Raw genomic sequence first — 72,089 nt, 5'->3', positions numbered from 1 at the left:
ATCCCACGAGGCAGAATAGCTTTGTGATTCCAGCTTTCCAGAAGACATGAGCCTTACTATCATAAAACCGCCTAGTTCATCTGGCTCAAAATGCATTGCAAAGAGGTCTTTGTCTATAATCCCAAATCCCAAAACTACTTCTTTCTTGCACTGCCCATCAATCCATACAGGTAGAGCATCCTTTAAAAATTCTTCTTTTACAAGACAGCTTCCACAGTGGCACTCATTACCTGACAATAATATTTCTGAAGGGCACTCCCATGCATAAAAAGATTTGCAAAATTCTGTTGCTTCGGACACAATTGTACCACTTGGAGTTAGTAAAGGCCCATAGCAAAAGAGATTAAATTCCGAATTCCAAAATGATCCCAATATGATACAAAAACCTGATTCAGAAGCCTTCTTATACTTGTCATCGCTCGAGTTGGACCTCAAATCAGCCAATCTATATACATTAATGTAGCATGGTTTAGCTAGACGATGAACCCATTGCAAAACTGGCATCAATGGCTTGCGTACATCACAGAGAACTAACAAACTATCAGAAGCCAAAGCAAAATGAAAACCATCAGATCCAGCCCTTGTCAAAGCAAGAAACCGTTCATTTTCAACTGATGCATACATATGCAACATCTCAATCTTCATTAAACAACTCACATTGCATAGATCAAGCCTTAAATCAACTATGAAAACCGCATCAGAACGTGCTACAATCAAAATTCTCGGATGCCAACTGAACTCACAACTCAGCCACTTAAGATCTCCCGAATTATTTGAATCATCCCATGATACTTTCAATCTAGTTCCTTTAAAATGAGGACTTAAAGTGTTGGTTTTCAAGCAAGATTCCAAATCAAACAAGAATAATGCGCCACTCTCTAACAAAATAATACTTTCTTCCAGTATATGTGGACTCCAACAAGCATGCACAATGCAGCAAGTCTTAAAAACCTTAGTACCCACACAAGTTAAACTTGGATGCAAATTCAGACCAAGTTCTTTAACTTCTATAACATACCAATGAACAGAGTACATCGTAGAAGCCAACAAATACCCAATAGTGCCAGATGAATTGCCTCCCAATGCCAACAGTGCAGAACCCGAATCAACAACAGGGTTGATTGAAATCCTCAAAATTTGGTGATTGGACCCACAGTCCACCATAAAAGCTTCACCATTATCATCAACTCTAACATCCAAGCATGAATTTTTAATGGACAAAAGCATAAACCCAACTTGATTCGCATTATCACCAGTGGGAAAGAATACAATGAACTTGTCTGTACGAGGGCAATGCAGTAACTGAAGCCGATTGTGTGAGAAGGCGGAAGCAACATCGTCTTGGTAATGGTGGGGACCAAAGACGGAGGCAATGGATGAGGAAGTGGAGGGTAGTTGAGATGAATCGTCAGAAGAGGTGAGGAGGAAGCGAGGGAAAGAGAGACGCGGTAGAGGAGTGAAAGGTGGCAACAGAGAAGGGGAGGAGAAGAGACAGGTTATGGTACTCTCTTTTGGGTTGAAGACAAGAGGGCCTAAAATAGTTCTGGCGGAAGGGCCTGAGAGTAGGAGCGGAGACTTGAAGACGGCTGAGATAGGAAACAATGACTTCCACTCTTCTGAAAAGTTCATTACTGAATGTAAAAGTCTACTGAATATCAAAGCATAAATGGGAAGCTCTTCAGACCGTCATAAACTTATTAACAGCTGAACATGTAACAACTCTCTCCCACTGTCACTGTTTCGCGGACTCTCTGATGGAGTTTGCACGTAGGGAATCAAACTTTAACCTCTGAAAAACAAAGCAAACAGAGAATCAATACCCAGAAAATCTTTGCGATATTTAACAATTTAGGTAGACCAAAAACTATTAGTTGGTCAATAAATGGCCAGAAACGACACAAATCTTCATTTGCAACTACCTTGATCAATATCATATTTTTGTTCCTCTCTGTTTTTTTTTTTTTTTTTTTTCCTTTTCAGTTTTAAACCAATCAAATTTTAAGTTTTTGACTTGATTCGTGCAACCACCAGAACTCATCTATTTGGTCGTATGATTAAGGCAAAGGCAGGTATTACCAACTGGAAAAAGCCTGAAAAATTAAATAAACACAAAAACCTGACTTACGTTGAACACAAACGGGTAAACCAAAAAAAAAAAACCCCTAGCCCAAGAGCCGCAAAAACTAACTCCAAAAAAAAAAAAATGAATAAAATCATCGAAACAAAGAAGAAATTACGAAAAGCACAAACTCACAGACGTGGACCCGTTTGTTTCTGATGAATAACTTGTGGTTTCGGATGGCTTCTTCGCGGGTGAAGATGCGGCCGTCCGCAGTTTGGCGGCGGAGAAGGGCGGTGGGCCCACTTAGAAGGCTCGGCAGGGACGGAGTCAGGGAGGGAAGGGAAGGGAAGGGTCGGTGGCGGGGCAAGTGAGGAGGAGGAGAGGCTTGGAACGGGTATACTCGAGGAGACGGGGGAATTGGCCTGAGAAAGGAGGTAGGAGACGGCGGACTATTTGTCTGGCTTTCCTTCGACTGATTGCTAGTTTGTGTTTTTTTTTTTTTTTAATTAATTACAAAACTTCCCTCCAAATATAGGCTCATAACATTTTGACTCTTAAATTTTAAAACTTAACAACCATTTTCCTTGAACTATAAAATCATAATAAATAATCTCAGATGTTTGGTACGAAATAATTAATAAGAATTATATTATTAAAAAATGACAGAATTTAATATGATTCTAAAAAAATATGTATTATTATATTTAATTATGTGCATAAATTTTTTTAAAATTCTCAAGAATATCATTTTACTTTTTTCTGTGTTTAATTAGGCACAATAATATAATGTGATCTTTTTATAAAAGTAATAATTTAAAAAATTATAAAAAATTAAATTTTATTAATTTTGTTAAATTAGTTTATTATGTATTTTCAACACCTTATATTTCTTTTTTAAAATTATAAAAATATTAAAAGGTATAAAATTTAAAAAAATAAAAAAAAATTCTGAACATTTTTGTAATTTAATCACAAATCAAATTGTTAAAATTATTAGATAAAATTACGAAGTAAAAACAAAAAGTCCGTCGTCTTTCTCTCACCCTCTCTCTTCGTCTCCTTCCTTTTCTATTAAACCAGATCTGGTTTGCAAGGTGGGTGGGCCGGTGACGATGTCAGACGAGCAAATGAGGAGGGAGCTGTGACGGAAGGGACTACGACGGAGGTGGCGAGCGACGGCGAGGAGCTTCCAATCTTGAGGGCGGCAACCAGACTTGAGGGGGCCTGGGTTGGTTTATGCCGTTGGTCCCGTGAAGCCATGGCGAAGTCCAACGAGAAGAGGAAGATAATTCCGGCAAGGTTCGACGAGATCCGGCGAGGTCTGACGAGATCCGAATAGGCTTGACGAGATCCAGTGACTTCACAAAGCTCTAACGACGACTTGGGTAGGGAGGGGGTGTTCGGTAGCCATGATGGAGATAGGCGAGCTCCGGAGATGAGTTTGGTGGGGAGATGGTGTTCGGCAGCCATGGAAAGGATGGTGAGCTCCAGAGATGAGTTTGATGGGGAGTTGTTCGACAGTTATGGCAGAGACGAGGGAACTCATGCAACGAGATCTGGTGGCGAGCTTGAACAGTGGCTGTGATAGAGATGCTCGGTAGCTATGGCAGGGAGGGAGGAGAAGCAGTGGTGGTAGGCTGTGATGGGTGTGTGGGTAAGATTCGCAGGAATTCAGCATTATTCAAATTACCTCATTTTGGAATAAAATGAATCCCACGAAATTGAAATTTTCAGGAATTTAAAAATCATAATTTTTATACCAAACGAGAGAATCTCGTAGATTTCCATTCTCATGTTCAAAAATACTGCATATCAAATGTTCCCCTTAAAGTTTTAAACGGAAATTATACGTGCCATATAATCATAGATGCTTTCTAAACATTTGGTGCATATTGACAATTCTGCCCACCCACGCTTCACTAATTTGCATTGGAAAAACCAATTTATATTCTGCATCGAAAATCCAAATTCAATTAGGTTAATATATGTTTTTTTTATTAAAATAAAACAAATAGCTTTTATACAAAAGTAAATGACCAAAATAAGGTCAAAATATGTACCAAAAATCAATTACATTTCAATCTCCATCCAAAATTCTGACGGAAGGAAGTTATTTATTACAATTTCATAGTTTAGGAGAATGAATATTACGTTTTATAATTTAAAAGGTAAAGTGTTATGAGAATCATAGTTTGGAGAGATTTTTATAATTAATCTTTTTTTAATAATTTGCACTCATGGTCTTTCAACTCTTAAGTTGGTGACACTTTGCATATGGAACTCGTCTCAAAATAATTTTGCTTTTTGTATGAAAATGAAAATAAAAACATTTTCAATCTCAGACATAAATTATTTTTGAAAATACGTTTAGTAGTTTTATCAAGAGATTATTTTCAGTATAAAAACTCATTAATGTCTCTCTTTCTCTCTCTACTCGAGAGAGGAAAAAATGAAAATAAAAAATGAAAAACGATTAAAAGTCATTTTTCATTTCTTTCTCATTTTACACTAAACTAAAAAATCGTTTTCATTTCCGTTTTTTATCTTTATTGCGTCAAACATCATTTGAGAAATATTTTCATTTTTTCTTTATCAAAAAACGTAAAAAAAAAAAAAAGGATCAATTCTAAATACGACATTTAGTTTCTTATCTTTTAACCGCTACTGGTTAACGAATTTACGAAGGGTACACCTATGTTGATCTACCGCACTTTGAACAGAACCCCGGATAGGTGCATCTTATACACCGAAAGAGACAAAGCAGAAGTTCAAGCTAGCTATAAGAAAAATATTCCTTCTTTCATTTCACAAGAGAGCCGCCTCCTTAGGCATTCACCTTAGAAAAAAAAGTAGGTTCCATGGTCTCAAGTGCATTCACGCTTTTCTTCCTTAGCAAACGCTTTTTTTCTTTTTAGAAGGTCGGCCCTTATCCCATTCCTTCGGAATGGTGGGCCGTTAATACAAGTAGTGTCGTCCCTTTATTCCATTCCTTCGGAATGGCGGGCCTCAAACGCTTTTTTCTTTTTAGAAGGTCGGCCCTTATCCCATTCCTTCGGAAAGGTCAGAATGTTGATCGTCTTTATGATAGCAATATACATGATATTAACAAACAATTTTTAAGCTTTCTAAGAATATCTCTAGAAGCTTTTTAAATTTTAGTTAAATTTTAATTAAAATGACTTAATTAATAATTTTTAGGTGATGGATTTTAATTATACTCTCTATTTTAACTAAGTATAAATTATTTTAATATTTATTTGTAACACCTGATTAAATTGATTGAGATTAATTAATCTAATCTGGTGATTAGTGTTAATTAACTCGAGATTAGAAAAAGATTTTCAGTTGAAATTATCACGTAAAAGATTTTTCTCTTTTAAAAAGGAGAGCTTTGGAATTGATGCAGCTGTCTCCTGAACAGATTCAAAGTGTTAGTAGCTAATTTTTCAGAACAAAAATGATGGATCATTTCACATATTAGTTAGATTTAGACTTTAAATTTTAGATAGTAAATTTGTACAAAAAGTCCAAACTCATTTTTTCATTCTTACTTTTCCATTTTTCTTTTTCCTTTTTCTTTCTTTTTCTTTCCTTTTTCTTCCCTTCCATGGATATTTTTTTCCCTCACTCCCTCTCATTCACGTTTTCTTTCTCTTCTACCCGAGCTCTCTCTCTCTTCTTTTCTAAGATTTTTCTTCATTTTCAAAACTCCACAACTCACTCATTATTAATCAGAATCGAGTGATTCTTGTTTCTATGATTTCAAATACTTAAACTATTGTTTCTAAATTTGTTTTAATTGTAAACCACTCTTACTCTCCTACTGGGCATTCGGCTCACCCATGTTTTAAATTTTTTTCCCCCCTCCAAAGTTAGTAGCTTGACTAGCAACGTGGCAAGCTGACGCCAACGGATTGAAGGCTCAAGACATGAGGTGGCCTATTTTAATTAGAAATTTACAATTTTTTTTTTAATTCTAAAGTTGTATTGTATATTTGTATATGATTTGTATTGGTCGGTATTGTCCCTGAGATGTGTAAGTTTAAATTTGTGAACTGTTTTGATATTATTTGTAAGAAAGTCTCCAGAGTAAAATATATTGATGTTTATGAAATTATACTATGATTTTCGCTAAACAGTCCAGTTTAATTAAGTTAATTTCCTTTAATTAAATTTTAATAATCATGGTCTCATTTTTGGGGTCGTGACAGTTTGGTATCAGAGCACGGCTTTGAATTCCGTGGGAAATCAAGCATGTGTGAGTTTTTACTGAGTTTTGTTGTTATTTTAACAGTTTTGTGTTGGGACATGTCGTACCATACCAGTGAATACATGATACAATTACACTTGAGAATTTGACGTTATAGTCTGCCTCATTTTCTAGAGCACTTTGGCGGATGAAGTCTATGTTCCTATTATTGATGTTTATCGATATGAAGTTCGAAGTCAAAAAAAAATTTTGACTTTGAAGTTTTCAGAAAGTATTGATTTTGACCCAATGTTCATTGATTTGTCTCCATAAGTGCTCTTGATTCTTGTAAGTTTTTAAATTCAAAGTCAGTATTGACTTTAGAATTTTTACGAGAGTTTCAGTTTTGAAAACGATATTTATTTTGACTTTCGTACAGTTTGAATATTGGTATTAGTCTTTTCCACCTCTCGATTCGCTTAATGTAAAGATTTCGGTCGATGGAGCGTGACGACTTGGATTCCATGGGAAATCAATACTTCCCGTGTCGGGACATGTTGTGACAGTTTGGTATCAGAACATGGCTTTGAATTCCATAGGAAATCAAGCCTGTGTGAGTTTTTACTGAGTTTTGTTGTTATTTTAACAGTTTTGTGTCGGGACATATCATACCATACCAGTGAATACATGATACAATTACACTTGAGAATTTGACATTATAGTCTGCCTCATTTTCTAGAGCACTTTGGTGGATGAAGTCTATGTTCCTATTATTGATGTTTATCGATATGAAGTTCGAAGTCAAAAAAAAATGTTGACTTTGAAGTTTTCGAGAAGTATTGATTTTGACCCAATGTTCATTGATTTGTCTCCATAAGCGTTCTTGACTCTTGTAAGTTTTTAAATTCAAAGTCAGTATTGACTTTAGAATTTTTACGAGAGTTTCAGTTTTGAAAACGATATTTATTTTGACTTTCGTATAGTTTGAATATTGGTATTAGTCTTTTCCACCTCTCGATCCGCTTAACGTAAAGATTTCGGTCGATGGAGCGTGACAACTTGGATTCCAGCAAGTTTTGATCGATGAAGTTTCCTCCCTCATTCTTTTGCTTTTCTCAATTTGATGAACGTGCAAGTTTAGTCTTGCAATCTAGATTCGTATTCTAGTTATTTGTTTAAATTCAGTTATGTGTTCTTTTATCTCTTGAGGGTGTTTCACTCAAGAAGGGTTGCTTTATGGGATCCTAGAGTTGATGAGATATCGATCTTTCTCTGGATAATGACGATGGTGGTGATGGACCCCATCGAGAGGTTAACGTCTATGCCTGTTATTAATAGGGTTCAGCTTTTATTTGGAAGCGTAGTAGGTTTTGACCCACAGGTTCCAGGATTCTAATTTTGAGCTTTATTCTTAATATGTTTTAACCTGGAATTGGTCTTCCCACTAGATAACCATATTTTGATTTATATTACCTTTCTATCATGATTCAATATTATCCTAAGATCAAGACCACTTTTTGTTTTGAATGTTAGTCTCAATAATTTCGCTATCAACACGAAAACATGCTATATCGTTCATTTCCTTCCAGTGTATAATTATCATTGGTGTGAAATTTGTACTCAATCTTGACTTCGAAAATCCTCATTCAGTCACTGGATTTTGGAGATCCAGTCGTTAATTGGTTTCATATCTACTTGATTTCAGATTTCTATTCATTCTTCTTTTAGAGTTAAATTTGATTATGGGAATTTCTTCGACTTTCTAGATTCCAAGTCGATGATTGACGTTCTTGTGTTCGATCATTCCCAGAATGGGGTGTCTCTATTCCAGTGATTGAAAGTCCATGTTGCTAATTGACTTCTAGTTGGAATTGATGATATTTTGAATATGAGATTCATGGATAATAATGCGTTCCCATGTCTCATCCCATAATTCTGAAACTGATAAAGACTCGAACTAGGCGAATGGTTTTATTATATTGAGATTGGAGTTTCGTTTCTTTCTCATTAATAGAATGATTGATTGTGACAGCCGATGTCATGATGCTACCAGCAGAGTCGCAAGATGGATGTTCCTTCCCATCGTTTGAAATGTGTGAATCCACAGAAAAGGCGTAGAAAGTTTTAGTTCATAGGTTCCAGGATATCTATCATAGCGAATTGTTGTATTTGGCTCTTTTTCGCCATGTGAATGACATTCTTGCTTTGATTTATATTTCAAAGTGATGTCTTAAATGGAAGAACTTCTTTAGCAGTTGAGGTTGAGTTCTCTCAGGCTGAAGATGTTGGGTTCGACCATCCTGAGGAGATGTCTTATCAATTTCATGTGGAATTAGAACAGGTAGTTCTAATGATAAGTATGAACAACACTTTGGACATTTTCTAAATCAATGTCAAATCATAGATGTTGCATCAAAATCAACCTTGAAGTCATTTAGTCCACGAGACAGATTTCATGCAACTATAAGAATTTCACCAAGCAGGCCGTTTGATGTTCAGTTACGTACTTTTGAGGGCCTTGTTGATTTCCAAACCTTGCATGCGGTATACCGAATCGAATGCCTATAGGTCTAGTTTCCATAGGAGCTAGAGATATCGATTTGGAAGCCCTGTGGCTATGGAATTAGTAGTGCATGCTCTACTAGGATGTGTTAAATCTACATCTTGAATGAAAACTAGAAACTCATGAACTAGTGATCCAAATTTAAAACTATAGTTGCTGCAGCTATGGTGAGTTAGAGATCATTTAGTATGCATCATAAGCTTTGTGTAGCCACAAAAATCATCCAAATCGGAAACCTGTAGCTTAAGTTATCGCATTCCTAAGTTTAGGGATTATGCAGGAAAATTCTGCAGAAAATTCTGCCTACGTTGATTTCGTATAACGTGTTATGATAGCTCGTTTCGAAGCTCTAGGTGTCTACTTTATTCAGAAACTAGAACTACTCCCTTTAGAGTTATATGAAACGTTTTATGATTGTTTCCGTCAGAAGGATTAAAAACTGCGTTTTTGACATAACGCAAAAAGTATGAATCTGAACCCCAACTTCTAGAGCCGAGATTGCTGCACTCAAAACATTTAGCGTACCATTTAGTGTGCGTCATTAGTGGCGTGTAACACTTGAATCACTATGTTTGGAGTTTTGTAGACTGAGTTATGCGTAGTTAAAGTTTGACTTAGAAACTTCTTGAAATACTTTAAAAAGTTAAAATTTCAGAAATTTTGATTCCTTGCTAGATGTGTTTGGAAGGCTTAGAAAATCTAAACAAGGGCATGAAATAACTCGTTAGAAAGCCCTAGATGCCTATTTTCATCTGAAGTCAGTTTTACAACCTCTAGAGACACGTAGTACGGTTTGCATGCATTTTCGTAACAGACGTTAAATCAATCCATGTGTGAGGGTAAAGAACTGAATGAGTTGAATGCATTCTTTTAGGTAATCTGAATCTGACGAAGCGGAGAGTTTCTCTAAGCACTTAACTTGAGGTGCATGGCTAGATGTTAAAAATCTAGAATGAAAAAGGCACTGTATAAGAGTTATGCCCGTGATGATTTTATCCATTTATACTATAACTACGCATAACACTTCGCATTAGAAATCAATTGCTTGGACATGTGTATAGAGATGAGATTTTTTCCGTTTACGTATGGAAGGTGTGAATGTGGAGTAATCACAAGTTGTTATCAATAATAAGACCATTACTACTGTTCGTATCCCTACAATTCATTGTTGTTGTTTCCATAAGTTTAACTGCTACTCAGGTTTTGTTCCAATTCCGAGGACGGAATTTCTTTAAGTGGGGTAGGATTGTAACACCCGATTAAATTGATTGAGATTAATTAATCTAATCTAGTGATTAGTGTTAATTAACCCGAGATTAGAAAAAGATTTTCAGTTGAAATTATCACGTAAAGGATTTTTCACTTTTAAAAATGAGAGCTTTGGAATTGATGCTGCTATCTCCTGAACAGATTTAAAGTGTTAGTAGCTAATTTTTCAGAACAGAAATGATGAGTCATTTCACATATTAGTTAGATTTGGACTTTGAATTCTAGATAGTAAATTTATACAAAAAGTTCAAGCCCATTTTTCCATTCTTGCTTTTTCATTTTTCTTTTTCTTTTTTCTTTTTCTTTCCTTTTTCTTCCCTTCCATGGATATTTTTTTCCCTCACTCCCTCTCATTCTCGTTTTCTCTATCCTCTACCCGAACTCTCTCTCACTCTTCTTTTCTAAGATTTTTCTTTAATTTCAAAACTCCATAACTCACTCATTATTAATCAGAATTGAGTGATTCTTGTTTCTATGAGTTCACAACGAAGAGTAGAACGAGATGGCATCCATATTGCTCATTGAAATCCGCCATGCCCGGTAGCTCACCGGAGCTCCGCCGCCATCCGCGCCGTGGGCCGCCATCTCTGGCGGTAGAGGTTGACACCACTTGCTTCAAAATGTTGAGGACGACGTCGGGATGCTAAGCCCTCAAGAAATTTTGAGGAATGAGCTTCTATGTTTGAGGTAGGGTTTTTCCTCTTTCTCATTCTTGGTTAAAATCTAGATTTTTGCTCTTGTTTATGTTCTAAATTGGAGATTTATGGAAGGATATTGCTGAATAACCTTGGAGATTATGGGATTCCTCTTGAACTAGTTGAATTTCTGAAATTTAGAGGATGAAATTCTAGAATTTAATTTTTCTTGATGGTTTATGGTTTTAAACTTGAGTTTTGATGTAATATAGTGAGATCTATGTGGTTTTAGATCTCAAAATCCTAACTTGGTATTTGGAAACTCGTTAAAGCAATTTCCATGAGTTACTTTGAAATCACAACTAAAAATCCAAGTTTTTAGTATTCTTCTCGCCAAGTCAGCGAGCTAATTCAGGACTGGAGAACAGCCCCGGTCGACTGTTCCGGGCGACCGGAATAGGTACCACCGATCGACCTGTGGAATTGTACTTCTCTGTCACCGGTCAACCGGTGAGAGCTAATTCCGCCAAAATCTTTTGAAAAATCTATTTTTAAGCCAAAGTTTACCATATTACTCGAGTTTTAATAATGTCTAAGAATGAGAATGTATTTCTCATCCTTTTTAAAAGTGTTTCAAGGAATTCTTCCTTTTGGTGAAGAATTCAATTTTTCTTGATAAGTGATTTTAAGAAGATTTTTGAAAATTCTATGAATAAATATAAGTGGAGTAATCATACATATATGAAAAACCTTCTGGAAAACTTGATCTTCGCGAATCATAGTTTACGGAAGTGGAATTTCAGAAAAGAAAATACGTCTCGAATTAGAAATAAATTCGAGCATGGTGTATAAACATGTAGAGCTCGTGGATCTGTTCTAATAAGCAATTCACTTTTAAACACTGACCTGATGAGCAATTAGATACATAGTGTGCTTGATTGCCTGAAGAGTAGGATATGGAGATCGTATCTTTAGGGGCAAGACCAGAACCCGTGCGAGGTGTATATTGGCTTAGCACATATGTTAGATTTTATGTCCGGTACTATTACAGAGCATTCCAGTACTGGTGTTTGACTTCTAGTCTTCTCCTATGAACTTCAAGTCCTTGGATGCTTTAGAATTTAAATGGAATTACAAGTACTTGGTACTTGTTGATTACCTGAAGGATTAGATTCCTTGTACTGTTGGAAATGAATTTGAGAAAGTTTTAGTATTTTAAAAAGGGTTTTAAAATACGTGGCTACCCGTTTTATTCAAAAGATGTCTACACCTGCTGAGATTTTCAGTTTTAAGTTTATTCCTAGCAGGTGTCAAGGTTTGGAATTGAGGATTTCAAATACTTAAACTATTGTTTCTAAATTTGTTTTAATTGTAAACCATTCTTACTCTTTTACTGGGCATTCGGCTCACCCATGTTTTAAATTTTTTTCCCCCGTCTAGAGTTAATAGCTTGACTAGCAACGTGGCAAGCTCACACTAACGGATTGAAGGCTCAAGACACGAGGTGGCCTATTTTAATTAGAAATTTACAATTTTTTTTTAAATTCTAAAGTTGTATTGTATATTTGTATATGATATGTATTGGTCGGCATTGCCCCTGAGATGTGTAAGTTTAAATTTGTGAACTGTTTTGATATTATTTGTAAAAGAAAGTCTCTGGAGCAAAATATATTGATATTTATGAAATTATTCTGTGATTTTCGCTAAACGGTCCAGTTTAATTAAGTTAATTTCTTGTAATTAAATTTTAATAATCACGGTCTCATTTTTGGGGTAATGACATTATTGAGTTCAAAAATATAAATAACTTTATTAAATTTTAAAAAAACCTTTACATTTATCAAACCCTCGTAATTGCACTTTTTATCCCCATTTAAATTATCATCACGTGTTGGGTCTTTAATATATTTCAGACTTAAATATTTACGTATTGGACTTTTTAATTAATTTACTCACACAATTATTCATTATTCAGCCTACACATGAGTAAAAGTGTTATAAAGAGAAATTGTAGTAGATAGGCCAATTGTTAAAACCTTTGGAAGCAAATAACACATTTACGGAGAATTAGTAAATAATAGGCCAATTTTAGTTTTAACTTCTTTATTTTCTAACTTTACCCTTCTAAGTTTTACCTGTTTTTTTTTCCTTCTCCCGTTTCTTCATTCTTGTTCTCTCCTAATCTCTGATTCTAGAAACTTAGAACACGATGATAAATCACAATGCCTCTCGCCAGTAAATCTAATGAAACTCAGCAAATCATATCTATAATAAAGCTTAAAAAGCCAATGTATGATTTTAAATACATTGAATTAGTGTAGAACTCGGATTTATAATATGCTTTTCCAAAAATTTTACAGGACCAGAAACTCCAAATTTACAATCTGTTATATCTAGACTCAAATTGGGAAATTATATTTAGCCGCTTGAACTCGTTGAAATCGGCCTCGGATTCAGGAGATTTGCTCATCGTGATCAGAAGCAACGACGGGGTTCGCGAGGCTGAGGAGGATCAATGGTGAGAATGATGCCAATGAGCATCGTTGATGTCGCTCGCGAAGGAGCCGATGTTGCAGACGTCTTCGACGGTACTGATCTTTGATCTTCCTTCAACGGAGATCAACGACAAGGCAGGGAGATCGAGAGAGAGAGAGAGAGAGAGAGAGAGAGAGGAGAGGAGAGGAGAGAGAAAGTAGACTTAAGAGTAGAGAGAGAAAAAAAGTGTTTTTTCATCAGGCTTCTAATCAAAGGGCATTTTCAGAATTCCAGTTAAAGTGTAAATTCAAATTTACATTAAAATGGCCTATTTACTAACATTTTTTAAATCTTGGCCAATTTATCTGTATTTCTCTTTTATGTTGATCTATTTTGCTCATTCTCTTAAATATAAAAATTATTATTGGCTCACATTTTAATAGTTTAAATTTTTAGGATGAATTGATAAACTAATAATTACAGTTTGAAAAAATAAAATAATACAAAAAATTAAATAGCTAGCTACTTCTTATCAGCTACATTTAAGTAGTGTGAAATAAATTCTCTAAAATAGTTAATCATTTAGCTAATGGTTTGAGTGTAAAAAAATAAATTCTAACTAAATTATTAAATATTTTAACTAAAAATATGAAATAACTAGCATTGTTAGAATTACTCTAAACTCTCCAAACAACTCTTTGCCTTCAACGAAACTGAGCAACAATAGCAGATTTTTGCCTAAGAGAACATTAACGTTCTCACGCATACCTCTAGTTCAATTGCCGAATTGAGTTGATTAACGTTATCACTTGAACCTGCTTCTTCATGAACTCCTGGACCAGATTCTAACAAACGAGATTCAGAAATTAATACCGTGGTTTCAACCCCATCCCTGCAGCTTGAAGTAGAAACATTTTCCACAATAGTCTCATTGCAATTCATCTTTTCCTCCGACCCAAATCCAAATAACCCTTATCCCAAAATAAAAAAACGCGTTTGAAATTCGTTTTAAAATGATTTTATTTTTTGTATGAAAATAAAAATTAAAACGTTTTCAATCTTAAACAGAAATTATTTTTGAAAATGTGTTTAATAGTTTTATTAAGAGATTTTTTTTTAGTATACAAAAACTGATTAATGTCTCTCTCTCTGCTTGAGAGAGGAGAAAACGAAAACAAAAAATGAAAAACGACTAAAAGTCATTTTTCATTTCTCTCTCATTTTATACTAAATTAAAAAATTATTTTCATTTCTGTTTTTTATTTTTTTTTGCGTCAAACACTGTTTAAAAATATTTTTATTTTTTTTCTTAAAAAATGTAAAAAATAAAAACGGGATCAATTCTAAACAGGACCAAAATTAAACCCAACAAATCAATGCCAAAAAAAAAAAAACAAGAGCCAATGAATGAAAACCTAAACAAATCAACTCAAAAGATAAGATTTAGACGTCAGATGGCCTCACGTGATGGGCAGGTGCCTGTTGCGGTGAGGTTTTTAACAAATTTAGACAAAAAATTAATTGTCAATAATTTAAGAGTTCAGGGGTTTTTTTTTTGTTAAAATTAAAAGATAAAGGATCAAAGTGTTATCAACTTTAGAGTTGAGGAACTATGAAAACAAATTACTCTCTTTTTTTTTTTTTTTTTTTTTGGTTGGGGGAGAATGCGGGTTAATTTTAATTTGTCTGAGTACTTTTTCACTAAACTTTTAAGTGTCACATTACTGCCTGAATTTTACAAATATTTTAAGTACTAACTGTCCCTACATGATAGAATCGTTAAAAAATAGATGAAATAAGCATGTGAGGCACACATAATGCTCTAATGTCCTTTGCCTAAATTATCTGATTTATAGGCAAAATTCTAAACCTCCAAATTTCATTATGGAGAGAAGGAGAGCCGGTCAAGTTATAATGGTTTTATTAATAAACTGGACGACTATCATATAATTATTAATAATGAATGACTATCATCAAATTTATTAATAAAATGTATGATGTTTATTTCAAATTATGTCATAACGTTAAAATTATAATTACAATTATTACCACTCTATTTATTTTTTCCAGAACTATTCAAATTGCTTTAGCCATATCTAATCTCCTTTATGGTTTTACTCACCATATTTTTAAATGTGAAAAGAAGATTTTTTTGGATAAGGAGCTCCAAAAGTTTTGTAGTGTATATTTTCTCAAATAACAAATTTGAATGTATTCTTTTTTTTTTTTTTTTTCATAAAACCATTTTATCCACGGTTGTAGAGCTTTCTTTCAAGGCAACGATATTTATTTTTTTCTCTTAAGTAAAGCAAAGATATTCACTTTTGATTGATATGAAAAAGTAACGTCCGATCATCTTAAAAAAGCTTTATCCAAAAGTTTTATGAAAAAAAACGTACTATTATCTGAGAAAAAAATTGCAAAAATTAGATTCATTACTTGAAAGGATGTAATTCGAGTTCGATAAATAACTAGTTTATAAACACCAAGTAATCATATAGAAAATGTACCCGACCGGTGGATGAAGAAAGAGGTACGATGTACTAAAAACGAAATATACAAACATGTGTGTACATATGTATGTGTACTGTTGGGGTAAGTTGTGTATATATATGTATTTGATGAGTAGTCACTTTTTATATATATATATATATATATGTATATATATATATATATGTAAGGTGTGCATATGTATTTGATGAGTAGTCACCTTGTTATACATACAAATGCACCCACATATACGTATTATAGCAATTTAGCTTATTCTCTCCATTTTGAGATGGCTTACTCAAAACTTATATGTCCTTCACTAGAATGAAGACCTGCCACTTTTCTACAATTTTAAAGATTATTAATTAATTTGATACAACTTTGGTATGAAGGAATTAAGTTGATTTATTAAATGTGCTTATTAATTTTTTCCAACCATATTTTACCCGCAGCTTCATTCCACTGATCAATACTTTATAATGTATTTTGTTTTGTTGCTTTAAGTTTATTTAGGATTAGTTTCTGGTGGATAACACAAGACTCGTTCTTTGATCACCAATCGGCTGGTTTTTTTTTTTTTTTTTTTTTTTTTTTTTCAGAAGGCACTACTAACTTATAATCATTGGTATTGGTATATATGTTAATAATATTTATTGCCTCTCACATTGTTCTTCATGTGAAATATTACTAATGCCATTTATCATAATATAACTTACATTTTTTGTCATAAAATTTTGCAAAGCTTTAAGATCAGTCAGAGAAAAAAAAAAAATTGAACCCAAATATGAGTTTGCTTTTTTGTTATTTGTTTATTTTTTCTTTTCTCCATTTCTAAAGCTTCCCATTTCCTTTTTTTCTTTTTCTTTTCTTTGAGAGTGCTTCTCATTTTCACTTTGTTTTCTCTAACCACAGCAAAATCCCATAGAACAAAGCAGCAAGAAATGACGAACCCAAAAGAGGAAGCAATAACAACAGATGATCATGACAACAATTCGGACTTCTCTTTCTCCTATCTACATGGTTGGCTAAACATGACACCCCAATTCATGATGTACGTGTACAAGATAAAGCCATGCAAAAGGACTGTTTGCAACTTTCCATGCACCCCATGCCCTTTCTTACACGACGGCGAAGTCGGGTGGAGAGACCTGCTGTGGAACAAGTACAGCTGCATTCCCTGCGTCGATTTCAACTCCGCGGGGAATCGCCTGCGGCTGCGCGCACGGGATCCTCGAGCAGAGGTTCCATCCCATGCTCTTCAGGACCAGGTACTGCTGGTACATGACCTCATGCAAGCGTAAAGGTTGCTCTTACGCTCATAAAGAAGAAGAAAAACGAGTCCCTACTTTTGCTCTCTACGTCATGACTTGTCCCAGATCTTCCCAGGCCAATTCGAGTGTTCTAAGAGACATTTTCGCGAACAGCTCGAGTGCGTTAAATCCCACTAACTTGTGGAGTAACCCTGATAGCTGCCCATCGTTTGAAACGACAAGAAATCAAACCCAAGAGAGATCAAACCTTCAGGAACCAAGGCTTTCATTACGTGACCAATTTGGGCCATCTTATTCTTTGATGAAACATGAAACGACAGATCAGTGGCCTCCGAACAATAGTGTGCAAAGGAATAATTTATTGAACCAACCGGGATTTTCATGGGTTCATTTCTTGGTGGAAGATGATGGTGACAATCTTAATTCTGGATTAATTGGAGAAACAAATTTGGAAGAACAAGATGACGTAGAAAAAAATTTGTGGGATCAACTTAATTAGAAACACCTAGCACGAACAAGGCTGTATTTATTTATTTGTGACGAAGTTTGAATTTATAAAACTGTGTATAAATTAAGAAAGTGGGTCATCATTAGTAAACATAACAATAACAATAAGGAAGATAAATTTGGATGGATTTTATGTCAAAGTAGCCCATATTGTAAGAGATTTACTGATCAATACCAGGCATGTTAGTTTTACATGTTTTTCTTTTAATGAAATGTGTTAGATGCTAGATGCTTAAGACACATTGAAAAGCTTAGCAGATAACAATGAAGTTTATAATTATTTTATTCTATGGTCAAGTGGTCCATAAAGTACCGTGCAGAATTAATTTTGTTCTAATGTATGGTACATGATGATGGCTCGTGGTTCCTATCGCAGGTTTAATTGAAGTTCTCCCATACTTAAAGGGATAAGACATTTCTAGATTTGGATGACTAATTCCAATCTAAGGAGTTGTTTGGTTGGGGGATTCGTACCCCGATTCGAATCATGATTCGTGATTCGTTACAGTATTTTTTCTCATAAAAAATACACGTAAATCAAAAATAGTTATAATCTCATAATTCTAATCTATGACTAAACGTCTCCTAATATTTGAAGATAAATTTAAAAATCACATATTAGACGACGCAGATACGATGATTGTATTTTGAAAACCGGTCAAATGTACAAGAAAAAAAATAAGTGACACGAAGAACTTTTTAAAAAATTTTATAAAAGGACTTTCTCCTACTCATTTTTCTTCTCATAAATTTTTAAATTTTCTCCCCCTTCTATAATTTCAAACAATCTTCATCACTTCTTCCCTTCCCTTTTTAAAGTTTTTCTCCAGCATCCCACTTTCTAAAGACAATAAAGCATACTTTTCATGTCCCGTCTATTTATCATCCCTATAAACAACAAGCTTTTGAGGACATTTTCTTCAAAAATGAAGTTTTTACGGACCCGAATCCCAAGAAAAGCCTTCTTATATGGAGCTTTGTTGGTATTTAATGAAAAACATCACATGATGACTAAGGGTAGCTAAGAATGTGACGACCCTCTTAAGTAGCTGTTATTATAGCTGAAATTAACTTATACTTACTAGAATTTTTTAAAATTTACATAATATATTTTTTTAAGTCTTATAGTAGACATAAGTTTCGAATTACTTTCTTTATTAAAATATTCATACCTTAATTTATCCTTTTTTTTAAAGCATATAGATATATCTATATGTATGTACTTAATTCTTAAGGCTTGCTTGCTTATAGTCATAATCCACAAAATTATTTAACATATAGTTTTAGAATCATAATTAGCAAAACTATTAAAACGTAAAACTGATTGCGGAAATAATTGCGAGCGGTATTTATTCCCCGATCTCTACATCGTTCATCCATTCGCCATCAGTCCATCAAATATTAGGTGCAAGTTGCTTACCTATAGTATAAATATTCTATGATGAGCTTTCGCTCAGCAAGTAGGAACTATCTCTCGCAAAATAACTATAAGTTCACATGAATAAATGTGCATGAGCCAATTATGTTTAATTATGATCATGTCTTATTAAATTCTTATTATATGATCTTATCTTACTTACTTATGGGCCCGAGTGCTCGTACCACTTGCGCGCAATCATCGGGACGTTAGGGTTTGCAAGGTCCCCAACGACATCGTGATTATAAACTGAACTGAATGCGGCCCTGTTAGAGGACTTTATTTTTTTTTCTTCTCCCTTGCGGAGCCTGAGTTACCTCCCTCTCATAGGCAGGTACGACACTCAACTGAGTTTGTTCTTATAAGTTCCACTTGACTTATTAAGGTGTATGCAATATGACATGTCATCGTATACTATAACATAAAGCATAATCGAGCATATATAACATGTGTAACTTTTTATTTGAAATCTATTCATACCGTAGGCGAGATTCCTACTTACCTGATTTACAGAGCTAGAATCCACTTTTCGCCAAACAACCTATTCTCTTACTTGCTTACTTCTGAAAATGAACACCCATTGAGAGTGTGAGATTATCTATCGTTTGTTATTCTATTTTAGCAGTTTATAAAGGAAATCTAGCCCTTTACTTAAGGCATGTATTCATTTCCTTTACTGAAAGATAATTTACTATAAGGATCAATTTATTAAATCCTCAAAATCTTATTTTCCTTAATTGCCCTTAACATACATTTGTCTAGATTGAAATCAATTATCCAATCTAGTAACTTATTCTTCATAATTTACCTTATTGGATTTGTTAATCACTAAGGCCTAATTTGGCCTAGAGACTTATTAATGGCATTCTAACTCTTAGACCGTAGAAATTTAGACTTAAGCGGGGTTGTTGAACTAATACGGGCATTGGACCCGCATCTAACTTTAAAATTCTAAGGGCCTAACATATTGGCTCGTAAATACCCGTCGGGATGTTTTGCTCGAAAACTATTACGTTTTTAAAAGAAACTATCATTCGATTTTTATAAAATTGACTCATTTATCTAGTTAAAAGTACTAAAATCACATTATAAAATATCTTTTCAAATACCGACTTGTGAAACTATTCCACAAGTCATTTTACGGTTAGTTTGTAAACCACTGTGAAACTATGTTGTAGATCTTTTTGAAAAATCTTTCTTCACGATTGTTCTTCGTTAAAGCGAGGTCTAAAACCATAGTATTTTACTGAAATCACATCTTGGGTTCCTGGATAAACTTATGTTAAAAACTAAAATTGTGTTAGTTTTGTTCGGTTAAAACTGTGCAGTTTTTGAAATATGCATTTTACTATATCATAGAGTCAGATTTTAAAAATCTATTATTTACAGGAATTCTTCGTCTCATCGGGATCTAAAATTATTGTTTTCGAGAAAGCTGAGATTCGGCCTCCAAAGGCCTCATTTGGCTGCCATAGTGGCTGCTAGTTTTTTTTTTAAGCTATTTTGGACAGCATTGAGCCATTTTGAAAATGGCTTAAAACTTACATTTAGAGTTAAAACTGAGTTTATTCAAGGTAACAGAAAAATGTTCAAAACATCAAGAACTATTCGAGAACTATAAATTCAAACTTAGAATAACTGAAAAATCTCGCTCGAGGATGCTCATTTTCGCGTTCAAATAACCGGAAATTTTTTACCTCTAACCCAAAATAAGCAAACTTAACCAAGCATACTCATACCACCTAATGCTAATCAAACTAACTTCAAAACACACAAAACTAACATAAAACTCACACACCCTTATTACAACCATAGCCTAAAGGAACCATAAATTACATCCATAATTTCAAGCTTAAGGTTGGCTAGAAAAATAATGGAGGAGAGTTTAAGAAATTACCCTTGAAGAACTCTCTTGAACACCTTTGAAATTCTCCTCTTCTTCTTCAACTTAAACTAGGATTTGTGGTGAGATATATGGAAACTTTTGAGTGTGTGTGAGGTAAGGGGAAGGCTCGATTTTGGTGAGGAGAATGGAAGAAAGAGACTTGAGAATAACTAAGTCAAATGGCCGGTTGGTGTTTTTAGAAGGGAAGTACAAGTGAGACTTCTAATAAATAAGTGATTTGATTCATCTCTTTATTTAATCTTTTAGTACAACTTCATCAAGCAAAATTTGCTTAAAGCCTCCTTACATGGCCAGTCTAGGTGGGAGAAAAGAAAGGGGTAAGTATGCCATAATTTCTCTTCACCTAACACAATCACATCACATCTCATCCAACCCAAACTTAACCCACTCTTGTACTTTTGTCTCATCTCTTAAGTTTCCCTTGAAACTGATAAAATTATACCGGCTGTAAGGACATACTTAGCCAACAGGAAATTATAGTTTCTGACGGTTCATTTTCTACTGCTTATTTAAAATTCAATATTAATCCCTGACTACTTCGATATCACATTAAATTCTTACCCGCACAATATTTTGAATTGTTTCAAGTCTTGAAATTTATTCTAGACTAAACAAATTCTAAACTTGAATTTTCTGCATTATATCCCGGGAATGACATTGTTTCAGACGGTGTCAAATCCCGAGCTCACATTGTACCCTTCTACTACAAGTATTTTTCGTGTGACTTTAACCTAGCTGTCCGGCAATTAAGGATTTTTTTTTCATCTCTTAAAATGTCAGAGCATTTTTTTATACGCTGCTAACATCGTGTTGCGCTTGAAGATTCTTGAAATTAAGATTCTCAAACTATATACGTACTGAAAATTCTTCCGCCTTAAAGTACTGTGAGAATTTATCGATCGAATTTACTTGATCGTAAAACATGAATTTAGCATGAAATCTGCTACATAATTTAGGAATACAGATGTTAATTCCATAGATCCTTCAGTCACAAAATATAGCATAATATTTTCTAGAAAAATCATTGGCTTAAACACGTAAATTGTATTATTTAAAGTCTGGGATTTTCTCAGTCATTACAAAGAAAATGAGAGTATGCAACCTAGTTGCCAATATTTTCATAATAGGGACCCAAGTGTCAAAAAAAAATGTGAGCTCGAAGACTTAACAGTTTGGGATTGTTGTGCTTTTAGTAGAAGCACTACATGAATTTATATGAGAGAAAACATTGTCCCATAAAAAAATGAATTTGAATTTTTTTGAGAGAAAAAACTATAGCAAAATGTTTGAGTTGTAATTAAAATTGTGAAAAGAATAGAGCAAAGCAGCAGTTAGAATCTAAAAGCTAGCTACAAATTCTAAGATCTTAAAATAACTTAAAAAGTGCATTGATTTATGTGCAAACTGTTTTGCACACTTTTACTAAACACTATAATTGTTGAGAATGATGTCATAAAAGTATAAAATATAATAAGATATTTATTATTTATTTAATAAAAGATTTTATTCATTATTTTATGTTAATATATAATTGAAGAATTTAGTAAGTCCTTTTACCGAACTCTAACGCAAAAAACAAAACAAAAAAAGAAGGCAAGCGTTAATGATCAAATTAATTTAAATGTATAAAAGAAATATTTAAGAAAAATTATTTAAACCAAACTAGTTAATAACAACATTTTTAATTCTAGAAGAAGATTATTTAATAAAAAATGAGTTTATTATCCAAAAGCTTAGTGAATAGGAAATAAAAAAGTAAGTATCACTACAAAAATTGTATATAATTCGGGACTTCATCAGAAGAAATTCGATTTACCTTATTTACTAAATTTAGCCATAGAATAAATATGATAAATTTCGAATTCATCGGAAAACCTGAGTACAGTTTGAAATATGACTCCACTTGGTTCACGTCAAATTTAAACAATTTAAACCTTTTTGTTTGAAATCGAAAACCAAAAAAACTATGGTTTAAATTTCAATCAAAATTGGTATTTGGATATACAATTAAAATATAAATTTGAGCATGCATGAAACAAAATTTGAAAAGATGTTTGGATAGTTAAGGCGTTTTTTTTTTTTTTTCTTTTAACAAATGTTCACATTTTTACCCTAACACGTGGGGTTGGATCACCAAATTTAGGCGACGTTGAATTTTGATTTTGCCTGTTTGGATTAGAAATCTCATTCAATCTGCTATCCACATTGCCATGAGATAAACAGCATGGTAATTTTAAGCAAGAGTAAATTCAGGCCACGTTCATTTCACTAATTTGAGTTTTATTATAGTAAAAAATTCTTAAAAATAATCACATATAACTTTTTTATTACAATAAAAAACTCTCATATAAAGTCATATCTCAACTCAAATTAAAAACTCGAATCAATAAACTAAATGGAACCTCTCAGTGACTTTTATTTATTTATTTATTTACAAACTTAACACAAATTTCTGCAATTTACCTTATGTTCCGGAGAGAGAGAGAGAGAATAAGGAGGCAGGAATTATTCAAGTTTAGAATTTGAGTTTTGTTATAGTAAAAAGTTCTCATAAACAATCACATCTAATTTTTTTACTACAGAAAAAAACTCTCACATAAAATCACATCTCAATTCAAATTAAAAATTTAAATCAACGAACTAAACGGTCTTAAATTTTCAACGCGGGAAACTGGCAACTCTGACCACAGTTGTGCCCGTACTATACTTTCAGCTACCACTATCATTTATCATTTTCTGAAAAGGTTCGTGCTACCATCATCATTTATCATTTTCTGAAAAGGTTCGTGAAGCTACTTCCAAGTAGTTAAAAATTTAACTGCTTGTACAGAATTGAATATCTCATCCATATATGTTTTAAGGTTCGTTCATTTCGCTGATTCGAGTTTGTAATTCGAGTTGAGATGTGATTTTATGTGAGAGCTTTTTACTGTAACAAAAAAGTTAGATGTGATTGTTTGTGAGAACTTTTTACTGTAGCAAAACTCGAATTCTAAACTCGAATTAGTGAAGTGAACGGGGCCTTAATCTTAGCAAATATTAATTCTATATTGCAGCAGAGGAACAACAGCAGTGGCATGTCTCGTAGTAAGCAAAGTCGGCAAACTCCATTCACACGCTCCGAAGTTCCCATTCACATTAATACAGACAGAAGTATTACCTTCGTTCTTGTCCACTATGAGGAATTGCTAAGATGATGCTCAACACTATATATTAATAAAAGATGGATATTATAAACGGAAATTTTAAATATAACTCACTTTTTATTAGTGATAATATTTAATACAATAAAATTTTAAATATTTTTCTTTAAATATTGAAAACTCGAACAATATATGCCTTGCAACGGTATAAACTTAACATATATGCCACTTAATTTATCAGTTTAAATATCTTTTTAAAATTCTATCAAATTATTTTTTTTCTTGACAAAGATAATCAGGCACCTATGACTCTAGTTTTTGGAGATATTGTGGTAGAGTATTAATTTTTTTTTTTTTAAAACCAACAAATATAACCAGTGGTATTTACAAAAAAAAAATAGTAAAATTATTAACATATTGTGCCATGATTCGAATTATGATTTGTGGTTCGCTACAATATTTTTTCACACAAAAAACACACGTAAATTGAGAATAGTTCTGAATTATGATTCTGAATCTATGAACCAAACGTCCAAAGTCGTTAATGTAAAATTATTAGATTTTAATGGCACGCTACATAATTTTCTTATTAAAATTTATAAAATTAAGATATTTACAAAAAAAAAAAAGAAAAAAAAAAAAGTAAAGAGCTTTTAGCAAGTGTTACAAGCGACCAAAAACAATAATCTAAAGAATTTCAACAATTTCACTAGTAACCTCGTGTAATAGCACATCAAGAATATGCCACTCAAATTCCATGCAGATATCTTCAAGGCCTTCAAAATCTAGCACATTCTTTGCTCTAGTAGTACTAGTAGTAGCACTAATCCAATATGTCTGACTCAAATCTTCCTCGGCTAACTTGCGCAGTTGTTCAGCCAACTCTGTGAAATCCTCCATGTCTTTATTCTCTGCTTTCCCATGGTCTTTCTTCACAACTCTTCTCAATTTAAGCTCATTATCGTACGAAACATTCAATTCACGTTCCGTCTTTAAGTATGGATTCTCTGCCCTTGAATGTCCCTCTGTAAACATTAAATTAATCAGCCATTAAAAAAATGTGCGTAACCCTAATAATAATAATAATGATGATGATGATAAATGTGCATATGTACAAGTGTTGATATCAATGTTTTGATGTGATTTGTTTTTAAAATTGTAATTATACACTCACTTTATAAGAAAAATAAGTGAGCCAGCACTAATAATTAAAATGTATAACTATGCCTATTTAATAGAAAATTAGCCCTAATAAATACAATAAAAACTTGAGTCTTGACAAACACAAAACAAAAATAATAATTATAATAATATAAGAAAATTAGCCCTGTGAATAATGCGCCATATGAATATAATAATAAAACTGAAGACTGACCTGAGTACAGATTATAAACTTCGTCAAGAACAGAAACAGGGCTTAGATTTTCTGGATTGCTGTCGATTGGCTGAATCTTCGTTCTTACTTGTCGATTCTCTCGCTTTCTTGCGAATTTTGCCGGTGCTTTCTTCTGGTTTTGTGGCTTCAAAACCTTCAATTTTACACCGACATTGTTCTGTTCCTTTTTCTTGCGAGGCAAAACAGAGCCCAAAACCTTAGTTCCATTTTGCTTAAAAGTCTTCGAATTCTTTGACATAATTCTCTTTCTCGGCTCATTCTTTAACTTCGAAATCCTGTTGTTGGTCTTCTCATTCTCCTTCTTCAATCTCACGCTCTGGTATTCTTTTATACTCTTCTCTTTCCTCTTCCCCTGCTTCTCTTCTCTAAATCCCATCTCAGATTTCTTCATTTCCTTGGAGGAATCATCTGAATTATCCAAGTAAACAACTAGGAAATCATGGTTTTGGTTCTGCTGACGAAACGACGCCGGGACCTCGCGAAACGACACGGAGGTTCTCACCCGGCGATGCTGGTGAGAATGAGATTGATCGGTTAAGTCAAACTTCAACAAGTAATCTGCGAAGTTCACTGATCTGCTGCGGGAAAACGAATCTGGGGTTCTTCCTTTGGGAGCCCAGTTTGTGTCCGCGGGCAGAGAATCTAAACCCATTAGCTTTGCAATTATGCTGGGCCCACCACCGGATTGAGCTTGGCTTTCGGGCTTCTTTTCGTCTTTCTTTAGCTTCTTCATGTCGTCAAGTATGGTTGTTTTGGAATAATTATCTGTAATTTGGTCTGATGGGTGTGTTGGAACATTTCCTGTGCACAACATTCTCCTTATTATGCCTGAAAAGCACCCGGCATTAGAAGCTTCTGATTTGGCCATGGTGGGGGAAAAAAAAAAAAAAAGAGTTGAAAATCAGAAGATTGTATAGGAAGAAGAAATGGGCTTGGAAAAATGCTAGATATGGTACAATGTGATTAAGAACGAAATGGGATTTGGGAAGATAGTGGAGATTTTAAGTTAAAAAAGGAAAGAAAGTGCGGAGAAAGAGAATGAGAGAGAAGCAGGAAACAGAGAGACTAAAAAGAAATGGACTTGTGAAAATGAAAAGCTAATTAAAGGCAATTCAGAGTCCAAATTTGTCAGCAGCAGCAGAAACACGACCCACATGCGATTTTCGAATCAAAACGGAAGACAAAAAATTGATTCTTGAAGAGAAAATGAGAGGATGTGATTGTGAGTTTATTATAATTAACTATAGAGAAAGCCTGAAATCGTGGTCAAATAGTTCACACTAGAGCTACACAGGATTAGGTAGCATATATAAAGAAGAGTACGATAAAGTACACTCAGACAAATTGGAGGTACGAATACTCGACGCCTTTGTCTGACTCTTCCATCCGCATAATTAATTTATGAGGCGTTTAGTACGAAAATTCATATTATAATTTAAATTATAATTTATAATTTATTATAATATATATTTTAAAATATGTATAAATTAAAAATAATTTTAAATTAATAAGTTAAACGTTTTATTAATGATTTTTTATTTTTATTATTATTATTATTATTATTATTAGAGTTACGCGCTCTACGTGTTTATGTGAGTATATTTTTTATTTATTTGCGTGTTACGTGGAAACTTGTTTCATTGACGCTTGCCGGGCCTTCCCCCATCTTTGCTGTAAAATGGTAATATACATATGTGTGTGTTTATTATTCATTTATTATTATATGCTCATTTTTTTTACAATTTAAATTATAATTTAAATTTTTTATTATAATATTTTTTCTTATAAAATTTAAATTCAATTTTTTTCTTTCACATAAATAACTCAAATCTTAACTTAGACCCGCGAATAGAACAGGCCTACAGGTCGACAAGTGGGACTTGATTATGGTGAGGTAGTCTCGACCGGAGTGTAGTTCCTATCAAGTCTAAACTCGTGCATGTCTCTTAGATTGACAATTTAGTTTGAAGGATGGGGGATCGAGATTAGACTTGTAAGTAAGAATTTGATTATTTTGCATTAGATCCCAATAAAGGTAATCGGTTACAACGCTCGTGATGGTTAAAAATCAGCTTTTAGGGGAAATAACAAATTTTATTCATGGGCTAAATTGGCCGAAATAACATCATAAACAATTGAGCTTTTACGGTGAGATCTTTTAAAAAAAATATATACTAGTGGAGCATCATATTTTGACCATTAGAATAAATTTTCAATAGTCAGTTAAATTGTTCTCGCAATAAATTTAACCGTTGAAAAAGTAATTTAACGGTTAAAATAAGGTGTTCTATTGGTGTGTTTTTTTAGAGAGTCTCACCGTGGAGAAAGCCCAAAAACAAATAGCAAAACATACCAAGTCCAACCAGTACAAAAAAGAAAAAAAGAAAAAAAGAAGTTGATGACAATTTTAACTGCTGTCAAAAGATAGAATGACAGATTAAGAACTACTGTCAAATCTAGTCGTATGTTAGGCTATTCTTCGATTTGTAATCGGTGATTTTGAATTTTTTGATCAGACAAAACGATCATCAGTTTGAAAAGATGAAGACGAGCACTAAGTCAAGGAGGCTTTTTTGGGTCGGTTCACTGACCGGTGATGCTCGTCCCGGTGGTCAATTTTTTGATGGTTTTCATATATGCCAATCTAATATCAAAATTTTCTAGGGGACCTTGAATGAGGCGACATCTAAGGGCGTTGCTCCCAATTCCTATAAATGTAGAGTTGAGGTAATAAATTCAGAAACTTTGTAACACGTAAAACAGTAATAAATAACTAAGATGGCATCAAAGCAATTGTAACTTAGCGTTAGTATTATTTCTCATCAAGTTAAAGAGATCAAAAGTGGCTCTATAAGGAAAATGGTTGTTTTTCCAATTATCCTTATCTTGTTTCTTATTTTAAGATGCCTGAAATTTCACAGAATTAATCCTATACATAATTGAATTCATTTTATATTAAAAACCTGTAGAAACTATAAATAATGAACGTAAATCAAAGTTGACAACATGTGTTAATAATTCAAAGATGGAAAATTAATAAATATTAGTGAAACAATAAATAACGGAATTGAAGATTTTTGATATGCAAAATCTTGATTCCAACCGGTTGTACATACTAGTGGAATTCAAGATTTTATCTGCTCAAGAATTTCAGTGATCAAGTGAAAATAATAGCTCTATTGCAAAAAGATGAAAAGATAAAAAGAATGGCAAAGGAGTCCAAAGATTTTGTGCAGCACTCATTTTAGTTCATAATAAAAAAAATGATAATAAACGTATTATGTTTAAAAAAAAATTTAATTGTTGATTGATCCAAATATAATTAGATATTATAATATTTTATAATCTAATTTATTTCACCGATTTAAATTTAAAATTTAAATTTTATTACAGTAATACATCATCTAATTATGAAATACAGTAATGCACTGTCTAATAATTGACAGAGAAACTCCCGTGACGCCGGTCCAAACTTATGATTTATTGAGTATCGATATTGATTTGGAGGTGTTGTAGCCGCCGCCGTTGTTGACCCTTTTCTGCATTCTTGTTCAGCTTGAAATCCCCACCTGCCGACGTTGTTGACTTCTCTACTTAACCAATATCCGTGCAAAGAATTTTGGTGACTTGGATAAGGCATACAAGGATTACAAGCTTTTAGCTTTGTCTGATCTGGATTGGGTTAAACATGATGACATGAAGTGAATGAGAAGGCCAAAGGCCCAAACAAAATAGAGTGAGTGAAGAACCAAAAGATAATTTAAGGAGAAGTGCCCTAAATGCACAATGTGATTAAAATTAGGACAAATTACACGTTTTACTCTTGAACTATATGTATTGTCACAAAATATCTCTCTCAAACTTTAATTTTAATTTTTTTTCTCCCCAACTCCAGTAACTCTTGCAAATTTTTCTCCTCTGTTAAATTTTTTTTATGGAAAATATCATGTGAAATATAAAAATTAACAAAATAACACGCATTACATAAATAATAAGTATCGTTGAATAATTTAGTAAACAATTATTCTGTTAGCTCATAGTTACTTGAAAGTGTAATTACGCGCATGAATTATCCTTTTTTTCTACCATACTTAGCTTTCTCCTTAATTTAATTGAAGGAACTTTAGGGGTTAGTCAATGGCAGCCAAAAGCAATAACATAGTAGAAATTTAATAAAAGAGAAAAATTTGTAAGAGTTGTTAAAGTTTAAAAGAAAAAAAAAACTAAAATTAAAATTCAGATGACATTTTATTACAAGGTCTATAATTCAAGAGGAAAACGTATAATTTATCCTTAAAATTATATTCTTACAAAATAGAAAGAACGAGGAAATAACATATATATTTTGAGGGGAGAAAAGACTAATAGCTTGAATTTTAAAGCATGAACATTAATAGCATTTTTCATATAAAAATTCAAAAATCCTCAAAATGCCTCGTGCCTCATCTCCTACTTAGAATTATACTGCCATTGTCGCTATCTCCTCTCATGAATGTCATTTGCTCTATATTCTATTTTTTTTTGCTTTTTTTTTTCCTCCAGTACCTTTGTGGTGCTATCAAATAGATTGGACAACGTATTTCTCACTTTTTGTGTGTTTTCTAATGTGAAATTGGTCCGCTTCTATTTTTTTTTTTATTACTTACTCTTAATTAATATTTTTCTTACTCAAATAACTATAATAATCAAAAGATTAATAAGATTAAAAGATAAAAATTTAGACTCATACACTCTAAGAATAAATTTAACAATTTTCTCTAATATTTATGTCCTGAGAGCATCTTTAATAAAGTGCCAAATGAACACGTCAATGCCATATTTTGACGTTTGAGTTGAAAAATCACTCCCAAATTCATTGATATTTTTCTTTTTTCTTTTTCTTTTTTTTTTTGCTGGCATATACTATATTTAGTATGAGAGCTCATTAAATATAACAAAAATCTAACATTTTAAACATCATTACATTAGAGCAGAGCGCAAAATAGAATAACATAACAAATATACTATTTGTCTTAAAAAAAAACAAATATACTATTTCCATGCTTCTTTTGCGTAGCATTGACATTTGACTTTTACATGAGAGACCGTATAATCTGCATATATACAAAAGGTTGTTTCTTTCACTTTATTAAAATTATTTTTCCTTTTCATGTTTCTTTCACTTCATTAATTACTTTTTCTCTAACTTCTCAATTCAAATATTTTTTCAAAAAATATTTTCTCTACTCCAATACTTTTATTATAATCCTCTATATATGTTACATTAGGGACCCATTCTTGTCGCGAGTTCACATTGAGAACTTGAGTTAAAAATTAAATTTATGTAAGAAAAAAATTGTAGCAAAATAGTTAAATTAGAATTTTTATGAGAGAAAATACTATAGTAAAAAGTTTAAGTTGTGAATACCCAAAATCAAACAACTTTCTACTTCTGATACATACACCCTAATTAGTTTTCTATTTGATTTGTTTTTTATTATGTTTTATATGCCTTTAGTTAAATATCTTTTTCTTTTCCATATCTGCACCCTAATAAGTGTTCTATTTGATTTTATGTTGTAAAAAATAGGTTTTATTTTCATAATACAATAATATTATCCTTGTTCTAATTTAAAATGAGTTCACCATTTCAAGTACTTTTTTTTTTTAATAAAACTCATGTCTCACGGAACTTACAACTAAAAAAAAAAAAAAAATCAGAGTAATAAACACAATAGAAGGCTAATGACCTAACTGGGGAACAGACGTACACCTGAGGCCCAAAAATGAGAGAATATCTCAGCACACTAAGATCGAGCACATGAGATAAAACATCTCTCAGTAAGATAAGTTTTTGAGTGATGAAGGGACAAAACATCGTAGCACTAAGGCTACACCAAACACCGCCAAGACACTAATCTAACAGACACCAAAAACAAACAAAGACAATAGGGTGAAAACCCCAGTTATTATAGTAAAAACACACAAAAAATAAAAACATAATAAACACAAAAAGACTCCAAGACCTGTTGTCAAGCGACTAACGAAAAAGCAATCGGCAAGAGCATCACCATTTGAAGTACTTTTAACTTGAACCATGAAAAAAAAATTGTTTATTATTTTTATTTTTATTTATTAGTTAAAAATTTAATAGAAGTTTACTAAAAAAAAAATAATAATAATTGAAGTCCTTGATAGATCATACAAGAGCACTTATAATTGATTTAGGACATTCTATATCATAGATTAAATTTAGGGAAATGAGAAATTATTATCTTTAAAATAAATCTAAACTAATTAATTCTAAACTATAAACAAAAACTTCACTACATGTGAAATCAGTTTTTTATTTGATTTTTACCCGCGCGCTAAAAAACTAGTATAAGTAAATGTAGTGATTATCCTATACTTGACATCTTAAAAGGCACATGAAATCCATTCGTCTTTCCAATTCACCTTTAGAGAACCACATTTCTCACTTTTAAGGCTTAGAGGGAATTCTCCTATGCCGCCAAACACGTAGAATACGCAGACCACCACAAGCAAATATTAACGAAGCCAATTGTTCATATCTGCCACCATTTTCGATTTTCTAGCGTCTTTACGAGCTCATTTGCCATTGATGCAAAGTCTTCAGCTCCACTTTGAAGCTCTTCGGTGTTCTTGCTGATTCGCTGATAATACAGTGATGGTCAGTTCACCCAGTCATTCAAGATGTGCCAGTTGAAAGTGTAATTCCTTAAAAGTTGGAATAGTGTGAACATAAAAGTCTTCATTTTGATAATGGTAACATAATAGGAAAAAAAAAAAATGAACAAAGTAGTACAAATGTGAACGCGCATATACGTTTGCGTGCACAACTAAAGTAATTATAAATTTCCACTACACATGACCGACATGCAAAGTCATTTTTACCATAGGAAAAATGATAAGTACAGAGTAGTTCTTCCACTGAAAATGAATCAAGAAGAATGACAGATGAAATCTTTATTGATTAACAAATTGAACTCCAGACTCAACGAAGGACTCTCTCTCCTGTGCTCAGCCTCAGCCAAGTCTTTCTTTTCAACTCCAGTCATTTCCTACCACTCTGATCCAACTCTGGCCTATTAATACCTCTCTACATTACACACGATAGACCCCAGTACACATCCGCACTGTACAGAAACCCCACTAACACTAACAATACTAATAACTCCATGTCACCCTTTATTACCCCTCCTCACATACACCTGTCTCAGTAACGGCTTATCACTCTTATCAACTACTCCGCCCCCCAAAAAAGTCACCTTGTCCTCAAGGTGAAATTCAAGAAACTGTTGTTGAATGACATCAAAAAGTTCCCAAGAAGCCTCGTAGTCAGGCAAATGACGCCACTGCAGCAAAACCTCCAACTGCCCCGTCACCGGTGAAAAACGAGTGGCCAGCAGCCTCTCCGGTTCGACGCGCAACTCCATGTCAGCTGTTAGGCCCCGCGGAACCTCCTGAGCCGGTAAAGACAGGCCAATGGCCTTCTTAAGTTGCGACACATGGAAAACCAGGTGGATTTTCGTAGCCGCAGGTAGTTGCAACCGATATGCCACGGGCCCGACACGCATGATAACCTTGTAAGGACCATAAAACCGAGGAGAGAGTTTCTCATTGGAGAACTTGGCTAAGGAACGATGTCGATATGGCCTAAGTTTCAGAAATACCAAATCCCCTACCTCAAAAAACACATCCCTTCTTTTAAGATCCGCCTGCGCTTTCATCGCCTGCTGAGCCTGCAACAAATGTGCGTGAAGCTCGTCCAAAATGTCATCCCGGGATTGCATTTGCTGCTCTAACAAAGAGTTAGCTGTAGAGCCTAACTCAAAACGAACTAACTTGGGCGGATCACGACCATACAACGCACGGAAAGGAGTCATTCCCGCGGAGACGTGGAAGCTCGTATTATACCAATATTCAGCCCAAGCAAGGTGAGAAAACTAGTGAGTCGGTTTTCCTGAGACAAAGCAACGTAAATAAGCTTCCAAACACCTATTAACCACCTCCGTTTGGCCATCCGATTGAGGATGGTAAGCCGTACTGTAATGCAACGAAGTCCCCTGCAATCTAAAAAGCTCCTTCCAAAAATGGCTGGCTGAGAAAAACTTTGTCGCGATCGGACACAATGGTTTGAGGGAACCCATGGAGCCTGACCACCTCCTTAACAAACAGCGCAGCCATCGATTTTGCCGAAAACGGATGACATAGGGCCAAAAAATGGGCATACTTACTAAGCCGGTCCACAATTACTAAAATAGAGTCATGACCAGCCGACTTTGGAAGACCTTCCAGAAAATCTATGGAGATATCATCCCATACCTGACTTGGAAGAGGCAACGGCTGCAGCAAACCTCCTGGAGATAAAGTAGAGGTCTTGTTCTGTTGGCAAATCTGACAAGCTGCCACCAGGGATAACACATCCCGCTTCATGCCATACCAGAAAAATTCAGAGGACAACCTTTTAAAAACTAATTTCGTTGAAAAACTAGTCTCAAACATTTATAAGCCCTTACAACTAATTATTATATTGTATGTAGATATTTTTAGCTGTCAGGCTTGCATATTTAATGTAGCTAGGCCTAGACTTTTAACAGCCAACATTGGTACCTTATATCTGCCCAAAGGACTGAGGAAGACCTTTCCAACTTCATAAACTAACAAAGTCATGAACAATTCAGAGGACAACCTTTTAAAGGTCTTTAATACACCCGAGTGGCCCCCAATCTTGCTGCCATGAAACTCTGCCAATAGGGCCGGAATGAGAGGAGAATGCCTGGGTAGGACCACCCGCCCCCTATACAACAACATGCCATTACACAACGAAAACCCCTTCACCGTTGCGGAATTAGCCACGAGAGCAGCCCGAATAGCGGCCAGCCGAGGATCCCTCTGGATTTGTTGACAAATTTCAGCCCCGTCATATATGGCCGAAGTGGCCAGATGGACCAATTCCAATCCAGACGGTTGCCTAGACAGCGCATCAGCCACCCGATTTTCAGATCCAGGCTTGTATTGGATCTCAAAATCGTACCCCAACAACTTACACAACCATTTTTGGTGGTCCTCACTGATTAGTCTTTGCTCCAACAAAAACTTTAGACTCCTTTGATCCGTTCGAACAATGAAATGACGTCCCAATAAGTAATGGCGCCATTTCTGAATGGCGAGGACCACAGCCATGAGCTCGCGCTCATATACCGTTTCGTTCGAGCACGTGATGACAACACTTGACTGAAGTAAGCAATGGGCAGCTGATGTTGCATCAAGACTGCGCCAATCCCAAACCCTGACGCGTCCGATTCCATGATAAATGGCTGGCCAAAATTCGGCAGTGCCAAAACCGGAACTGTGGTCATGGCCTGTTTCAATTTCCTAAAGGCGTCCTCCGCCTCGCTAGACCAATGAAAGTTGTCTTTCTTCAGTTGTTGCGTAAGTGGCCAAGCAAGGTGCCCATATCCCGAAACAAAGCGCCGATAATAGCCCGTTAACCCCAAAAAACCCCGCAACTCCTTGAGAGAACGAGGGGTAGGCCAATCTACCATTGCTTGAATCTTACTAGTATCAGCCGCCACCCCATTGCCCGAGACAGTGTGGCCCAAATACTCCAATTTACCACTAGCAAAAATGCATTTTTTTTGGTTCACATATAAGTGATTGTCCTCCAAAGCAGACAAAACGACATCCAAATGGTTGATATGGTCTTCAAGAGTTCTACTATAAACCAAGATGTCATCAAAAAATACCAAAACGAATTTCCGCAAAAAAGGTTTCAACACCTCATTCATAAGAGATTGGAAAGTGGCTGGGGCGTTAGTTAACCCAAAGGGCATAACCAAAAACTCGTAGTGTCCCTCATGCGTTCGGAAAGCTGTTTTCGGAATATCGTCCTTGCACATCCGAATTTGGTGATAACCGGATTTCAAATCCAATTTGGTAAAGATGGTGGCCCCACTCAATTCGTCCAATAGCTCTTCGATAACCGGAATGGGAAACTTATCGGGGATTGTAGCCTTGTTAAGTGCCCGGTAATCCACACAAAAACGCCAACTCCCATCCTTTTTTTTAACTAAAAGAGCTGGGCTTGAAAATGGGCTGCTACTCGGCTATATAATACCCGCTGAAAGCATCTCTCTTACCAATTTCTCAATCTCGTTCTTTTGAAAATGAGGGTACTTATAAGGTCGAACGCTAATAGGGGCGGTACCCTCCTGAAGGATAATGCGATGATCCCGCATTCTTTGGGGAGGAAGCCCTTCCGGCATGTGTAATACCTTCGAATGCCGCTGCAAGACCACACTAACCTCCCCTTGGAATTGCTGATCCAAATCCCCTAATACCCCCAAATCCGGTTCATTGTTGGCATCCAAGGCACTTAATTCTAAATAGATGCCATGTCCCTCATGTTTAATGGTCCTAACCATGGCCTTAAGAGAAATCATTGTGGTGGAAAGACTTAAATCCCCCCCCCCCCCCCCCCCCCCAATTCAAGGGGCAAGAAATTTTCCACTATGGTCAAGTGTGCTAATGTCAATGCTACCTCCTTACATATACCCTTCCCTTTTACTGATTCACCTGTCCCTAATTGTACCCCAAACCCAGCAATGGGTGCAATAGGAATCATAACCCTCTCCACAAAACTCAATGAAATGAAATTATAAGTTGCGCCGGAATCAATTAACACTATTACCTCTTGTTGAGCAATTGTGCCCCGGAGCTTCATTGTCTTTGGCGTCGAAAGTCCTACCACTGAATTCAAAGATAATTCAATAAGTTCCGGTTGCCCCTCCTCCCAATCTGAGCTTAGTAAAGTTGGATCATCCTCTTCAGAGTCAGTTGCATCCTCATCGCTAACCAACATTATCCGAAGCTCCTTCTTCTTACAACGATGGCCAAAGGTGAACTTCTCATCGCACCTAAAGCATAGTTTATCCCTCTTTTCCTGCAACTCAGAATCGGAAAGCTTACGAAATGGAAAATCTCGTCTTTGAGTTGCCGTTTTCTCTAACAATGCAGGGTTCCGCTGTGGACGTTCCACTACAGGCACCGTCCTAACCAAAGTTGGTGACGACTCAGCCCTCCGAGAACCATGAAATTGTGGTCGGGAAAACTTGGTTCCAGCCCCTTCCCGCCGCAGCAATTCATTTCTTTCCTCAATTCTCTGGGCAATCTCCATGATTTCCCCCAACCCCACCGGTTTCAGGAGTCTCACCTCAGCCCGAATCTGCACCTTGAGTCCATTTACAAAAATTCCCTCCAATACCTCCTCCGGCACATCCCTTAATGGGGCCGCTGAAACCTCAAACTGTCTATGGTATTCGGCTACCGTACCCCCCTGCCGTATTGCCAAAAACCTCTCGCAGAGGTTGCCCTCTTGCGAGGAGCGGAATCTTTGCAACAAAGCGACCCTAAACTCCGACCAATTATGGAAAGGCCTGCGGCCATTCTACCATTGGAACCATGACAGGGCATCCCCCTCCAACGAAATTCCCGAGGTGATGAGTTTTAACCTGTCCGAGCATCGATTTATGGAGAAAAACTGTTCCATACGGAACAACCAACCATCAGGATCCTCTCCACCAAAGATAGGGCACTCTGCCTGTCTCCGACGAAGGCCCGCCCAATCTTCATTCACCGACAACTCCTCCAAAACACCTCCGCCCTCCCAGTTTTCTCTACACCTATCTCCAACATTACTGTTCCATCCCCTTTCTCCTCCTCGATGAACAGGAACGCCGGTCCCATTCCGTCGATCATCGAAATCCATGGACTCACCGTCCAAGAAAAATCCATGCCCCTCACCACGATGTCCGTTCCAATGTTTTCCTTGAGTGCCCCAAGGAGCACCCCTCGCCAACCCTCGCCCATCCTCTCTTCCCTCGCGACCCGGATTTCGAGGATTCCTTCCCTCCATCGCACGATCGACGCCTTGTTCTCGCTAGCCAAAATCCCCCACCGGACACAACACATTTTGCGTCACCCTAGGGTTAATCGACCTTTCCTCACCTAAACGTATTTCCACTCGCTCGCCGGCACGATTTGTCTCCCGAGCCTCTCCGGCAAGAATCCCTGCGCGATCACCCTCGCGATTCACATCACGGTCATCAACGGCGCGATTAGGTCCGCGATCACCTGCGCGATTCAACTCGCGACCTTCTCCGGCGCGATTTAGTCCGTGATCCCCCTCGGCCGTAGCCGCAACCGTCTTCTCCGGCGCTGACGTGGCCGACGAAAGGAGTTTCATCTGTTCCTCCATTAGCCGGCGAATTTCGAACATATCTGTCCTATTCTGAGACAATTCCACCCTAACTTCTCTGAGACTTTTCTCCATGTCGCCCATTCCTTTCTCCATGGAAACCCTAACTTCCTTGATCTCTTTCTCCACCAACTCGAACCTCTCATTTGTTTTCCTAGCCGCCATATCTGCCAGAATCTACGCTCTGATACCAAATTGATAAGTACAGAGTAGTTCTTCCACTGAAAATGAATCAAGAAGAATGAAAGATGGAATCTTTATTGATTAACAAATTGAACTACAGACTCAACGAAGGACTCTCTCTCCTGTGCTCAGCCTCAGCCAAGTCTTTCTTTTCAACTCCAGTCATTTCCTACCACTCTGATCCAACTCTGGCCTATTAATACCTCTCTACATTACACACGATAGACCCCAGTACACCTCCGCACTGTACAGAAACCCCACTAACTAACACTAACAATACTAATAACTCCACGTCACCCTTTATTACCCCTCCTCACATACACCTGTCTCGGCTTATCACTCTTATCAACAAATAGGCTAAATCAGACACTTGGAATTCTATAGTTCATTAACTTCCTAATTCGGGTTCTTTCAAGCTCCTCTGTTCCTTTACAAGTTCAACTCATAGTGGTCCTTTTGTTCGTTATAATCTCTTGTCACAATTTGCAATCGGACACATTATTTGATTATTGAGCTGTAAATAGTCAGATTTAAAGCACACTGGCGTCACGTAGACTTGCAAATTACACCCCTACATGACTATCAGTTGGACCTATTTGTCCTGATTTTCTAACCTTTTGGGAACCAAACCAAGTTTAAATGTGGAACCATTTTCGCCAATAACATCAATATCTTACCTCAAGTTTTTCCTGCCTCTCTACAAGCTTATTTCTTGCATTTGCAGCCACTGAAGAAGCATCCTGAAATAGTTTTTTACCACATTGCATTAAGCTAAAGAGCTATAACTTCTTTCATTACTACTAAAAACATCATCTACATTACCCTAGCTTTGCCATAGGCAGCCCTAATTTCTTGAGGAGTTCTCAATCTGGGCTTCACATCATCTGTACCACCTTCAAACAGTCTTTCCCTTTCGGATCCCTTTTCTGCAAAGAAGTACACTAGTTTACATTTGAACTTAAATGTTTATGCAGTATGAGGCATATAATTCTAGTCTAAAAATCAAGAAAAATGGACATAAAAAATACATGTAACAAAGTCTCAGATTTACCTTTCTTTGTGTTTTTAAGATCAGATGAAGTAGACGCTACCGGTGGAGGTTCATCTAGTTCAATATCATCCAGTTCAATATCATCTATAGTAAAAGTAATTACATAGTAAGTAAATCATTAACGTGCTCAGCAGAATAAGAATAATATTGTACTCGACAAGAACCTATATCGAGCTCTGCAGCTTCTTCATGATCTACAGGTTGAAATGAGTTTGGGCGTGGAGACTTCAAAAATATCCCCTCTAAATGATTGAAAGTTGATTTAGGAGTTTTAGTATTATCTAGAGAATGGTCCACTTTTCCCCCCTTAAGGCCTTTGACGATACCACCTAAAATTCCAGGTGCAGTACCCTGTAGCAACATAATTATGCTGTTTACGTGTGAATAGAAATATTCATCATAAAACAGACAACTACAGATAATAATATAATTTCTGACCTGCTTTTTCTTCTGATTTATAGAGAAACTAAAGGCAGCGTCTGCAGCCGCTGCAAGAACCTGATCATGAAGACAAGGCAAAGACTCTGGAATCCTGAAAACATGGGAAAATATTGATAAGATTATAAGGGGGAAAAAAAAAAAACCCTCTATTGAGCTTTATTATTATTATTTTTTTTTTAAGAAAAAAGAAAGAAAGAAAAGATTAAAGCAATAGCTACAAACAACAAAAGAATACCTAAAATCATTTTCACTAGCTAATAAAGAGACGAATGCCACTTCACACCCATTTGCCTGTAGGGAAGTCAACATAAGAATCCATCAAATAGATTATAGGCCCGTTTGTTTCATATACTCAAACTTAAATCATTGATTCTGCTAAAGTGTTTTTCCGCACAAAAAATTTAAATTTCAAACCTCAGAAACAAGAATCATGGTTTGAGTATACCTTCCAAAAGGGCCTTATATCTCTAAGTGCAAGATATTAAGTAGAATTTGATATTTTCAAATTTGAAGAAATCATACCAGTGTAATTTGTCCATTATCAGAAGAGCTCATCATTTTATTCATGTTTGCCTTGAAATTCCACCTTAATACAGACATCAAGGAGCTCTCTTTCACCAATTCCAAGTCCGGTATAGATCTGCAAAGCATAGACATATCAACACTAAATTTAATATCTAAAATTATTAACCAATAGGGTATCATAGAAGCAGGGAGCACATTAGGTTGTCATTAGAAAATTTGAAATGGAAGACGATCTTAAAAATTTGATGTGGTTTTTGATGTCTCTCATCCTCCATTATTCTTTTACTTATGTTGTTCTGGCTGGGCACAAACATAATGGGAGAAAACACATCACCTGATCTCAATTCCTCCAGTCTGGAACAGCAAGACCAACCCCTGAAGTCTTTGATCTTTCTTAAAAGTTGTGGTCCAAATGCAAGGTTTTGCATATTTCACTTTACAAACAGGCTTATTGTTTCCCTAAAAAGATGGTAATTCCTTAGCATGGATCTAAAGCTACAAAAGTATTGTAATTAAAAATAAAGAATGTGAGAGGCACCTGAATTACAGATTTTGTGGAGAACAAGCGTGTTGAATCCTCACAACATAGCAAAAGAAATGAGTCCAATAAACTTTCCTCAGAGCATGCAGTATCTGAAGAAGACCTGTGTTCAATTGCATGTGAACTTATTCCAGCCTGCGAACCATCTGGAACAGGCTCCTCTATAGTAGCAGTGTCCCTTGTGGACTCTTCCGTCTGCTTTTCATTGCATAACTTAGAAGAAATGTTACCCTCTGGAACCAAAAAGGCTTCTCAATATTTTGTCATCTATAATAACGTTTATATATACAAAAAAAAAAAATATATATATATATATATATCTTATTCTTTTGAAGACAAAATCAATACTTGCCTATAACATACATTGAAATTGCAATTGATTCCTTTTTCAAGTTCCATTGCCGTGTGTTGATCATGTTACCATTACAACCATCAATCACTTTCATCGTTGCATCCTTTGTCAAGATGAAAATTACTTCCTTTACAGCGTTTGTCACATTGTTTGCTTCTGAGTGCTTTGGGCTCTTCACAAGGCTGTGAGAATTGGTAAGTTCTTTCGACATTATTGAAACGACTGGTGAGCCAGAGCAAGATATATCATTCAGAAAGAACGCAACAGATAAGGTACTCATGTCAATTACTCCAACCTGAAAAGAAAAATTAAATTTTAGGCATCTTTCTGAATAATGAAGTAACTTAAATTGGTATGTTGACATTGAAAAAGCTTAAAATACAGTCCAGCATTCAAGATGGTTCTAATGACAATAAAGATAAAGAGTAAGAGAAATATACAGGTTACTCACACGGCCACATTTAAATCCAATAGCAAGTTTAGCCCCAGAATGAATATACTTTAACATTTGAACTGGGGAATCGGTTAGAGAAAAAACAGCACTACATTGAAGCCCTTTTTCGTGAGACAAAATGTGAACTGTAAAAAAAAAAAGTATAATGTCAACTACTGAAAGTAAAAAGCTCTGACTACATAACTTCAGTGTAAAGCAAATATCATGGTGTGTGAATGAAAAATGAACATGTTTCTCAGTGAATAGAGCTTCCACTCTAACAATACATCAAGAGCTGAAGAATATTTCCAGTGTTCCACAATGCCTTGAATGAAAACTAAGGAAGCATTATAAAAAAATGAGAGACTGTCTATCGCAGTCTTCAGAAGTTCTTCAGCTGGACATCAAGCAATCACAAAAATGAAAATGATACTCTTGTTTCCAAAAGCTTATATTCCATGTCACTTACTTTTCCTAGTTTACCTTATTTCTTATAATTTTTTTATATAACTTTACAACAAAGCTGCAATACCATCCACACCGGAGATTAGATTCTAGTATTTCCCCATACGGCATATGCCATGCAAACGTAAATGATGTTTCTTGGATAGTTCTAAGCATGTCCCAATACACTTTGATCTTATATATATATATATATATATGTATATATAAATAATATAATATAAAAGAACAGACAACGGATTAGGACTGTAAGCATTACTCATTAAATAAAATGCATTTATTGTATGTTGACCTGACATATTTACATCATGAATGTTCAATCGCTTAAAGTCATAGTTGAAACTGTAAGCTACTTCTAAGAAAAATTTAGTATCTGCAAGTATTTACAATTAGGCAAATCCCTGCTTTACCATTCTGAAGAACTGTTAATTTATATCACCACGTATCTGAAAAGTCATATTGTATTTACTCTGCATCATACTGTTACTTCATTCCCCTTTGGCCCAAAAGAAACAGGCAAAAACCAACGAGGTGCAATCATCGTGATGCTTGTCATTTACAGTTTACCTTCATGCTTAGTTTCTGTGACGAAGTGGAAGTTTGTTCCGTTTGAGCAGCCTTTGAGATCATAAATACAAACCTATACAAGCCAATAGAATTATAAGGAAAGAAAAGAAAAAGGAATAAAAAAAGGTGATTCTCTCTTTTTATATAATCCATACATAATACATATAATAATATATCAAAAAGGCATAAAAGTTTATTAAGAATACAGAAAATTGACCACAAGACTCAAATAATATGCTTGACATCTCACCAGTCCACATTCATTGCCTAAAGCCAAACTAAAAGTGAGATAGCAAAAATCCAATTCTGAAACAGGAGCACTTGAACCGGCCACTTTAATACCTTGCACCTTTTAGTCATATAGCATAATTTACTATCAAGAATAGGCCCCCTGCTAATGAGAACAAAGTAATAATAAAACCTTTATTAAGACACTTAATAAAACCTTTATTAAGACACTTACCTGGCCTTCCAAAAGACAACTTAAGACTGGCAAAGTAGCATCCCATATCCGAACAGACCCATCTGAATACCCAGCCAGATACAGTCTCTCTATCCTTTTATCTTTAGTAGTAGACAGTTGACTGGGCACACCCCCAGTCAATGGCCACTTTACACCACTAGCCGGGGTTGTAATTGAACCAGGTTTCAAATTTGAGGTCAACTGGAAAGAGAATAAAATTATCCTCTGACAGTTTTTATCAGAAAAATAAGATTATCCATTCTTCAAAAAAAAAAAAAAAAAGGATGCAATACCTCTGATAGAGTGTTTAATGAGTCTTCCCCGGTCCGAAGGGTAAAAAGTTTAGCAACAGTAATGGTCGGATCATTCATTGGTATCATGGCAGGAAATTCCACAGCACTAAAAGATGGTTTCCTGTCTTGCTGGGACAACGAGGAAGAAAGGCTAGCATCATCATAGAAATGCAGTTGTCCGGGGCTTGTTAGTACAAAAACATCAGCTTTCTTTTGACTCCCTATTGCCCCAGCACTTGGTAACAAAATCATGTCAGCAAAAGAGCCAGTAAGTGTAATATCAATGCGACCAGCACATTTTAAAGTATCCATTCCAGACGACCATTCAAGTGTTAAAACCTGTAGTAAGAGGCAGAAAATTAAGAACACATTTTAAGTTGGGCGTTAGGAGAACTTAGAATAAAATACCACTTCACTATTCAAAAGTGGCAGAATGATAATGGTAAAAAATGTCAATATTTTTGTTAAATGTAAATATAACAAAGGAATCTGATACAGACGAAAATTCTGAATTAGTTAAACCCAAAAGTCCTTTACTCTTTTCAAGATAATACATGTTTTGTCAAAAAAGTTAGCATCTTATAAATTATATGTAGCTTGCCCACTTAGCTCTTTTTAATGCAACACACTTCAACCATAAAAACAGACAAACATCCAACAAAAGTTAACATTACCGTCAAAACTTCCTCAGATCCTATTTCATCTCCACCATAAATAAATAATTGGCCATCACAATTATTACGGGACTTATTAGTTGCAGACCACTGTAAGACAATGACAGGGAGTCTCCTTTCCGCAGATGATAATCTTAACTTAACAACATTGTTAGGTGATGACAATGCTTGTTGACCTTTACTAGAAGCTACAGATGATGTGTTCCAAAACAGAATATCTCCATCTATGTAACCCACAGCAAGAATGGACCCACTGGAAGATGCCCAACAAAGAGCACTTATCTCTTTCTCTCCTAAAGGATGTTCAGATTTATCTTCTAAAGAATTTACATTGGCTGCAGTTGAGGCTTCTGCTACTTCGTCCTTCAATTGGAGATCCTTATCACCTCCAGAAAAAACAATTCGGGCTTCCAAAACATCCCATAACACAATTGATCCATTCTGATATGCAATCAGGACTCTGCAAGATAAATTAATAATAAAAAATAAAATGGAAAGAAGTTATTAACACTCATAATTAAGCACTTATAATAGATGGCCGTAAAGTTCCATGTTCTCTCTTATAGTCTCAAGTAATCATAGATCTAACCTCAGCAAAGATACAGTGACAAATGTAGTCTCAAGTAATAACATATCTAACCTCAGCAAAGATATAGTGTCAAAAATGAAAGGAAGGAGAGAGAGAGAGAAAAAAATAGCATTACTAAGTTGTTCATTAGATACAACGCAACAGACTTCAGTACCAACTTAAATAGATTCAAGATGCAAGTATGGATGGAGCTGAAGTCATGTAATCATCATGTTTCCTACAAGCAGCACAAACTACATTCAATAACTTCTCTGCAATGTCCAAACTTTGAACATCATCCCATTCCACATCCACCAGAATGGATGACTTGCTTTATTTAGCATTAATGTCGACCAAACTTACACCATCAATAAGGTTGTTTGCAGACTAACAAAGTACTGGAGCATATGCCTTAGATAGGAAGCCACTTCAAGAGTTAAGGGAAGTAGCTTCAGCTTCTAATTTTGCAATATAAGAATTTATTTAATACAAGCTATAATGGAAATCCGTCTTGCCTATTTCCAGAAGAACAAGGTTGGGGAAGAATTCCAACAACGGGTTGATCAGTAGGAAATGGAGACTCGACAACATCTGCTAAAAGGTAAAAGAATGGCATTAAATAGAAATAGAAGTAAACATAACCCACAGATTTAATGATAAATTTTAAGAGACGTTTAGTTCATTACAGAAAATCAAGACATTTTAGGAAAATGTTTAATTTGGGAATGAAAGATATACAACTTCTTATTTTTTGGAGTTGAACAAATTATTCAAAGATCAAACACTGAGAACAATAAATTACCACTTATAGTATTCGAAGAAATATGATAGGGAAACTTCAAAACTGCTCTTTCTTCGGCATTGAACTTCAGCACAGACATCAAACCATATTCATCACCGACATACCTGCAAATTGCAATACAGCAAACTTGTTATGAATTGATTGTCCAATACTCTTCAACTTGCCAGCCAATCATCAGCTGATGAAAATATGAGTAACATTAACTTCTTTCAGTGAGTAATGTACATGAAGTTGGAGCCATGGATTGCAACAAAAGCAGTTATATTGGTTTCCCATTGTAAACAACAAACAAGACATCTGCTCTCAAGATTCCAAACCTGGGAAAATTAAACCTTAATGATCAAAGTAGATAAATTGATATTCAAAGAAACTAAAACCCAGAGGCCTTTCGGCTGAAATTCAGCTAGCATTGCAAAATACACACCATTGTCAACTACTACTTGCTACCCTGATTAAATAGTGATCAAATTTGCAAAATATGACCAAGCAACTGTTTTAATCAAACAAAACGATATATAGCTATTGAAAGTTGAAAAAAAAAAAAACACTATTTAAGAGCACTATAAAGTTGGTAATGTATGAAGAACACATGAATAAAAGTTCAAAGGAGTTACCTCCTTAATATTTAATTGTCCAAATTGTGATGGAATTGAGTTTTTACTAGAGACACGGAAGTTTGAAAGTAAATAAAGACTTGTACCTGAATGTCATTGTCATTTAAGATGCTAACCAAGTAACCCTGGTTTTGCAGAAACTGCCAAAACAACACCATTATTATCTCTGCCGCTCAAGGAATAAGGAAAACAATGAGAAAGGAAAATGAAGATATATATACACATAAACATAAAGATACACGGTTTGGGATGTCTTGGGTTGTCATTTTGTTATCTAAATATGCTACACGCATTAATATCAGCACTGTATCCTAATGTTTTCAGTAATTCATACTTCATGTATACCTCAATGTATTTGAAGGGCAATTGCTTTGGGGATATAAGAAGTCCTTCTCTACCATCGCCGCCAATCACTTTAATCCTTCCATCCCTGCCCAAAAATATATTTATATATATATATATATAAATAAATAAAATAAAAAATAGAGTACTATAGTGACAATGTGGTTCCCCGGCTATGCCAACGTGACATCTCAAGATATATATCTTGTTACTCTTTTATTCATTTATTATTGCACAAAGGACCTAGACTCCCAAGGCATCTTATTTCCCACCAATCAATATAGTTCAAAGGTGGAGGGGAATTTCCTAAATTTTGTTCAAAGCCCATGATTTCTCTCTCCCCAAAATATGATCCTCGAATGAAAGTTATCACTGAAGTCCATGCATCTCCAGAATTCTAATTCATCTTGGTGGGGGTGAAGCACATAAGATAGAGACGCAGGAAGCCAAACTTTCCAGAGAAGGAAGCATGAAAACTATGAATTCATTCAAGTGAACACCATGCGTTGGTACCACAGAAATGAAATGCACAACAAGCACTCTCCTAAGAAGCAGTTTCATTCAGCCGCTTTTCTTTTTTTTTTGGTTTCTCTTTAATTTTTTCTTTGCCAAATAGTTTTTGAAAATGAGCCACAAGGCAATCCTAGTTCCTAGCTAGCAACTCACACTTCGATCGTAATCCAAAACAAACAAGGTAAAAGAATAAAAAAAGAAAAGGTGCTTATTAACTCACAGAGTCCCAATGGCTAAAAGGCGTTGAATGGGGTCGAACGCGAGAATAGAAGATGTAGACGGGATGCCATAGTGAACTGCAATTCGCAGGTCCAAGTCTGTTTCCGTCAAACTGCCGTGTTGCAAGTTCTGGTGAAAACAACATAATAAGACGAAGGGGGGGAAAAGTCTTATAGAAACTATTCACAGGCTTTTGAACTTGATTCCATTTTCTATACCGGCTTGAAAATTTTAGCTTCGAAACTCATACAAGATATGAATCAAATCAAACAGAAAGAAGAAGAAATACATTAAACCAACAAAATTTTCTGGTGGAATTCATTCCATTTACTCTTAACACATCCTAGTGGAATTCATTCCATTTTCTGGTTTAATAATTTTAGGTTCCAAAACCAATAAAATTCATTAAACCAAATCAAACAGGTATAAGAAAATAAACCCATTAAGCAACTAGCACATTCTTGTGAACTAACTTAATTCCACTCTCTTTATCGGTTCCAAAAATTTAGCTCCAAAGCCAACGAAATTTATTGACTAAAATCAAACAGTAATAAGAATTCCTTCCATTAAAGCTTCGAAACCAATAAATCTACTCGAAAACAAATACAGTAATAAGAAGACATACACATTAAACAACTAGCACATGCTCAAAACCAAACAACGATAAATTTCAAAACTTTAAGCGGCGAAAAAAGATTCATAATAATTCATTAAAAGAACGGAATTTCAAGTGAAAAAAAAAAAAGAAAAAAACTAGATCATCCTCATTAGAAATGAAATGGAAAATTGGAAAATTTCTTCGGAGCTGAAGCTGAACGAAGAAGAAAGAAAATGGTGGAAGAGTCGCAAAGGGTCGATTGCTGAGAGTTGAAAGTACCTGAGAATGGAGAGTAGCTTTCTGCAAGAAGCGCTTGGCGAACATGGGGGAATCGGCTGAGATATTGGAATTTCTTGAAAATCGTTTCTTGATTCAAAGACTTCCTATGTTCGTTTCTTTCAACTGATTATTCCGATGCAGATAGGTACGCAGGACACATTCAAAACAAGCTTACAAAAAGTCTTGGCATTTTTTTTTTTTCCAAGAATATAAAAAGTCAATGTAATGGCTCAGCTATTATAAAACAAAGGAAAATTACGGGTTTAGAATTAATTTTATAATAATTTTATTTTTAATAAAAATAAAAATAAAATTCTTTTAAAAATTATTTTAGAATAATTTTAAAATTATATTTGTTTAATTTTTTTAAAAATTATTTTGAGTATAATAAAAAAGTAAAATTATATTGAATAATTAATATATGATAATATTATTGATAAGTAATAAAAAATATAAATATAAAATAATTTTTAACTATTTTTTAATTCATTCACAATAATAATTTTTATTTTTTTTGTTTTTAATATATTTACTAAACAAACGTCGTTTCGTTTTCATTTTTAGTTTTTACTTCTTAAAATACGTAAAAATTGTTTTTAAAAACTGTTGACGGTGATTTCTCGTCAACAAAAACTGGCCGTGTTACCTCTTGGTTTCCCTTTGGATTACCGGCCTATGTGTTGAATGTGTGTGAGAGTTTACTGTTTTTGGATGTGCATAAGTAAAGAAGACAAGAAGTTTTATAGTGGTTCACTCTGTAAAATTAGAGCTACATCCACTGTGGTTGTATATTTCTTTTTGAGGGGATTACAATTTACATCAATTGCTATCTCTCACTCTCTTGTTTCTCTGCTTGGATCTCAACCCCCTCCTCGTAGGGGGTCTCCCTTCTTTTATACTGGACTTTCTTCGCTGGGTGGGTATCCCTCCTAGGCAGAAGCACTCAAGTGCTTTCCCTTTTTAGGTCCAGACGTAGCCTATCAATCAACACTGTTCACTCAGTCAATTAGTCTTTTATTACGGCTCTGTGCACCCCTGTAACACTCTCCTATCCCCTGTAGGGCGGTTTAAGAGCTCGCCATTAATGCATGCTGACATCCCCCACTTTTGTACGCAACTTGCCATGTCCTCTAGAGAACGTTCCCCTCGTCGTCAGCGATGCTTAGCCCAAACGTCCTTCTTGGTGATCGATTCTGTGGTCGAGGGATCTTTGTGCCTCTAGCTCGACGACACGATCTGTCGACGTAAGGAAGAGTCGTCGCCCTACGTTGGACTTCGCGCTTGGGCTCTTTAGAGCTGTAGACGTCGAGGGTTGTTGTTTGGTGGGAGTAGTTAGGGCCACGTGTCGCTTTATCGTTTGCCAGGTGTCTGTCACATTTTCCCACACAACAGCCACCCCCCAGGTCGAGGGCTCCTTTTAGGCGGCCTCGAGCTTTGGTTCGGTTGTACCTCCGTGCTTCGGGTGTGGGAAACCGGTCCCAAGCCTTCGTTTGCAATGATGCCTAGACGCTTCGGATTTCCTTCGGGGACGCAACCGTCGCGTCGGTTGATTCCCCATGATGACGTAAGGCCTCATTTTGAAAGGACGAGTGCGAGCCTTTGGATCGCGACTCTTCCGTTTCCCGCCCTCGCTTGTCACCGTCAGATCTGGGTAGGACCCCCTTACCGTTGGATTTAAAAAGTCTTCATCTGGCGGTCAGAGGTCGAGGACTCTCGGCCCTTTAAATACCTTTTTCAAACTAAAAAACCATTTTTTTCAAAAATGCAAACAACCCCCGTACCTGCTAAACTGCCCTTTGCTCCGTCGGACTCCTTCTCCACAAAACCTCGATTCGTACTTCTTGCTTCTCAAGGCGTGTTGCGAAGCCGCATTCAACCTGAGATTTTCTCTCCGGAACCCTTTTTTCACCAGTAAGCTTCATCATCCTTTGTTTGTTTTGCTTACTCACGGGGTTTTTTTCTTTGTTTTTTTGATTGATTCACATATGTATGGAGATACGCAGAATGTAAAAATTAGGGATACTTACTCTCTTTTACTTTGCCGCATAGGACAGTTCTGTTTCCATCTTACTCTTGTCTATGTTCTTTTGGTTTCTGGGTTCTGAGGGACTTGAAATTCTATGAGCACTCGCCGTTACCATTCTCATATGAATGGTCGACGTCAAGTCGAGGCGTATGAGTAGTCGTTGTTTAGAATAGTCACCCTTTTCTTCCTCTCAACGTTAGGATTTTAACTCAGCTATTTTCCTTTTTAATCATCAGAACAATGGCCCAAAATTCCCCCAGTCGAGAGGATTCTTCCGTCGTCCGTCCAGACTCCCCTTCAATGGTGGAGATCTCATGGTCTTCTTCGTCTTCAAGCATCGACTCCGTGCTGAGGGACATAGAAGACGTCGGGGCCGGATATGAAGCCAGATATGTACTAGGCGACAGCTTCGGTAGTGAATTTGGCAGCGTAGAGCGGATGTTGGATGAGGTGGTAGAGCGGATCCCCTTCACGGGGGGCAGTGTAGGCGGGGTGGCTGCCTCGATGGTAGATGCCCCCCTGGCTGCCACAAGTGGTGATCCAGATAGGCCATTTTTTACTGCCGATGTTATGGCGTCGAGGGTCCGGAATAAAGATATCGTCCGGGCTGTAAATGAGGGATGCATCGACGGGAGGTGGTTCGAATACCTCCTCCCGGACATGCATTTTAGGACCAGCATGCCGCCGACCGGGTACCTCCCGGTTTATACTAAAGCCGTTACGGCGGGGATGACCCTCCCAGTTCATCCTTTCGTAAAGGACTACTACCATTTTTATGGCATTTCCCCCGCTCAACTGGCGCCGAACTTCTGGTCCTGCTTCACCGGCGCCTGGATTTTGTGGCACCAAAAGGTTGATATGGAACTCCCTGTAGACGAGTTCCCGTTTATGTACAAACTATGCCACGTCGCCAAGTGTGAGGGGTGGTATTTTTTGAGCGGACACGGGAGATCTCAGCCCAATTTCAGGAAGTTGATACTGGGGATTTCCTCGTCGTCACATGGGTGGAAACCCATGTTTTTCATGATTCGCGGGCCTTTTAATTTTCACCCCAGCGACCGCCTACCACGTCGAAGGCAGGTGTAGGCGGCGTTTGGGAACATGGGTGAGAATTTTGGCTTTCTTTTACCTTACTTCGCCTCTTTCTTTTTCTTCGTATGCTGACAATCTTTCTTCCTTCAGTTAACCAGGATCGGCTGAAGTTTTCTGGGAATAGCTTGGCGAGAATCGAGAAGGCCTTTTCGTACCTGTTTGAGTCGCCATATAGATACCCTTCTGACCCAAGCCAATCTTCGAAGTGCCGGGTTAATCCTTGATCTCCCAGATCCTTCGGACCTAGACGCCGTTCGCGCATACTTCCATTTAAGCGACGAGGATAACTTTTGCTCTTGATGCCTTTATTTATTACGACTTTCGTTTTCCAAATGCTGACTATACCTTTGTCTCGTCGTCTCCATAGAGATGGCGTCTTTGAGAATCCAACTCCCTGGCAGCCAGCAATCCAAGCCGAACCAACAGCCGCTGTCGAATCAACAACCCCCGCCGAGCCAACAACCGCCGTCGAAGGGAAAGGAGAAAGCTAGCTTTTCTTCCTACGTGCCGAGGAGCAAGAAGACCAAAGGCCCTTCGGGGTCAGAGATGGATCCTGCGCGGAAAAAGAGGCGCAAGAAAAAAACGCCGGTGGTAGAGACGTGGACGCCGACGATCCCTATTCCTGACATTAACATTCCCCTGGCGCTGAGAGAGCGCGTACTTATTCCGGGGGCTAAAATCATGGATCCCAAGTTTCAAGTCCCGGACGTATCTGACGCCGAGATTGGGGCGATGCTAAAACTTCCCCCTCGCTTCTCCCTCGTCTTTTAGGCTCTCTATGAGTCTTTCCTCGAGCCACACTGGGTTGCTGCCACTCAATCTTCCTTGGTCAACCGTCAACGCAAACAAATCTCCTTCCAAATCCACGTAAGATCTTGTCGAGAGTTTGTTTTTTTTTTTTACTCGTCGTTCTGCATTTCTGTTTTTCTGACCTTCAACTTTTCAGAGCCTGGTCCTTTCCATCCTTAACCTCCTTGACCTAGTTAAGGTTGAGGAGCGCGATAAGGGGATGGACGAAGTGGAAGCCAAGCTCAACTCCCTTGTTACCAACGCCAAAAAACAGTTAGATGATGCCGTCGAGAAGAGGGACGTGGCCGTGGCCAAGCTGGCAAGTTTGGAAGACGAACTGGCAAAGTTGAAGGCTAAGGTCGAGGATCTTACAAAGTGGGCAGATCTGTCCGAAAAAAAGTTGTCTGAAGTAGATGAAGAAGCGAAGAGGCGTTTCGCTGAAGGGAAGACTGAGGGGAAGAGGGAAGCCGAGGCAGAAGCTGCATTTGCCTTCGACGCCAGGCGCACTGAGATTATTGAGGAGTTCAAGGCTTATTCGGAGCTCACTGACATCCGCACCAAGGATTTTCAGTCTGCGGGTCAACAAATTGTCGATCTAATCAAGAAGGAGCGTCCTGAGTGGGACTTGAGCTTCATTTATAACTCTCCTCCTCCTGCTGGTGACGATAACGTTTCCCCGCTTGGTGACGGCGATGAATCGGCGGCTGGCGGTGAGGCCTGAAATGATTTTTACCTGCCTCTTTTTTTTGTGTTTGTAACTTAATGTTGATTTGGACATCTTTTTATTTTATCTATATACACCTTTCCCTTTTTTTTTTATAAAGGTAATGGATTTTGTTCGTACCTTGCTTTGCAATTTGTTGTTTTTAGAAAATTCCTTAGAATTTCGCTAAGTGTCCGTCTTTCCCCCTTTGGAGAATTTGACGCTGATTTCACCCCTTGGTGTCTTCGCCTTAGAAAATTCCTTAGAATTTAGCTAAGTGTCTGTCTTTTCTCCTTGGAGAATTTGACGCTGATTTCACCCCTTGGTGTCATCGCCTTAGAAAATTCCTTAGAATTTTGCTAAGTGTCCGTCTTTTCTCCTTGGAGAATTTGACGCTGATTTCACCCCTTGGGGTCGTCCCCTTAGAAAATTCCATAGAATTTTGCTAAGTGTCCGTCTTTTCTCCTTGGAGAATTTGACGTTGATTTCACCCCTTGGGGTCGTCGCTTTAGAAAATTCCTTAGAATTTTGCTACGTGCTCGCCTTCCCTCCTTAGAGGATTTGACGTCGATTGTACCCCTTGGGGTTGTCGCCTTAGAAAATTCCTTAGAATTTTGCTAAGTGCTCGCCATGTTTTTAGTGATTTGTGGACCTCTGTCCCCCCATGTCTGTTTGATATAACCTTGGTTTTTTAAGCAGGCATGTTATTAAGGGGTGAATTCTTTCATTTTGCAAACATGTCAATTTATTTAATTCGTAGAGAATGTACAATTGAAATGCGTAAGAATTACATACACTATTGGTAGTACAGCCTTAGTTGTTCTGCATTCCACGGGTGTTGAATCCTCTTGCCGTCGAGGCTTTCTAAAATGTAGGTGTCAGGACGTAGTACTTCCTTTATGCGGTAAGGCCCCTCCCAAGTTGGGCCTAGTGGACCAGTATTTTTGGGTTTTGTACTCTGCGTTACCCTTTTTAATACTAGGTCCCCTTGGACGAACCTTCTTTACCGAACTTTCTTGTTGTAATATCGCGTTGTTCTTTGCTGATAGGCAGCGAGGTGCAGTTGGGAGTCGAGCCTTTTTTCTTCCAACAAGTCGAGTTCTCCGTTCATGCCTTCCGTGTTGTCGTCGTCATTATGGACGACGGTTATGAGATTCGACGTTTCAATTTCTACGAGGAGCACTGCCTCGACGCCATATGCCATGGAGAAGGGTGTTTCACCCGTAGTAGTTCGGCTCATCGTTTTGTATGCCCATAAGACCTTGGGAAGTTCCTCGGCCCATTTCCCTTTTAGATCGTCAAGTCTCATTTTGATGGTAGATTTTAATATTTTATTGACCGCCTCGACTTGTCCGTTAGATTGTGGATGGATTGGTGCCGAGAAGTCTTTCCGAATGCCTAGGCTATAACAAAATCTGCGTGCTGAGGCATTGTCGAACTGCTTTTCGTTGTCAGATACTATTGAGTGGGGAACCCCAAACCTGCACACGATGTTGTTCCACATGAATTTGGTGCAGGCTGCTTCCGTGGTTGTAGTTAGAGCTTTTGCCTCCGCCCACTTCGTGTAGTAGTCTACCACGACGATTGCAAATTTAAAGCCTCCGGGGGCAAGATGTAATGGCCCGATCAGGTCAACCCCCCATTTGGTGAAGGGCCATAGACTGAGAATGGAAGTTAAATTTTCTGGGGGTGCTCTAGGAATTGTGGCATACCTTTGGCATTTATCGCAACGTCGGGCGTATTGAAAAGCGTCTTTTTTTAGCGTGGGCCAGTAGTATCCTTGCCTTAATACCTTTAGAGCCAAAGACTGCCCCCTAGTGTGGTTACCGCAGACCCCTTCATGGATTTCTTGGAAGACCTTCTGGGCCTCGGTGTTATCCAGGCACCGTTGTAGAGGTGTTGAGTAGCCTCGTCGGTAGAGCAAGCCGTCGTACAACAAGTACCTAGCAGCTCTATACCTGATTCGTCTGGCTTCGTCTTTATTGTTTGGTAGTTGTGCGTCCATTAGGTATTGGATGAGGGGCGTCATCCAATTTTCACCTGTTTGGACGATTAATGCTTTAGCTTTTTCTTCAATAGTCGGCCGCTCCAATTCTTCGATGGGGACGACCCTCAGTGCGTCAGAATCACTTGAAGATGCTAGCTTTGTCAGAGCGTTGGCGTTTGCGTTTTCAGTTCGTGGTAACTGAAGTATCTCGTAGCTTTTGAACTTAGCGAGTTCTTCCTTTACCTTCCTCAAGTATGCTCCCATCTTTTCGCCACGCACTTGGTATTCTTCTTTTACTTGCCCGACGACTAGTTGAGAATCGCTGAAGATGCTGAGCCTTTCGATTTTCAGGTGGCTGGCCAATCACAGTCCTGCGATTAGCGCTTCGTATTCCGCCTCATTCTTCGATGCCTTGAATTTAAATCGAACCGCCGAGGTAATCTTGTGGCCTTCTGGGCTGATTAACAAGACACCGGCTCTTGACCCGCTTTCGCTCGACGCCCCATCCACGTAGAGCTTCCATCCTGTAGTCTCGACTCTTTTAGGCGTGGTGGGAGCTGGTCTATGGGAGAATTCGGCTAGAAAATTGGCCAACGCTTGGCCCTTAATCGCAGTTCTTTGCACATATTTTATGTCAAACTGGCTCAGTTCTACCGACCATTTGAGGAGTCGACCGGAAGTTTTGGGCTTTTGCAGAGCCTGTCTTAACGGGTGGTTTGTAAGAACCCGTATGGTATGAGATTAGAAATAGTGCCGAAGCTTTCTCGAAGCTACCATCAGGGCGAGGGCTAAGCGCTCCATTTTGCTGTATCTTGATTCGGCGTCGAGGAGCCTCTTACTCACATAGTAGATTGGAAATTGCACACTTTCTTCCTCCCTTATCAATACGGAACTTACGGCGTGTTGGGACACGGAGAGATATAGGCTAAGCTCTTCGTCGAGGTTTGGTTTTGACAGAATTGGTGGTCTGCCCAAATGTTCCTTCAATCCCCGGAAGACCTACTCACACTGCGGTGTCCACTTAAAATGCTTGCTTCCTTTCAAAGCGTCGAAGAAGGGGATGCATTTGTCTGTTGCCTTTGATATGAACCGGTTTAGGGCGGCGACACATCCCGTCAACCTTTGTACCTCATTTGGCTTGGTTGGGGATCGCATGTCCTGCAGGGCTTTAATTTTCTCTGGGTTAGCTTCTATCCCTCGGTTGCTGACCATAAAGCCGAGGAATTTCCCCGACCCAACTCCAAAGGCACATTTCTGCAGATTTAGTTTCATGTGGTATTTTCTCAATACACCAAACATCTCACCCAGATGGTCGACGTGCTGGCTGGCCCTGGCGCTTTTCACAAGCATGTCGTCGACGTATACCTCCATGGTTTTGCGGAGTTGTTGAGCGAACATTTTATTCACAAGTCGTTGGTAGGTAGCCCCTGCATTTTTCAGGCCAAATGGCATCACCTTGTAGCAGTAGAGGCCCCTGTCGGTTATGAAGGACGTGTGCTCCTCATCGGCTGGATGCATGGGGATCTGGTTGTATCTGGAGTAGGCATCATAAAACTCAGCATCTCATGTCCCGCCGTGGCGTCGACCATTTGGTCTATCCGTGGGAGTGGAAAGCCATCCTTTGGGCAGGCTTTGTTGAGATCGCTGAAGTCGACACATGTTCTCCAGTCCCCATTGGGCTTAACTACCAGAACTGGGTTCGAGATCCAACGTGGGTAATGGGCCTCCCTGATGAACCCATTGTTGATTAGTTTGTCGACCTCTTCTTTTAGCGCTTCATACCTCTCGGAGTTCATCGGTCGATGCTTCTGGCGCTTAGGAAGATATGAGGGGACGACGTTCAGGGAGTGACATATAACGTTGGCATTGATCACTTCCATGTCGGCGTGATTCCAGGCGAAGACATCCAAGTTTCTCCTGAGGAAGTTCTCGATCTCAACTTTAAGCGATGGGGCTAAATCTGAGCCTATTTTCTGCACTTTGGTGGACTTGTCTTTATCAACTTAGATTTCCACCAATTGCTCGATGGGTTGAGACCATGTGACTTCTTCTTGAACCCGGGGGTATATGTCCTCGACGGGGTTCTGATAAACCATCCTAGCCTCCTGTCTCCCCGACTGGTCATATCCGCGCAGAGCATCAGAGTATGCAACCCTAGCTTCGTACTGGTTGCTCTTTATCTCGCCTACGCCATTTGGGGTAGGGAACTTGACCTTTTGGTGGTAGACGGAAGTTATGGTCCTTAGCGCCTGAAGGGTCGGTCTTCCAATCACGGCGTTGTACTAGGAGCCTCCTTTTATTACCACAAAGCTGGCCATTGTAGTAGCGTGTTGGGGTTTTTCTCCGGCAGTTATAGGCAACTGGATGGTCCCCTAGAGGATGATGGAGTCCCCGGTGAAACCATATAGTGGCCTGGAGGTCTTTTCCAACTGCTCCTTTTGGATCCCCATTTTCTCCAAGCAGTCAGTATATGAGGTCCACCGAGCTCCCATTGTCTACCAGGATTCGGCACACGGTGTGGTTCCCTATCATGGCTTCCACCACCAATACGTCGTTGTGGGGGAAGTGAACTCTGCTGGCGTCGTCTTCGTTAAAGGCCACGTCGGTGTGGCTGTACCTTAGGGTTTTCGCAGCGGAGATGCTCCAGAATTGCTCCTGGTAAACCCCCTGGCCTCGTAGGCGTAGTCCTTCTGGGACCTCCTCGAGTCTCCTCCTATATAAGGGCCGCCGAGGACAGTTCGTATGACGCTGATGGGTTCACGATCCTCTGGGCGCTGGTTTTCCTCTCGGCATCGACCGTCATTTTGCCCACCATGGCCGTCGTTTCGAGGTCTTCGTTCGGCCCTGAACTCTTATAACCTTCCCTCTCGGATTACTCTCTCGATTTCATCCTTGAGGTCGGCGCAATTGTTGGTGTGGTGGCCGACATCTCTGTGGAACCTACAGCATTTCTTTTGGTTCCTCCGACAGGGGTCCGTTTTCATCAGTTCTGGTTGGCGCAGTAGGTTTCCTCAGCCGACATGGTTAAAAACCTCTTCGACTCCTACCGTTAGTTCGTGGTAAGAATCATACCTTTGAAACAGCCGAGGCTTACGGCTCTCCTCTTGCCTTGGCTTCTTGGCTTCTGAAGCGCTTGTCGTTGCAGCTGACTGCTTGTCTCCGCTTCCTCCACCTCGACGCTTCTTTCCGTCCTGTTTCGCAGGCGTCGACCCTTGTTTGGGCCCTTTATTCTTGTTGGACCTATGTTTGGGGTCATTTGCGTCCGCCTCTTCGGCATTGATGTACCCCTGTGCTCGCGCCAGAAATTCCCTGTAGCTGGACGGGGGTTTCCGGTTCAGCTCTCTTTTGAAGGGGGTAATTTTCTTTATGCTAGATAAGGCCCCCATCAAGGCCTCTCTGTCCGTTATATCCGTCGTGGCAGCGACCGCTTCCCCATACCTCGCGAGCCATTCCCTTAATGACTCGTTCGACTTTTGGTATATCACCGTCAGATTCTACTTCGGGGGGACGTACTTTTTAACCCCTATGAATTGGAGAGAAAATGCTTCCTTCAACTCATCCTAGCTCGAGATAGAGTTTGGCCTTAGCGTCCGGAACCATCTTCGGGCAGAGTCTGTGAAATGGTTCTGAAAGGCTCGACACATGATCTCCTCAGCGTACCCGTGCAAGAGCATGTGCCCTGTGTACATCTCCAAATGGTCGTCGGGATCCCATCGACCATCATATGGTGGGATCGACGGTGACCTATATTTATCGGGGAGAGGGGGCGCCATTGTCTCTTCGGTAAATGGATGGTCATGTGTACGGCTGGGCGCAATGTCGACGTTTACCACCTCAGCCACTCGCCCCATGTTCTTTTTTAGACCTGCCACGTCCCCCGTCAGTTTTTACTCTAGGCTGGTCATACGTTCCATGATGGCGTGTGCTTCTTCTGTTGAAATGGCCGAGCCAGCTATTCTCGACGCCTCTGCCCTCTGAGCGTTGGGTCCGCCCCTGGCCTGGCCACCCGCCTGTACTAATCTTGAGTCTCCTAGCGGGTTTCCTCCTGGATTCTGGGGTAACACCTCGGGATTTCCCGGACCCCTTGGTACCCGATCCTCGGGAGCTCGGAGTCCGACGGCCCTTAAACGGCTGCCAGAGGATTGGGAAGGCTGAGGCCTATGAGGGCCCCGGTGATTCTCGTTGTCCTCGGTTCCCTCTTGGATATGTGGGTGGTTACCGGGGTTTGGGTTTCCAGCCATGGCAGGTCCCTGCGGCCTCGGGGCATCTTCTAACGGCAGCATAGAGTTCCTCCCGTCTAAGTGTTCAACCACGGTCATCAGCCCACGTACTAGTTCAGTTAGAGTGGTCAGTTGGGCCTGCATCTGCACAGGATCCGGCCGTGGCGCGTCTGGGGGTGGGACTTCGTCTCCAACCGGGCGTAGATCTCCTTCCATCCCGCTATTCCCTAGATGGATGGCGGTTTCTTCCGTTTCTCTTAGAGGCGCGCTTGCTAACTATGTTGTTGGGGGTCGAACGCTTTCGGTCCCCAGTGGAGTCGCCAATTGTTGACGGTGATTTCTCGTCAACAAAAACCAGCCATGTTACCTCTTGGTTTCGCTTTGGATTACCGACCTATGTGTTGAATGTGTGTAAGAGTTTACTGTTTTTGGATGTGCATAAGTAAAGAAGACAAGAAGTTTTATAGTGGTCCACTCTGTAAAATTAGAGCTACATCTACTGTGGTTGTATATTTCTTTTTGAGGGGATTACAATTTACATCAATTGCTATCTCTTACTCTCTTGTTTCTCTGCTTAGATCTCAACCCCCTCCTCGTAGGGGGTCTCCCTTCTTTTATACTAGGCTTTCTTCGCTGGCTGGATTTCCCTCCTAGGCAGAAGCACTCAAGTGCTTTCCCTTTTTAGGCCCAGACGTAGCCCATTAATCAACACTGTTTACTCAGCCAATTAGTCTTCTATTACCGCTCTGTGCGCCCCTGTAACACTCTCATGTCCCCTGTGGGGCGGTTTAAGAGCTCGCCATTAATGCCTGCTGACGTCCCCCACTTTTGTACGCAACTTGCCACGTCCTCTAGAGAACGTTCCCCTCGTCGTCAGCGACGCTTAGCCCAAACGTCCTTCTTGGTGATCGATTCTGCGGTCGAGGGATCTTTATGCCTCAAGCTCGACGGCACGATATGTCGACGTCAGGAAGAGTCGTCGCCCTACGTTGGACTTCGCGCTTGGGCTCTTTAGAGCTGTAGACGTCGAGGGTTGTTGCTTGGTGGGAGTAGTTAAGGCCACGTGTCGCTTTATCGTTTGCCCAGGTGTCCGTCACATTTTCCCACACAACAAAAACGGTTCCAAACACGCACTTCATATTTTTAGCATAAACATTTTTTAATAACTTGTGTTTTTAATGATTTTAGGTCTGGTTTGTTTTACAACTTAAGTTATAACTCAAATTTTATTGTTACAATATTTTCTCTTATAAAAATTTAAATTTAACTTTTTTATTACAGTACTTTTATCTTACGTAAACGACTTAAGTCATAACTCAAATTATGATTTGAGTTGTGAAATGAAATTAAACATGTTTTTTTTAACGCAAGTCGTGGAATTCACAATTTCACGTGGATAGTGGTGTCAAATGGGCCGGGTCGCATCACGTAACAGTGCCGGATAATAATAGTTTTTTTGTATTATATTAAATATAATAATAAATATGTATTATATTTTAATTATATATATAATATTATGGTATAATATAATTTAGTCTTAATTTTTAACTATCCACAGTATTTCAACATCATAATTTATCAAACGCTATTACACTAACTTTTGAGTCAGCACAGCTACTATAATTATAGTTTACTAAACACTGAGCTATTTTTTGTAATAGTTGCTTTTTCTTTTAGCACAGTTAAAAATAAATTTTTTTTTAAATCTACAATTATACCAAACTAAGCCAAAATATCCCATCTATTTGTCAAAATACCACTTTTGCCTTTTTTATTATATAAATACACAAAACATGCAGAAAACAAACCTAAAACACCTTTTAAAATAATTAATTTTTTTAATACCAAATTTATCCTTCCCAATCTTTTTCAAATACTATTTAAAACATTATTAAATCAAATGTTAAATAAAATCAACCTTAAAAATGAAAAAAATTTAAAAATAATTAAAGTATTTCTTTGATTGGAATATTTATTTGAGCATTTTTTTTAAAAATTATTTAAATCATATCTAAAATAATATTTAATATAAATTGAAAAAGATAATTACGGTATTTTCAAAATGTTAACTGCTTTAGGGGGTGTTTTTGTTCTCCTTTCATAAACACAAGGGTGTTTTTGATATTTGCATCATATATTTCAACAAATCACATAGGATACTTTGTGTATTTTTCCTTATTATATAACTTTTATTATTTTTAATGTGGTTTTTTAAAATGTTTTTTTTTATCTTTATCTAATTAATGGACTTACTTTTTCCTTTTGAAAGTAATTAATGGATTTATTAAGGTCTCGTTCAGTTCGTCCGATTCGAGTTTTCAATTCGAGTTGAAATGTGACTTTATGTGAGAGCTTTTAATTGTAGTAAAAAAAAGTTATATGTGACTTTTTATCAGAGCTCTTAATTGTAACAAAATTAGAATTAAAAACTCGACTCATTAAAATGTGACTACACGTGTTTTGAGCGGGATCAAACGTAATTATCCACGCATGTGGCTTAACTAGTAACAATTAAACGTCAGAGGTCCCTAAACTTTTTTTTCTTTCTATAATTAGTCCCTGAAGTAAAAATTATTGTATATTAAACCTTGAACTTTTTAATGTTTCAAATTTAATCCCTCGGTTACATTTTGTTAAATTTTAAATGGAAAATTAATAGTTAAGTTATAAACAGATATATAAATACCCTTTCCAAACATTTCTTACAAAAAGGAAAAGCGCAAGTGGCCAATTCATATGGATAAAAAAGCCCATACATCAAATTCATCAATAAAAAATCGATTTAATGCTTTACTCTAAAAAAAAAAAAAAAAAAACCCCTAAAAATCTGTCCATAATGAGTTTTTGTCTAAAACAATAAGGCAGGAACTTGTTCATATATAATCAAGTTTTTCTCCAAAAAACAAATGTGATAAGAAACCCAATTGTTGTGTGGGAAAATGTGATGGACACATGGGCGAACGATAATGCGACACATGGCCTTGACTACTCCCTACCAAGCAAAAACCCTCGACATCTACGGACCCCTCCTATTCTGCTAGAAAGCCCAAAGCACGAAGTCCAAATTAGGACGACGATCCCTTATGGCGTCGACAGATCGCGTCGTAGGCACGAAGATCCCTCGATCGCATAAAGGACCCAAAGAGGGCGATTGGGCTAGGCAACGCTGACGACGAGGGGAACGTTCTTTAGAAGACGTGACGGGTTACGTGCAAAAGTGGAAGACGTCTGCAGGCATTAATTGTAAGCTCTCAAACCGCCCCACATGGGACAGAAAAGCATTACGGAGAAGCACAGAGCTGTAATAGGAGACTAATTGGCTGAGTGAACAGTGCTGATTAATGGGCTACGTCTGGGCCTACCAAGGAAGAGCACTTGAGTGCTTCCACCTAGGAAGGAAACCCCCTAAGCGAAGGAAGGCCAGTATAAAAGGAGGAAGACCCCCAGTAAGGCAGGGGTTTAGAAATTCCAGTAAGGAGACAAGAGAATTAATAAGAGCAATTGCTGTAAATCATTATCTTCTCAAAAGAAATACAAAATCACAGTGGATGTAGCTCTTATTTTATAGAGTGAACCACTATAAAAATTCCTTGTGTCGTTTGTCTATGCATGATTTAGTTAACACACAAACACACATATTCAACAAATCCTCATACGTTAACTACACACAGACCGGTAATCCGAAGGGAAACCAAGAGGTAACCCGGCCGGTTTTTGTTGGTGAAATTTGACTGTCGACAATTGGCGACTCCACTGGGGAACGAAAGCGTTCGACCCCCAACAACATAGTTATAAACCGCCATCCATCCAGGGAATGGTGGGATGGAAGAAGATCTACACCCGGTCGAAAACGAAGTCCCACCTCCAGACGCACCACGGCCGGATCCGATGCAGATGCAGGCCCAACTAACCACTCTAACCGTGGTTGAGCACTTAGATGGAAGGAACTCCATGCCGCCCTTAGAAGACGCCCCGAGGCCGCAAGGACCCGCCATGGCAGGAGATCCGGACCACGGTGACCACCCACATATCCAAGAGGGAACCGGAGATAGTGAGAATCACCGGGGCCCTCCTAGGCCTCGGCCTTCCCAATCCTCCGGCAGCCGTTTTGGGACCGCCGGACTCCGAGCTCCCGAGGACCGGGTACCGAGAGGACTGGGAAACCCCGAGGTACTATCCCAGAATCCAGGTGGAAACATGCTAGGAGACTCATGATCAGTGCAGGCAGGCGGCCGGGCCCGAGGCGGACCCAACGCTAAGAGGGCAGAAGCGTCGAGAGTAGCCGGCTCGGCCATTTTGACAGAAGAAGCACGCGTCATCATGGAACGTATGGCCAGCCTGGAGCAAAAACTGATAGGGGACGTGGCGGGCCTAAAAAAGAATATAGGTCGTGTGGCTGAGGTGGTAAACGTCGATATCACGCCCAGCCGTACACATGACCATTCGTTTACCGAAGAAATAATGGCGCCCCCTCTCCCCGATAATACAGGTCACTGTTGATCCCACCGTATGATGGGCGAGGAGATCCCGACGACCATTTGGAGATGTACACAGGGCACACGCTCTTGCACGGTTATGCCGAGGAAATCATGTGCCGAGCCTTTCGAAACCATTTTACGGATTCTGCCCGAAGATGGTTCCGGACGCTGAGGCCAAACTCTATCTCAAGCTGGGACGAGTTGAAGGAAGCATTTTCTCTCCAATTCATAGGGGCCAAAAAGTACGTCCCCCCAAAGCAGAATTTGACGATGGTATACCAAAAGTCAAACGAGTCACTAAGGGAATGGCTCGCGAGATATGGGGAAGCTGCCGCCGCCATGATGGCTATAACAGATAAAGAGGCCTTAATGGGGGCCTTATCTAGCATGAAGAAAATTACCCCATTCAAAATAGAGCTGAACCGGAAACCTCCGTCCAGCTACAGGGAGTTTTTAGCGCGAGCGCAGGGGTACATCAACGCCGAAGAGGCGGACGCAAATGACCCCGAGCACCGGTCCAACAAGAATAAAGGAACCGAACAAGGGTCGACGCCTGTGTAACAGGATGGGAATAAGCGTCGAGGTGGAGGAAACGACGACAAGCTGCCCGCCAAAACGACGAGCGCTCCAGAAGCCAAGAAGCCGAGGCAAGAGGATACCCGTAAGCCTCGACTGCTCCAAAAATACGATTCCTACCACGAGCTAACGGTAGGAGTCGAGGAGGTCTTCAATCAGGTCAGCCGCGGTAACTTGCTGTGCCGACCAGAACCTATGAAGTCAGATCCCAGCCGAAGGAACCAGAAGAAATTCTGTAGGTTCCACAGCGATGTCGGCCACCACACCAACGATTGCGCCGACCTCAAAGATGAAATCGAAAGAGTAATCCGCGAGGGAAGATTACAAGAGTTCAGGGCCGAACGGAGACCTCGAAATGACGGCCATGGTAGGCAGAATGACGGTCGACGCCGAGAGGAGAACCAGCGCCCAGAGGATCGCGAACCCGTCGGCGTCATACGGACTGTCCTCGGCGGTCCTTATATAGGAGGAGACTCAAGGAGGTCTCAGAAGGACTATGCCCACGAAGCCAAGGGGGTTTATCAGGAGCGATTCTGGAGCATCTCCGTTGCAAAAACCCCAGTCACACCGACGTGGCCTTTAACGAGGATGACGCCAGTGGGGTTCATTTCCCCCATAACGACACCCTGGTGGTGGAAGCCATGATAGGAAATCACACCGTGTGCAAGATCCTGATAGACAATGGTAGCTCGGTGGACCTCCTATACTCCGACTGCTTGGAGAAAATGGGGATCCAAAAGGAACAATTGGAAAAAACCTCCAGGCCGCTATATGGTTTCACTGGGAACTCCGTCATCCCCTAAGGGACCATCCGGTTGCCTATAACCGCCGGAGCGACAGGCTACCATAATGGCCAACTTTATGGTAATAAAGGGAGGCTCCCAATACAACGCAGTGATTGGAAGACCAACCCTTCAGGCGCTAAGGGCCATAACGTCCGTTTACCACCAAAAGGTCAAGTTCCCTACCCCAAATGGCGTGGGCGAAATGAAGAGCAACCAGTATGAAGCTAGGGTTGCATATTTTGACGCCCTGCGCGGATATGACCAGCCAGGAAGACAGGAGGCAAGAATGGTTCACCAGAGCCTCGTCGAGGACATAGACCCCAGGATCTAAAAGGAAGTCACATGGTCTCAACCCGTCGAGCAGTTGGTGGAAATCCAAGTTGATGAAGGGGAGTCCACCAAAGTGCTAAAAATGGGCTCGGGCTTAGCCCCATCACTTAAGGTTGAGATCGAAAACTTCCTCAGGAAAAACTTAGATATCTTCGCCTGGAATCATTCTGACATGGAAGGGATCGACACCGAGGTAATATGTCACTCCCTAAACGTTGACCCCTCATATCCGTCCAAGCGCCAGAAATGTCGACCGATGAACCTCGAGAGGTACGAAGCGTTGAAAGAAGAGGTCGACAAGCTGATCAGTAATGGGTTCATCAGGGAGGCCCATTACCCACGTTGGGTATCAAACCCCGTTATAGTGATCAAGCCCAATGGGAACTAGAGGACATGCGTCGACTTCAGTGATCTCAACAAAGCCTGCCTAAAGGATGGCTTTCCACTCCCTCGAATAGACCAAATGGTCGACACCACGGCGGGGCATGAGATGCTGAGCTTTATGGATGCCTACTCCGGATACAACTAGATCCCCATGCATCCAGCCGACGAGGAGCACACATCCTTCGTAACCGACAGGGGCCTCTACTGCTACAAGGTGATGCCTTTCGGCCTGAAAAATGCAGGGGCTAACTACCAGAGGCTTGTGAATAAAATGTTCGCTCAACAGCTCGGTAAAACGGTGGAGGTCTACGTTGACGATATGCTTGTAAAAAGCCCCAGGGCCAGCCATCACGTCAATCATCTGAGGGGAAATGTTTGGTGGGTTAAGAAAATACCACATGAAACTCAATCCCCAGAAATGTGCCTTTGGAGTTGGGTCGGAGAAATTCTTCAGTTTTATGGTCAGCAACCGTGGGATTGAAGCTAACCCTGAGAAAATCAAAGCCCTACAGGATATGCGGTCCCCAACAAATCCAAAGGAAGTGCAAAGATTAACAGGATGTGTTGCCGCCTTAAACAGGTTCGTATCAAAAGCAACCGACAAATGCATCCCCTTCTTCGACGCTTTGAAAGGAAGCAAGCGCTTTGAATGGACACCACAATGTGAAGAGGCCTTCCAGAAATTAAAGGAGCATTTAGGCAAACCCCCAATTTTGTCAAAACCAAACATCGACGAGGAGCTTAGCCTATACATCTCCGTGTCCCAACACGCCGTAAGCTCCATGTTAGTAAGAGAAGAAAAGAGGGTGCAATTGTCGATCTACTATGTGAGCAAAAGGTTTCTCGACGCCGAGTCGAGATACAGCGAAATATAGCGCCTAGCCCTCGCCCTGATGGTAGCTTCAAGGAAGCTTCGGCACTATTTTCAATCTCACACAATACGGGTTCTCACAAACCACCCGCTGAGACAGGCTCTACAAAAGCCTGAAACTTCCGGTCGACTCCTCAAATGGTCGGTAGAATTAAGCCAGTTCGACGTAAAATACGTGCCAAGAACTGCGATCAAGGGCCAAGCGCTCACCGATTTTCTGGCTGAGTTCTCTCATAGACCAGCTCCCGCTGCATCTGGAGAAGTCGAGGTTACAAAATGGAAGCTCTACGTGGATGGGGCGTCGAGCGAGAATGGGTCAGGAGCCGGCGTCTTGTTAATCAGTCCCGAAAGCCACAAGATCACCTCGGCGGTTCGATTTAAATTCAAGGCGTCAAAAAATGAGGCGGAATATGAAGCACTAATTGCCGGACTACGGTTAGCCAGCCACCTGAAGATCGAAAGGCTCGACGTCTTTAGCGATTCTCAATTGGTCGTCGCGCAAGTAAAGGAAGAATACCAAGCGCGTGGTGAGAAGATGGGAGCGTACTTGAGAAAAGTAAAGAAAGAACTCGTTAAGTTCAAAAACTATGAAATACTTCAGATACCATGGGCCGAAAACACGAACGCCGATGCCCTGTCAAAACTAGCATCTTCAAGAGATTCTGACACCCTGGGGGTTGTTCCCATCGAAGAATTGGAGCGGCCGACCATTGAAGAACAAGCTAAGGCATTAATCGTCCAAGAAGGTGGAAATTGGATGACACCACCCACCCAATACCTAATGGACGCGCATCTGCCAGATAATAAAGATGAAGCCAGACGGGTCAGGTATAGAGCTGCTAGGTACTTACTGTACGACGGCTTGCTCTACCGACGAGGCTATTCAACACCTCTACAGCGGTGTCTGGGTGATGCCGAAGCCCAGAAGGTCCTTCAAGAAATCCATGAAGGAGTCTGTGGTAACCATACAGGGGGACAGTCTCTGGCTCTAAAGGTTTTGAGGCAAGGGTACTACTGGCCCACGCTAAAAAAGGATGCTTTTCAATACGCCCGACATTTCGATAAATGCCAAAGGTATGCCACAATTCCTAGAGCACCCCTAGAAAATTTAACTTCCATTCTCAGTCCATGGCCCTTCGCCAAATGGGGGGTTGACCTGATTGGGCCATTACATCTTGCACTCGGGGGATTTAAGTTTGCAATCATTGCGGTAGACTACTACACGAAGTGGGCAGAAGCAAAGGCTCTAACTACAACCACGAAAGTAGCCTGCACCAAATTCATGTGGGATCACATTGTGTGCAGGTTCGGGGTTCCCCACTCGATAGTATCCGACAACGAAAAGCAGTTTGATAATGCCTCAACACGCAGATTCTGCGGTAGCTTGGGCATCCGGAAAGACTTCTCGGCACCGATCCATCCGCAATCAAATGGACAAGTCGAGGCGGTCAATAAAATACTAAAATATACCCTCAAAAAGAGACTCGACGATCTGAAAGGGAAATGGGCCGAGGAACTTCCCAAGATCTTATGGGCATACAGAACGATGAGCCGAACTACTACAGGTGAGACAACCTTCTCCATGGCGTATGGCGTCGAGGCAGTGCTCCCCATAGAAATTGAAACGCCGACTCTAAGAACCATCGTCCATAACGACGATGACAACGCGGAAGGCATGAACGAAGAACTCGACTTGTTGGAAGAAAAAAGGCTCGACTCCCAACTACATCTCGCCGCCTATCAGCAAAGAACAGCGCGATACTACAATAAGAAAGTTCGACAAAGAAGGTTCGTCCTAGGAGACCTGGTATTAAAGAGGGTAACGCAGAGCACGAAACCCAAAAATACTAGTCCACTGAGCCTAACTTGGGAAGGGCCCTATCGCATAAGGGAAGTGCTACACCCCGGTACCTACATTTTGGAGAGCCTCGACGGTAAAAGGATTCAACACCCATGGAATGCAGAACAGCTAAGGCTGTACTACCAATAGTGTATAAAATTCTTACATATCTCAATTGTACATTCTTTACAAGTTGAATAAATTGATATATTTGCATAAAGAAAAGAATTCACCCTTTAATAACGTGTCTGCTTAAAAAACCAAGGTTATACTAAACAGACATGGGGGGACAGAGGTCCACAGATCACTAAAAAATGACACAACGACCCCAAGGGGTGCAATCGACATCAGATCCTCCAAGGAGGAAATACAAAGACTTAGCAAAATTTCAAGGAATTTTCTAAGATGACAACTCCAAGGGGTGCAATCGACGTCAGATCCTCCAAGGAGGAAAGACGAAGACTTAACAAAATTCCAAGTAATTTTCTAAGACAACGACCCCAAGGGGTGCAATCGACGTCAGATCCTCCAAGGAGGAAAGACGAAGACTTAGCAAATTTCCAAGGAATTTTCTAAGACGACGACCCCAAGGGGTGCAATCGACATCAGATCCTTCAAGGAGGAAAGACGAAGACTTAGCAAAATTTTAAGGAATTTTCTAAGACGACGACCCCAAGGGGTGCAATCGACGTCAGATCCTCCAATGAGGAAAGACGAGGACTTAGTAAAATTCCAAGGAATTTTCTAAGATGACGACCCCAAGGGGTGCAATCGACGTCAGATCCTCCAAGAAGGAAAGGCAAAGACTTAGTGAAATTCTAAGGAATTTTCTAAGAAAGCAGCAATTGCAAAGCAAGGTATAAATTAAATTTGTTACCTTTTATATATATAAAAAGTGCAGATAAAATAAAAGTTGTTCGGATCGAATAGTAAGTTACAAAACACCAAAGAAAATAGAAAGAAGGAAAAATGAAAATGTCCTAAGCTTCGCCACCAGCCGCCGATCCTTCACCATCACCAGGAGGGGATACGTTGTCTTCGTCAGCAGGAGGGGGAGAATTGTAGAAAAAGCTCAAGTCCCACTCAGGACGCTCCTTCTTGATCAAATCGACGATTTGTTGACCCGCCGATTGGAAATCCTTGTTACGGATATCCATGAGCTCTGGAGAAGTCTTGAACTCCTCAATAATCTCAGCACACCTGGCGTCGAAAGCAAATACAGCTTCTGCCTCGGCTTCCTTCTTCCCCTCAGTCTTTCCCTCGGCGAAACGCCTCTTCGCTTCCTCAGCTGCTTCGGACAACTTCTTATCAGACAGGTCTGCCCGCTTCGTGAGACTCGCGACCTCAGCTTTCAACTTTACTAGTTCATCTTCCAAACTTGCCAGCTTGGCCAAAGCCACGTCCCTCTTCTCGACGGCATCATCTAGCTTCTTTTTAGCGTCGAAAACAAGGGAGTTGAGCTTGGCCTCCACATCATCCATCTCATTTTTACGCTCCTCAACCTTGACGAGGTCAATGAGGTTAAGGATGGAAAGGACCAGGCTCTGGAAAGTTGGAAATTAGAAAAGATAAATAAATAAAAAAACTCGACCAAATCTTACGTGGATCTGGAAGGAGATTTGTTTGCGCTAACGGTCGACCAAAGAAGACTGAGAGGCAGCAACCCAGTGGGGCTCAAGGAAAGACTCATAAAGAGCCTAGAAAACAAGGGAGAAGCGAGGAGGAAGTTTCAGCATCGCCCCAATCTCGGCATCAAATATGTCCGGGACTTGGAACTTAGGGTCCATAATTTTAGCCCCCGGAATAAGCACGCGCTCTCTCGGCGCCAGCGGAATGTCGACGTCAGGAATAGGGACCGTCGACGTCCACGTTTCTACCACCGGCATTTTTTCCTTGCGCCTCTTTTTCTCCGACATCTTCAGTGTCCCTCAGCACGGAGTCGACGCTGGAAGACGAAGAAGACCATGAGATTTCCACCACAGAAGGGGGGGTCTGGATGGATGATAGGAGAATCCTCTCGACTGGGGGAACTTTGGGCCATTGTTCTGGTGATTAAAAAGACAAGAAGCTAAGTTAAAACCCTAACGTCGAGAGGAAGAAAAGATGGCTATTCTAAGCGACGACTACGCAAACGCCTCGACTCGACGTTGACCATTCATATGAGAATGGTAACGGTGAGTGTTCATAGAATTCCAGGTTCCCCAGAACCCAGAGACCAGAAGCGCGCAGACAACAAAGAGATGGGGACAGAACTATCTAATGTGGAAAAACAAAACGGGGTAAGTCTCCCTAACTTCTACATTCCACACATTTTTTATACATATACACATGGTTCAAACAAAAGGAGAGGAGCAGCCCGTGAGTAAGAAAAACAGACAGAGGGTGGAAAGGCTTACCGGTGAAGAAGGATTCCCGAGGAAGTCTTGAAGAAAGAACGGCTTCACGATACGCCTCGAAGAGCAAGAAGCACAGTCCAATAGGTGCGAAGAGAGATTGAAGTTTTGAAAAAATGGCTCTCGAGTTCGTAGAGGGTATTTAAAGGAACGGACATCCTCTACCCTAACCGTTGGATGGAGATTTTAAAATCCAACGGTAAGGGAATCCTGCCCAGATCTGGCGGTGATAAAATAGGGCGGGAAGCGGAGAGGTCGCGATCCAAGGGTCCATATTCGCCCTTTCGAAATAAGGCCGTACGTCATCATGAGGAATCAATCGACGCGACGGTTGCGTCCCCCGAAGGAAATCCGAAGCGCCCAGGCCATCATTGCGAACGAAGGCTCGGGACCGGTTTCCCACACCCAAAGCACGGAAGGACAACCGCACCTAAGTCCGAGGCCGCCTAAAAGGAGCCCCCGACCTGGGGGGTAGCTGTTGTGTGGGAAAATGTGACGGACACATGGGCGAACGATAATGCAACACGTGACCTTGACTACTCCCCACCAAGCAAAAACCCTCGACGTCTACGAACCCCTCCTATTCCGCTGGAAAGCCCAAAGCACGAAGTCCAAATTAGGATGACGATCCCTTATGGCGTCGACAGATCGTGCCGTAGGCACGAAGATCCCTCGACCGCAGAAAGGACCCAAAGAGGGCAATTGGGGCAGGCAGCGCTGACGATGAGAGGAACGTTCTTTAGAAGACGTGACGGATTGTGTGCAAAAGTGGAAGACGTCTGCAGGCATTAATTGCAAGCTCTCAAACCGCCCCACAGGGGACAGAAAAGCATTACGGAGAAGCACAGAGCCGTAATAGGAGACTAATTGGCTGAGTGAATAGTGCTGATTAGTGGGCTACGTCTGGGCATACCAAGGAAGAGCACTTGAGTGCTTCCACCTAGGAAGGAAACCTCCTAAGCGAAGGAAGCCCAGTATAAAAGGAGGAAGACCCCCAGTAAGGTAGGGGTTTAGAAATTCTAGCAAGGAGACAAGAGAATTAATAAGAGCAATTGCTGTAAATCGTTATCTTCTCAAAAGAAATACAAAATCACAGTGGATGTAGCTCTCATTTTATAGAGTGAACCACTATAAAAATTTCTTGTGTCGTTTGTCTATGCATGATTTAGTTAACACACAAACACACATATTCAACAAATCCTCATACGTTAACTACACACAGGCCGGTAATCCGAAGGGAAACCAAGAGGTAACCCAGCCGGTTTTTATTGGCGAAATTTGACCGTCGACACCAATCATAATTAAGTTTTTTCCCTAAAACAAATGGATTAAAAGACCTGTTCATGATCAGGTTTATTCAAAAAATTAATAAATAAATAAAGGGAGAGCTTACTTCATTATGTGTTTTTGTCACATGTTTTTTGTGCAGAATTCGTTTAAAGAGACGATTGCAAATCCAAATGGTGATGTTTTAAAATTAAAGGGTGCGGATATGTAGCGAATTGATTTATCATCTGAGGAATTACTTTACTAATAAGAATATGCTTTCCTTCCCCATGAATGGGAGGTGCCTTCTATGTTATTTTCTTTCCTTCCCCATAAATTGCTTTTCTTTTCTCACAGCAAGTTTTCCTAATAGAGAAGGACATACATTTTATTCATAAATTTAAAATTATTTTTAATTTACATTACTCATTATGTTTTTAATAGTCTCATTTATTTTATCAATTTAAATTTAAAATTTAAATTTTATTATAATAAAAATTTTTCATATAAAATTACATCTTATCTCGAATTAAAAATTTAAATCAATAAGACCCTTACAATACTCAATTAATTATAGTTAAGAATATTACTACTTAAAAAAACATTATAGTTGGAATATTAATCATGTCTCTCTCTCGCCGGTTTCTGAATGACAGGACACTGTACGTAGGACACTATAACTAATGCTTGTCTGTTCACCGCTTATTCTTTATATATATATATATATATATAAATAGTCTCCAATCAGGCATTAAGTGTCTGATCCGTCAAGTATTTATATAATTATACATGAATTATATATATTTATAGGTAAATTGTATATATTTATATATAAAGTTGTGTATAT

At 38.8% G+C, this 72,089-nt stretch overlaps 3 protein-coding genes across 8 annotated transcripts in view; all 3 read right to left on the bottom strand.

Annotated features, from left to right (window-relative positions):
* The window catches only part of LOC21399453, a 5,520-nt gene extending 2,896 nt beyond the window's left edge, over positions 1-2,624 (bottom strand). Inside the window, exons 1-2 of one of the 2 annotated variants that reach the window (XM_024170668.1) lie at positions 2,255-2,624; positions 1-1,789 (exon numbers count right to left, since the gene is read on the bottom strand). The exon at positions 1-1,789 is cut by the window's left edge and continues 1,066 nt beyond it. In XM_024170668.1, the coding sequence (XP_024026436.1) occupies positions 1-1,629 (1,629 nt within the window). In that variant the 5' untranslated portion in view covers positions 1,630-1,789; positions 2,255-2,624. The remainder of the gene's footprint in view (positions 1,790-2,254) is intronic. The other variant, XM_024170669.1, reaches the window with a different exon arrangement.
* Positions 2,625-24,580: 21,956 nt separating this feature from the next.
* On the bottom strand, positions 24,581-26,518 carry LOC21399449. The gene is made up of 2 exons (XM_010105956.2): positions 25,303-26,518; positions 24,581-24,952 (listed from the first exon to the last, which is right to left on the bottom strand). Exons 1-2 carry the CDS (start codon positions 26,189-26,191, stop codon positions 24,615-24,617), a joined length of 1,227 nt encoding a protein of 408 aa, XP_010104258.1. The 5' UTR covers positions 26,192-26,518; the 3' UTR covers positions 24,581-24,614.
* A 5,044-nt stretch (positions 26,519-31,562) lies between these two features.
* On the bottom strand, positions 31,563-47,692 carry LOC21399448 (syntaxin-binding protein 5-like). Of its 5 annotated transcripts, XM_024170663.1 has the most exons (24): positions 47,503-47,692; positions 46,627-46,754; positions 45,897-45,981; positions 45,638-45,691; positions 45,163-45,254; positions 44,938-45,041; positions 44,651-44,726; positions 43,568-44,027; positions 42,894-43,232; positions 42,601-42,801; positions 42,388-42,486; positions 42,138-42,210; positions 41,127-41,254; positions 40,676-40,970; positions 40,321-40,556; positions 40,117-40,241; positions 39,780-39,897; positions 39,493-39,548; positions 39,255-39,348; positions 38,981-39,167; positions 38,817-38,900; positions 38,588-38,691; positions 38,443-38,505; positions 31,563-31,976 (listed from the first exon to the last, which is right to left on the bottom strand). In XM_024170663.1, the coding sequence occupies exons 1-24, from the start codon at positions 47,545-47,547 to the stop codon at positions 31,869-31,871; spliced, it is 3,354 nt and encodes a 1,117-aa protein (XP_024026431.1). In that variant the 5' UTR covers positions 47,548-47,692; the 3' UTR covers positions 31,563-31,868. The 5 variants fall into 5 exon arrangements, with proteins under 5 accessions (XP_024026431.1, XP_024026432.1, XP_024026433.1 ...); XM_024170664.1 differs by lacking the exons at positions 45,163-45,254; positions 45,638-45,691; positions 45,897-45,981; XM_024170665.1 differs by lacking the exons at positions 45,897-45,981; positions 46,627-46,754; positions 47,503-47,692 and having other exon boundaries at positions 45,163-45,234; positions 45,638-45,677.
* Positions 47,693-72,089: the final 24,397 nt, after the last annotated feature.

This window comes from Morus notabilis, unplaced genomic scaffold (genome assembly GCF_000414095.1).
Source record: "Morus notabilis unplaced genomic scaffold, ASM41409v2 Scaffold382, whole genome shotgun sequence".
Lineage (NCBI taxonomy): Eukaryota > Viridiplantae > Streptophyta > Magnoliopsida > Rosales > Moraceae > Morus > Morus notabilis.
The sequence above is the reverse complement of the archived record's forward strand: the minus strand, read 5'-3'. Positions and strand labels throughout refer to the sequence as shown.

Coding starts and splice junctions, on each gene's coding strand:
- LOC21399449 (XM_010105956.2), bottom strand. CDS start 26,191: ATGGCCAAATCAGAAGCTTCTAATGCCGGGTGCTTTTCAGGCATAATA. Junction 24,953..25,302: donor AGTTTATAATCTGTACTCAG/GTCAGTCTTCAG, acceptor TAATGTTTACAG/AGGGACATTCAAGGGCAGAG.
- LOC21399448 (XM_024170663.1), bottom strand. CDS start 47,547: ATGTTCGCCAAGCGCTTCTTGCAGAAAGCTACTCTCCATTCTCAG. Junction 38,901..38,980: donor AGCTGCAGAGCTCGATATAG/GTTCTTGTCGAG, acceptor CTTTTACTATAG/ATGATATTGAACTGGATGAT. Junction 38,506..38,587: donor CTGCCTATGGCAAAGCTAGG/GTAATGTAGATG, acceptor AAACTATTTCAG/GATGCTTCTTCAGTGGCTGC.